At 34.9% G+C, this 63,319-nt stretch overlaps 7 protein-coding genes and 1 non-coding gene across 13 annotated transcripts; 5 read left to right on the top strand and 3 right to left on the bottom strand.

Moving 5' to 3' along the window:
• Positions 1–11,243: 11,243 nt before the first annotated feature.
• Positions 11,244–13,640, bottom strand: LOC135147907 (uncharacterized). The gene is made up of 2 exons (XM_064081952.1): positions 12,966–13,640; positions 11,244–12,635 (listed from the first exon to the last, which is right to left on the bottom strand). The coding sequence occupies exons 1-2, from the start codon at positions 13,638–13,640 to the stop codon at positions 11,244–11,246; spliced, it is 2,067 nt and encodes a 688-aa protein (XP_063938022.1).
• On the top strand, positions 13,327–13,433 carry LOC135148097 (small nucleolar RNA R71). The gene has a single exon (XR_010285992.1). It is a non-coding gene; the product is annotated as a small nucleolar RNA R71 (small nucleolar RNA).
• Positions 13,641–16,660: 3,020 nt separating the features above from the next.
• LOC108193905 (uncharacterized) lies at positions 16,661–19,923 on the top strand. The gene is made up of 5 exons (XM_017360754.2): positions 16,661–16,841; positions 18,114–18,225; positions 18,337–18,426; positions 19,380–19,484; positions 19,566–19,923. The coding sequence occupies exons 1-5, from the start codon at positions 16,774–16,776 to the stop codon at positions 19,665–19,667; spliced, it is 477 nt and encodes a 158-aa protein (XP_017216243.1). The 5' UTR covers positions 16,661–16,773; the 3' UTR covers positions 19,668–19,923.
• Positions 19,924–25,717: 5,794 nt separating this feature from the next.
• On the top strand, positions 25,718–27,454 carry LOC108194210 (AT-hook motif nuclear-localized protein 19). Of its 6 annotated transcripts, none has more exons than XM_017361137.2 (2): positions 25,718–25,848; positions 26,284–27,454. In XM_017361137.2, exon 2 carries the CDS (start codon positions 26,316–26,318, stop codon positions 27,168–27,170), a length of 855 nt encoding a protein of 284 aa, XP_017216626.1. In that variant the 5' UTR covers positions 25,718–25,848; positions 26,284–26,315; the 3' UTR covers positions 27,171–27,454. The 6 variants fall into 6 exon arrangements, with proteins under 6 accessions (XP_017216626.1, XP_017216628.1, XP_017216623.1 ...); XM_017361139.2 differs by having other exon boundaries at positions 25,826–25,848; positions 26,289–27,454; XM_017361134.2 differs by having other exon boundaries at positions 25,846–25,984.
• A 10,087-nt stretch (positions 27,455–37,541) lies between these two features.
• On the bottom strand, positions 37,542–41,667 carry LOC108195360 (cellulose synthase-like protein G2). The gene is made up of 8 exons (XM_017362321.2): positions 40,671–41,667; positions 40,085–40,189; positions 39,813–39,941; positions 39,523–39,735; positions 39,202–39,304; positions 38,907–39,088; positions 38,304–38,651; positions 37,542–38,220 (listed from the first exon to the last, which is right to left on the bottom strand). The coding sequence occupies exons 1-8, from the start codon at positions 41,277–41,279 to the stop codon at positions 37,663–37,665; spliced, it is 2,247 nt and encodes a 748-aa protein (XP_017217810.1). The 5' UTR covers positions 41,280–41,667; the 3' UTR covers positions 37,542–37,662.
• A 5,875-nt stretch (positions 41,668–47,542) lies between these two features.
• LOC108194319 (FHA domain-containing protein At4g14490) lies at positions 47,543–49,166 on the bottom strand. Its single transcript, XM_017361269.2, has one exon. The coding sequence runs from the start codon at positions 49,023–49,025 to the stop codon at positions 47,781–47,783; it is 1,245 nt and encodes a 414-aa protein (XP_017216758.1). The 5' UTR covers positions 49,026–49,166; the 3' UTR covers positions 47,543–47,780.
• A 1,721-nt stretch (positions 49,167–50,887) lies between these two features.
• Positions 50,888–54,126, top strand: LOC108194625 (putative calcium-transporting ATPase 13, plasma membrane-type). Its single transcript, XM_017361580.2, has one exon. The coding sequence runs from the start codon at positions 51,038–51,040 to the stop codon at positions 54,020–54,022; it is 2,985 nt and encodes a 994-aa protein (XP_017217069.1). The 5' UTR covers positions 50,888–51,037; the 3' UTR covers positions 54,023–54,126.
• Positions 54,127–57,672: 3,546 nt separating this feature from the next.
• Positions 57,673–61,031, top strand: LOC135147707 (uncharacterized). Its single transcript, XM_064080957.1, has 3 exons — positions 57,673–59,605; positions 59,679–59,778; positions 59,849–61,031. Exons 1-3 carry the CDS (start codon positions 57,675–57,677, stop codon positions 60,581–60,583), a joined length of 2,766 nt encoding a protein of 921 aa, XP_063937027.1. The 5' UTR covers positions 57,673–57,674; the 3' UTR covers positions 60,584–61,031.
• Positions 61,032–63,319: the final 2,288 nt, after the last annotated feature.

Here is a 63,319-nt window from a genome sequence, read left to right as displayed (position 1 = left end):
TTTATATTTAAAATTTGGAAAATGCTAGGGACCCCAAAAAATTGTCCCAAATTTTTTTCCCAAATGAGGTGTCTAATCCTGATTGGTTGCATTTACTCCCAAAATAATGAGGCCCCCTTGTAGATTCATCCATCACCCAATCATAACTCTCCACTTGTTTGCCACATCATTTGGTAACAATTTTTGGGAAAATCTTTTGGGGTACCTAGCATTGCTCTTAAAATTTATTCCCGACGCATTTTTATCTTTTGAAAACGATATATTACATCATCATTTTGTAACTTTTGCAAGCGCTTCTTTTTCTATAACCGAAATTCGATTAATTTTTAACGTGCTAATCTACTTGGGCTGTTTCACTTGCTTTTGGGCTTTCTATAAACCGAAAACAAATCATTTACTTGTATTAAGTAGGTAAGTCAGTAAGTGGGGTGGGTTCCTAGTTAAAATATTAGTAGGTTCCAAAATCAGTTTATTATAATTTAGTCTTTCAGCCCAGGCCCAAGTGGGTTCCTGGGCACCCCCTTATTTACCTCCTCTATGTGAGCATATATAATATCTATATGTATAGATATTTGTTCAATTATAAGTCATTTTTAAATTACAAACCTACAAATCAATCTCAACCAGTAAAGTAATAACTAAATTATTTTGATTAATCACTAAATAAACATGACCAATCACAAATTACTAAATGCAACTATTAAATTACTCGATTAATCACTAAATAAAACAAGCCATTCCTACATAACCACCCACCATCTTTATCTCAACCGCCTTCGCCTGATCCAGACCACCACCTCTGTCCCCTGTCCCGGCTTTATGCCCACCTATCACCTCTTCGAACATTATGCTGCCACTCTATCCCTGTTATCATGACGCTATACCGAACTTAATTGTCATCCCTAATTATAAATTAAAATCAAGGCATGTAGTGTGTCATATTCTTAATAATTCAATCTTTATTTACTTGGTGAATGACTATATTATTTGATTAAATCAATATTTCAGCACGATCATGTAATTTATAATCTTGGACCAATAATATTATCCCTAAGATATGAGGGTTAAATTTTATCCATCATCAATATTTCTCACACGATTCATAAAAATGACTCATATCCACATTTATCATCATCTGATTAAAGACAATTTATGACAAAAATCAAGATATATAAATTTTCATGTAGAAATATAATGAATTCAAGTCATAGGATCATTGCTATGAGAATATTCATGACACGATCAATGATTTACTATACGGATTTTTCATAGTAGGTTAGTCCAACAAACCGTACTCTTACACGTACCTATGTATTAATTTTAGTATCATTTTATACTTATGATTAGTTAGACGTGATCATTAGTTAGTCAAACAACATACTAGTTTTAATATATTATTATCGTCTCAATTGATACATTCGGATCAGGCATATTTAATGATAACAATCCTATTAATTTATATATGGGTCTTTTGGGTGTGTGCTCATGCGGCGCACTAACAACTACATTTTATTTGTGTGAAAATTTTTGATTAGGAGAGATATTCGTGCATCATGATGAAATTAGAGCGAATAGAAACTTATCATCTAACCAAAAAGTGGTTGTTAGCATGAGCCTATAAACACACATTAGAAAATACGTTTATATATTATCATCGTATTTAAGTTACTTGAACTATAAAATGTGTAATATAATTCTAAGGATATTTATAATGTTAACATTTATTCCCAATAAACAAAATATTATAGACATATTTATTAAAATTAAGTTTTGGCGTCCAAATATTTATTTAAGTCTTGAAGTCCTTACCCCCACAATCCGTTTAATTTTGATTTTAGGGATCTTTCATCTGTCTTAATTTATAAACTCGTTTTGGCGTCCAAATATTTATTTAAGTCTTGAAGTCCTTACCCCCACAATCCGTTTAATTTTGATTTTAGGGCTCATCTTTCATCTGTCTTAATTTATAAACTCATGTACATATATATGTATATTATTTATAATATACTCACTCCGTCTCAATTTTATAAACACATTTATACATCCAGGAAGTATAATCACAAATTCTCCTACTTTCCGGGCTGCGTGTGGCTTTTAAGCCCCACTTCTGGAGTTTTAAGTTAGAAGTACTTTTTTGTGACAAAAACAAGAAGTTAAAAGCACTTTTTCGTACCGTTTGTGTAAAAAGTCGAGAAGCACTTATAAAAATCTAGAATTCCTAGTTTTTGTTTTATGACTTTTTACTTTTTTCCTAAATACTTTAATCACTTATAAGTCTTAACTAACTTCACTTTTTTTTTTACTTTAAACAAGAAGCATTTTTTTTAAGCTCATACAAACAGCCCCTAAGTAACTGAATGACAGTTACAAATTAAGCAAAATTTCTGGACTTCTATTTCACGAATTATGTTCATGTGTTCACCTTGTCCTGCATATTTTTATGGTCTTTTCTCTTTACAAAATCTGCGTTCAACACGATCTTGAAGTACTCCCTCCGTCCCTCTGGGATATATACGTTTGGAATGGACACGGAGACTAAGAAAAGTGTATAAAGTAGTGTAAAGTAATGAGAAAAAGAATGAAAAGTAGGTAAAGTGGTGGGACCCATGAATATTTAAGTGATAGATTTGAAAAAGTAGATGGAAGTAGTGGGTGGGTGGGATTTTTATATTATAAAAATTTACTATTTTGGGAAAGTTTTGAAATGTATAGAATTAAATGGGACATCCGAAAAGGAAACTATATAGAAATCAGAAGGACATAGGGAGTAATTATGTGATTTTGTCGTATTCCATTGTACAATTCTTGAGTCAGGCTCTCTCAAATTGTTATCAGACTAGTTGTAAGAACATCACCAATGCACAAGCCCAAATCCACTTATACGTGGGTCTTTTTTAACGCCACAAAGGCATCAAGTGGACTCTAGAAAAATGTGGTCACACCACTTCCTTTTACAAATGGGTCCCTTCAAATCTTATCTTTCTTTATATAATACTTATTTCAATTTATAATATAAGAGAATATAATTATATTTAATTTAAATAAATAAAAATATCAACATATAAAAAATATATTTTTCAATAAAAATATTATATTTGATTTATAATTAAAATATATTACATAATTAGGAAAAAGAACATAACAAGAACAACAAATAAAAAACAACACAAACAATACAATTAAACAAGTTAAAATTAAACAAAACAATCAACCAATTCAATGAATAAAGCAAGTAAAAAAGTAAAAGCAGGAAACATAAAGTGCGGCAACTTTATTATTTTATTCAGTTGGGCTGAGCCCACTGCGCTGGTCATACCACCTTTTTTCGTTCGCTGCAGCGTTTCTCTCACGGACAGTTCCCATTTCACACGTCCCCAGGCAGCAACTGGGCTCACGTTGGGATGCTCTAAGTGCAATAATAACGCGGGGTTATTTAGGATTTTGAGATGCGGAAAGTGATTGTCAACATAAAAGTGACGACACTGGACAGTGTCGTATTATTAGGATGGAACCGGTCAAGTGCCGCTGCGCCGCGGGCTTGGCCAATTTATCTTCTTTTTTTTTTTTTGAAGAACTTAAATCTCGTAAAAAATTGTTATGAACTTGAATACTGTAGTCCAAAAATAAATATAAACATTATATTACCGTTAGTAAGTATTAACGCTACAATTATAACATAGTTTCACAACTGATATTTTCTCTCCAGATGTGAGAGTTTGTTTCGTCTCTTCATATTCAATTTTCTTCTTTAGAAAATAGGATCTGTGAGAGTGTTTTCTTTCTTTTCCCATGGCAAGATACCATGATATCGAGTCACAAATGGCTAACATGGATATAGAAGATGAGGAAAATGAAAGCTTTGTGTTTGGCGAAGAGGTTGAAGAAGATGTCAACAGGTATGAATTGTGCCTTGTTGGACGTTTTCTTACTGAAAAGACGATCAATTTGAGAGCAATGAAGTCAAGAATGGCGGACGTACGGAAGCCTACGATGGGAATCAGCATTAAAGAGCTGGAACAAGGTATATACCTTTTTCAGTTCTTTCACAAGGAGGATATGCAATGGGTAGTTAAAGGAGGACCTTGGAGTTTCGACAATGCAATGATGGTTCTGGAAACAGTACCGGCTACTAAGGATCCTGTCAAAGTTCCACTGTGGTACGTAAACATTTGGATTCAATTATATGACTTGTTAATGAATTTCATGACGGAGGCTGTGGGCAAGCAATTGGGTAACTTCTTTGGCGAATTTTTTGAGTATGATGTTAAGAACAATACGTCAATTTGGCGTGAATACATGAGACTGAGAATCCGATTAGATGTCAGGAAGCCCCTTAAAAGGAAGAAGAAGATCGTAAAAAAGGATGGGAGTGAAATTACAGTATCTTGCAAATAAGAAAGGCTAGGAGAGTTTTGCTTTTTATGTGGCTTAGTTTCACATACAGATCGATTTTGCAGAAGGTTTTTCGATAAGAGAGGGTTTGATGGTGAAAAAGAGTGGGGACTGTGGTTGAAGGCGCCTCCACGGAGGGCGGCGGGTCAAAACCAGAGTCGATGGCTCAGGAAAGAGGGTGATGCCACGTGGGCAGCTAAATTTGCAGGAAAAACTGATTACCACAATTCTAGGGGAGATAATAACTCAAGTGCAACAAATCAGATAATCAAAGAGAGTAATTCTAGGCGTTTGTTTTATCCAGAATCTAGTGCGTTCAATGCAGACAGACAATTGGCGGGCTTCAAAACAAATTCAAATCTTTTGTACGAGCTGCATGAAGAGGAGAATATTGGGATAAAATTTGATGAACGTAAAAGAAGGAGAGAGGACCCAGTTTCAAACAGCATTATGGATGTCGATATGGGCCTACCCTCTACTGGACTTCAGGTAACAAAACACACAGAAGCTGATGTTTCTTAAAATGATTCAACAACATCTATTTCTATTGTTTCGGCTGAGCCTGCGGTGCAGGCCAGCCGGCTCCAATGATTCTGTTAAGCTGGAACTGCCGTGGCTTAGGCAACCACGAGGCAGTTCGAGTTTTAGGTGAGATGTTAAAAACTCACAGGCCTGACTTTTTGTATTTATCTGAAACTCTTTCAGTAAGAAATAAAATTGAAGAACTTTCTTCAAAGTTTGGTTTTAGTAATTATTTTGCAGTTGACAGATGTGGTAGAGCAGGTGGTCTCGCTATAATGTGGAGACACTCGATGGATTGTGAGGTGGCTGAGTCATCTCAAAACCATATTGATGTAATTGTCTCGAAAAATGGCAATGCTTCTTGGAGACTCTCTTGTTATTATGGTTTTCCTGAAAGAGAAAGACGCAGCCAAGCATGGGATTTTCTTCGTTCTCTAGCTTCGAAATCTCAGCTTCCATGGTGTATCTTGGGAGACTTCAATGATTTGTTATGTAGGCAGGAAAAAAAAGGCAGACATCCTCATCCAGAATATCTTTTTAATGGGTTTAAAAAAGCAATTGAAGACTGTGGTTGGTATGAAGTTGATCTTACAGGTGGTCGTTTTACCTGGGAAAAGAGTAAGGGCATGGATAACTGGGTTCGAGAGTGTCTTGACAGAGCGTTTGAAACTGACACTTGGTGGAGAAAATTTCTTTTGTGCACTCTCTCAGTTTTTCATGCAACAGTCTCAGATCATGAGCCCATCAAGTTGAATCTGTTTAATACGTCAGTTACTAAAAAGCAGTTCAGATTCAAGTTCGAAAACACTTGGCTGAAAGAAAGTAATTTCACCTCAGAAGTTACATCTTATTGGCAGAATCTCCCATCGTCGCACTTACTCCCTAAGTTGATCTCGGTATCTGCTTTCATGGCTAAGTGGGAAAGGACCTTTTTCCATAAATTTAGAGAGAGAGTTATATAACAGAAAGAGGCTCTGGATGCTCTAAAATATAGAGAAGATACCATGGGAATTCAAGAATATTTCAATGAAAAGGCGAAACTTGAGGATTTGATGATTCAAGAGGAAGCGTATTGGAAGCAGCGAGCTAAATTGTTCTGGTTGGAAGAGGGCGATACAAACTCAAAATTTTTTCATGCAGCAGTCTCTAATCGAAAGAGGGTGAACCATATTTCACATTTGAAAAATGAAGCTGGCCAACTTCTGACGGATCATAAGGAGTTGTGCTCCCTTCTTAAGGAGTATTATGAAAATTTGTTCGCAGGCCCTGATCAGGGATCTCAGTACCCAGTGAATGAAGCATAGGTACGTGTTTCGCAAGAGCCAGATGCAAAGCTTACTGATGATCTCTCTTTTGATGAGTTTACAGATGCAGTAAAGAGTATGCACCCGGACAAGGCAAGTGGCCCTGATGGCCTAAATCTGGGATTCTTTCAACACTTCTGGAGGATCATGGGAAAAGAGGTTTTCAAATGCTGTAAAGACTGGCTCGCAGAAGGTAAATTCTCAGCTAATGTCAATGACACGAGTTTAGTTTTGATTCCCAAGAAAGATAAAGTCGAAGAAGTTAAAGATTTAAGGCCCATAGCTCTCTGCAATGTCTTGTATAAGGTTTTAGCTAAAGTTTTAGCTAACAGACTCCAAAAAATTCTCCCTGGCTTAATCTCTGAGGAACAAAGCGCTTTTGTGCCTGGTAGAAATATAACTGATAACGTCCTAGTGGCTTTCGAGCTTATCCATTATATGAAGAGGAAACAGAGTGAGGCAATGGGAGGGTAGCGCTCAAATTAGATATTAGCAAGGCTTATGATCGAGTGAGCTGGGGTTACTTAAAATATCGTATGCAATCTATGGGCTTCTCTGATAGATGGATCCAATGGATGATGATGTGTGTGATCTCAGTTTCTTACTCAATATCCTTCCAAGGCTCAAGTATTGGCCCAATCTTCCCGAAATGTGGACTCAGACAAGGAGATCCTTTGTCTCCTTATCTGTTTCTATTATGTGTCGAAGGCCTCTCCTTATCTCTCAAGGCAGCAGCTAATAATGGTAGTATAAGTGGTTGTCGTATTTGTCTGCAAGCCCCAGCTATCACTCACCTCCTGTTTGCGGATGATAGTTTTCTGTTCTTCAAAGCGTAGTCTAGTGAGGCCAGTGCTGTCAAAAAAGTCCTAAATCGATATGAGTTGTTATCTGGCCAAGCAGTGAACTATCAGAAATCAGCTGTGTTTTTTAGTTCGAACGTGCGAAGAGACAAACAATTCGAGATAAAAAACATACTTCAGGTTCATAATGAGATTGGTAATAGCACTTATCTTGGCCTACCTTCTCTCATTGGTAGGTCGAAAAAAACAGTTTTTAATTATCTGAAGGACAAGATTTGGACAAAGATCTCAGGTTGGAGTACAAAGCTGCTATCACGAGCTGGAAAAGCTGTACTCTTACGTAATGTTGCTCAAACAATACCTGCTTACACGATGTCGTGCTTTTTACTTCCGAATTCTCTTTGCCAGGAACTGGAAAGGAATATGAATTCATTCTGGTGGAGCTCTAATTCTGCTAGTAATAAAAGTATCAAATGGCTCTCTTGGTCACGTATAAGCATGTCAAAGAAGAAAGGAGGCCTAGGATTTAGAGATCTTCACGGTTTCAATCTAGCTTTATTGGGAAAACAATGCTGACATCTTTTACAAAATCCAGATTCGTTGGTTTCGAGATTATTGAAAGCACGTTATTATCCAAACTGTAGTTTTGTCCAAGCTACAAGAACGGGAGGAGCAAGGTTCACGTGGTCTGGGATCTGGGAACGAAGGAGTTTGTAAAAAATGATCTGCGGTGGGTGCTTGGTGATGGAAGATCAATCAAAATTTATCAGGATAGGTGGTTACGAGGAAAAAATAATTTACGTGTGGATGACTATTCACACAATGTCGCTGTTATGGAATCCAAGGTCTATGATTTATTTCTAGATGGTCGCAAAGCTTGGGATGAGAGTAAAGTCAGAAGCATGTTTAATAGTGTGGATGCTGAGACCATTTTAAAAGTCAGGATTTCGCAAAGTAATATAAGTGACAGGGTAGCCTGGTCCCATTCAAACAATGGGCAATACTCTGTGAAATCTGGCTATCATTACTGGCAAGCAACCATGTCAAACAATGTAGAAGTTCAGCAAACAGCGGGATGGGGCATATTATGGAACCTTGATATTCCTCACAAAATCAGAGTCTTGCTCTGGAGACTATGTCGCAATAACGTACCAGTTAGATGGAGGCTGCGAGACAAATAAGTTGTTGTTCCGATAGAATGTGTGATGTGTACCGGAGACGTTGAGCACTTGCTGCATTTATTTTTTGATTGCCCTTTTGCAAAGTCTTGTTGGCAGCAGGCAGGGTTGTCTTACGATATGAGAGAGGTTGAGGATGCCCCTGAATGGCTTCTCAATAGACTTTGTTCGGAAACAAGTGATAACCTAATCAAAGTAGCATCAGTGATTTAGGGAGTGTGGTGGGCGAGAAACAAATGCGTATGGGAGGGTCAAAAGATGTCCCCTACTATAGCAATGCATTGGAGCTCGAAACAAATCACTGACTGGAGACAAGCTCAAGGTAAAAAGAAGGCAGCTCGTAACCAGCTAGAGAGGGACAGAAATGCTTACACTACCAGGTGGTCAGCGCCAAATCGTGGAGAACTAAAACTCAATGTTGACGCCTCTGTTTTAGACGAAGCTGATTTCTTCTCGGTGGGAATGGTAATTAGAGATCATCATGGCACTTTTGTGAAAGGAAGAGTTCTGAAGATAGCTGGCAAAGTTGAAGTTATAGAAGTGTTCGCACAAAATCACGCAAGTGTACGTGGTCACAAGTAATATAGAATATAATTCAAGTTCGTTCCCACAGAGACTGGTGTATTCAGAAATATGCTCTTATGCACCAATGTATGATTATTATTCAATGCTTAGACAAGTATCAAATTGGGTTTTGGTTTTCTACTAAACTAATTCGATTCGAATTATGAAACTAAGAATTATCAACTAAGAGAATAACGATTTACTAATGAGAAATAAACATGGGATTCTAGCTTCATTAACAAATTCATTCAGAGCTCTACCTTTATTCGATTGTAATGGTTGATAACTAATCAGATAACACGAGACTGATACACGCTAACTGTCGTTATACGTGCACCATACTGCTACACATCCACAATTAAGATAGAAGGTAAACAGACACCAATTATGCTTAGATCCTATATGTCTATAGAATTTGAAAACATAACGGTTGAGGAACAAGTTATCTATCAAGATTACATAGGGCGATGCAAGATGGGTAAAATCACATCACAAGTCATGTTATCGAACACGAAACCTATGCTTGCATGGCAAGTTCTAAATCAATATATTCACTGTCGCTTCAATAAAGATTAACAAGCAATCTTAGATGTTAGCTACGCATCCAAGACGAATAAGCACAACCAATACGAGGAAATCAAACCATCACATATGAACAAGACAAATTAACTACTGAAATTCATCGATAAATCCGCTAAAATCCCATGACAATGATTAGTTCATAATCGAACTTCTCATCATCATGGGTTCGAATGTAAACATGGTACTGAATAGGAAAAACAAAGTCAAAAGAGTAAAACAAGAGTTTCGAAACAAATCCGAATGAGCATCCAAAAGTATCGCCTAATTGGAAGAAGACAAAAGAAAACTATGAATCTAGATCTTCTCCGTAGCCGTCACGTGCTCCTTAGAATGTTTCTAGGTTATTGCTTAGGGCTTTTTCTTCCTTGTATATTTTGTATTTAAGGGCCTAAGTTGACCGGGTCAGCAGCTAATCCAAATGGGCTTCAAAAACTGAATTTTCCACCTTCGGGAGAGCTCAGGCGCGCGCCAAGGCTGCCCCCAGGGCGCAGGCGCTGGTGATTTTCTTTCTTTTCGCTTCATTTCTCGACTTCCAATTCACCGTATAAGCCTAGAAAAGTCCATCCCCCCTCCATCTAGGTTCTGTACACACATCAACACAAAAACACATCAAAAATACCACATACTTGAGAACGATCCATCAATTTAAGCATAAATGAAGGCTTCCAAGTGGATGTAAAATCCACTTATCACACCCCCAAACTTAAATCGATGCTTGTCCTCAAGCATAGACATATAACACTACTAATGCAATGCATGAATGCAACTAGATGCCTACACTACAAAAATCATGAATGGTCAACCTTGTTAACATGTAATCCTCAGAATATGCAACATCCTCGACATTCGCCTATCTCACATACTAGCCAAGTTCTCTTCCACCACAAGTGTGAAGTGCATCGTGTGTGTAACATGCTCTCTCACGAGACAAAAATAAGACTATCAAACTTCAACAGAGTCCTCACTACGAGCCGTTAATAAGAATAAGGTTTAAACACTTCATCACATAAAGAGCCAACTACAATTTAGGGTCACTAAAGAATTCTTATGCCCCTCCTATTTTTTTTTTTACTATTTTTTTTCTTGCTAAGTCTAAGGTTGGGACGCTTCTCAGTGTAAGTGAGTCACGATCGCCATTCGACTTTGCTTCTTTTTTTTCTCTCTCTCTCTTTTTCTAATCAAGTAATTCTCCAGTAATCAAGGGTTGTGAAAAGTCACCAAGAAATTGCTTATTCTAATACAATTGCACTTAATACCAGCACAAGTACATGGATCGTCCCTTTCACATGACATTGCATTTTACCCATTGATCTCAAAGGAGTGCCTGATAATTTTTATTCTTTTTTTTCTTTTTTTTTTTTAGAAAGGCATATTCATCCCTTAACTCCCCCAAACTTAAGATTTACAAACTCTAAGTTCAAAAAGAGAATAACCCTAACTCTACGCCCGACTCAACGCGAGTACTCAAGAAATAAGTTAGTCTAAGTCTTATCTCTAGAGCATAAGTGTAATTACAATTTCCACGCAAGCAGTTTCCAAATAACACGGCATCAGATATGATAAAGACTACTAGCCAAGAAATTATGCACATAAACTCATCATAGGAAATCAACTTGGAACACCAGTTCAAGATTCATGCAAATGAAACTATATGACACTACTAATACAAGCATATATATATATATATATATATATATATATATATATATATAAAACCCGTACTAATATATGCAAACTAAAAAAACCGTACAAATATATGCAAACTATATGAGACTATACCAAACTATATGCATCATGCAACCTATATGACACACACACTACTACTAATCCGTAGATTACCACCCCCAAACTTAAAATATTCAATGTCCTCATTGAAGGTGATAATAAGGATAGACACATACCTAGATGTCCGGAGGAACACCCTCCTCGGGTGGAGGATCAGGTGGTGAATATACCATGCCATCTCCAAACACTGGCCAATCAACCTCAACACCAATAGCTCGAAAAGCACTCCCAAGAGCCTTAGTAAAATCCTTTGCAAAATAGTGGTGAATGTCATGCATGTCATCTATGCGCCGTGACAACCTTCTAAACTGCACATCACTTAAGAGATCTGGAGGTAGTTTGAGTTCGAGTTCGGGAGCTTCTTCAATAAATGGATTACGATGCTCTTGAGAATTTTCAAGCTCTGCTACTCCTTCATCTTCGAAATCAGAATCCCCTGTTAAGACTCTCTCAAAGGTACTTGGCCTTAGCTTTTGCCCCGTCTCAGAATTTTCAACAGCTTCTAGTGGCTCCACCTTAAAGCATTCTTCTTCGTCGGTTGGAAATTTCATTGCGTTGAACACCTTAAAAGTGACACTCTGATCTTGAACTCTCATTGTAAGCTCTCCTTTTTGCACATCGATCAAAGTTTGGCCTGTAGCTAAGAACAGCCTCCCCAAGATAATGGGAATCTGCTTATCCTCCTCGAAGTCTAGAATGACAAAATCAGCAGGAAATATGAGCTTATCCACCTTAACCAAGACATCCTCCACTATACCTCGTGGGTAAGTGATGGACCGATCAGCTAGTTGTAATGACATGTTCGTAGGTTTCGGCTCCGGCAGCCCAAGTTTCTTGAAGACAGACAACGGCATCAGATTGATACTAGCTCCCAGATCACACAAACACTTGTCGAAAGATAACTTGCCAATAGTACATGGTATTGTGAAACTTCCGGGATCTTTAAGTTTTGGAGGCAATTTCTGTTGCAGCACCGCACTGCACTCTTCCGTTAGAGCAACGGTATCCAAGTCCTCAAGCTTCAGCTTCCGAGATAGAATACCTTTCATGAACTTAGCATAGCTCGGCATCTGTTTTAGAGCTTCCGCAAAAGGTATATTGATTTGCAATTTCTTGAAAACCTCTAGAAATTTAGCGAATTGTTTGTCAAGCTTATGCTTCTGAAGTCTCTTCGGAAAAGGGGGAGGTGGATACACTTGCTTGACCCCAATATCAGCTTTTGGACTAGACTTTTCGGTTGGTTCCTTGCTTGCTTCCTCGTTGATTTCATCCTTGTCAGCTTCAACAACAGTTTTTCCACTATTAGACTCAGATGAGGGCATGGGTGTTTCAACATGTTGATCACTCTCTTCCTTGTTTCGCTCTGTTGCTGAATCTTTTTCCTTGGTTACCTTTCCAGACCTCAAGGTGATAGCCTGTACCTGTTCCTTCACCTCTTTCCTACCCGGATTGGCCTCGGTATCACTAGGAAGAGTTCCTTGTGGTCTGTTTATCAACGCGTTAGCAATCTGCCCAATCTGGTTCTCCAAAGTCTTGATTGACACCGATTGGCTTTTAACCATTAGTCTTAATTCTTCCAATTCTGATCTTTCATTGGAAGACTGTCCAGCCTCCCCATGATTTTGTTGCTGGAACCCAGGTGGATGGAATTGCTGCTTCGGTGTAAACTGTTGTTGAAAACCAGAGGGGTTGAAAGGTCTAGCTCCCTGCTGCTGAAACTGTTGCTGCTGTTGTGGCATGTAGTTCTGATTATTGCTCCAGCTGAAATTCGGATGATTCCGATTATTGGGATGATAAGTGGCCGGAACTGGCTGTTGAGGCCTCTGGAAGTTGCTCACAAACTGCGCGGATTCACTAGATATAGCACACTGATCAGAAGAATGTGCACTAGCACAAAGCTCGCAAACTGAAGGTGGCTGCTGATTTCCCAAATTTGCCAAAGAATCCACCTTCATAGTAAGAGCCTTAAGCTGAGCAGTCAAAGCGGTAGTAGCATCAACATCTAGAATTCCTGCTGCTTTGCCCTGATGAAGACGCTGACTAGGATTCTGATATTCATTCGCAGCCATCATCTCGATCAACTCATAAGCCTCATCATAGTTCTTAGCCCACAAAGCTCCACCTGATGCTGCATCTAACATTGGTCTCGTTTGAGGACCCAAGCCATTATAGAAGCAATTGATAACCATCCAGTCAGGCATCCCATGATGTGGGCACTTTCGAAGCATCTCCTTGTAGCGTTCCCATGCTTCACAAAGAGTTTCACCAGATAACTGAGAGAATTGAGTGATAGCATTCCTCATTGCAGCTGTTTTGGCCATAGGGAAAAACTTAGTAAGAAACTTCTGAGCCAGATCCTCCCATGTCGTAATAGATCCTGCAGGAAGAGAATGCAACCATCCCTTAGCTTTATCCCTCAGAGAAAACGGGAACAGCCTCAATTTAATGGCATCTTCCGTAACACCATTAAACTTGAAAGTGTCACAGATCTCAATGAAGTCTCGAATATGCATATTAGGATCCTCTGTCGGAGAACCCCCAAACTGCACTGAGTTCTGTACCATCTGAATAGTGCTAGGTTTGATTTCGAAAGTGTTGGCCTGAATCGCTGGCCTGACAATGCTCGACTGAATGTCATTGATTTTCGGCTCAGAGAAAGCCTTAAGAGCCTTAGTATCGTTAACTGCTGGTGGTTGATCATCCATTGTAATACTCACTGCTGTTTCTTCCTTAACCAATGCTTCTTTACGAGCCTGAGAACGTGTTCGCATACACGTCACTCAAGTACCTGAAACACACACAAACGAACTAAAGTGAGAAAAGAATCCAAGTCAGTTAACTTTAACGACCACTGATGACAAGCACATAAACTAAAATATAACACCGAGTCCCCGGCAGCGGCGCCAAAAACTTGTTCGCACAAAATCACGCAAGTGTACGTGGTCACAAGTAATATAGAATATAATTCAAGTTCGTTCCCACAGAGACTGGTGTATTCAGAAATATGCACTTATGCACCAATGTATGATTATTATTCAATGCTTAGACAAGTATCAAATTGGGTTTTGGTTTTCTACTTAACTAATTCGATTCGAATTATGAAACTAAGAATTATCAACTAAGAGAATAACGATTTACTAATGAGAAATAAACATGGGATTCTAGATTCATTAACAACTTCATTCAGAGCTCTACCTTTATTCGATTGTAATGGTTGATAACTAATCAGATAACACGAGACTGATACACGCTAACTGTCGTTATACGTGCACCATACTGCTACACATCCACAATTAAGATAGAAGGTAAACAGACACCAATTATGCTTAGATCCTATATGTCTATAGAATTTGAAAACATAACGGTTGAGGAACAAGTTATCTATCAAGATTACATAGGGCGATGCAAGATGGGTAAAATCACATCACAAGTCATGTTATCGAACACGAAACCTATGCTTGCATGGCAAGTTCTAAATCAATATATTCACTGTCGCTTCAATAAAGATTAACAAGCAATCTTAGATGTTAGCTACGCATCCAAGACGAATAAGCACAACCAATACGAGGAAATCAAACCATCACATATGAACAAGACAAATTAACTACTGAAATTCATCGATAAATCCGCTAAAATCCCATGACAATGATTAGTTCATAATCGAACTTCTCATCATCATGGGTTCGAATGTAAACATGGTACTGAATAGGAAAAACAAAGTCAAAAGAGTAAAACAAGAGTTTCGAAACAAATCCGAATGAGCATCCAAAAGTATCGCCTAATTGGAAGAAGACAAAAGAAAACTATGAATCTAGATCTTCTCCGTAGCCGTCACGTGCTCCTTAGAATGTTTCTAGGTTATTGCTTAGGGCTTTTTCTTCCTTGTATATTTTGTATTTAAGGGCCTAAGTTGACCGGGTCAGCAGCTAATCCAAATGGGCTTCAAAAACTGAATTTTCCACCTTCGGGAGAGCTCAGGCGCGCTCCAAGGCTGCCCCCAGGGCGCAGGCGCTGGTGATTTTCTTTCTTTTCGCTTCATTTCTCGACTTCCAATTCACCGTATAAGCCTGGAAAAGTCCATCCCCCCTCCATCTTGGTTCTGTACACACATCAACACAAAAACACATCAAAAATACCACATACTTGAGAACGATCCATCAATTTAAGCATAAATGAAGGCTTCCAAGTGGATGTAAAATCCACTTATCAAGAAGCTGAATTAATTGGTATTCTGGAAGCTCTCCAGTGGATAAAAGACATCCAAGGCTACTCTGTTGTTATCGAAAATGACTTGCTGCTAAGTGTCCAGGCAATTAATGGAAAATCCATAAATCTGTTGGAAGCTGGGATCCTCATTGAGTAAGCTCGAGAGTTCATTTGCAGTAGGAATTGGATTAAGTTGGGTTTTGTAAAGAAGCAAGCTAACAAGGTAGCTCAGTTGATGGCTAGACTACCTTGTATGCTCAATGGCTTCATTGATTTATTGTCTCCTCCATCATGTATGTTGGAGACACTTGTGTCGGATATTTGATCTTAATAAAATCTCCTTTATTCAAAAAAAAAAAACGCTGCAATTATAACATATGTATAATTGGTAACATTTTTCTCTCGTATAAATACCGATCTCAAACCCCTATTATTTACACTCTCTAATTCTAATAAAATTTATTAAGATGAATCCAAATAATCCATATTATTAATGTTGTAATAATAACATATATATGAATGGTAACATTTAATATTTTTTAGTGTGCTGTTTTTATTTCATGTTTTTTTATAATATGATGCATTTTAAAATTAAATCATTTAATTATATGTGTGTCTATATATATATATATATATATATATATATATATATATATATATAACAATTTAAAGAGACCTTGCTGTTTATTAAATATCAAATACGAGATATTATGATTGACTATTGTATAGCTCTCCATATACATGTATTTTGCAGTTTATTATTAATTGATCGGTACAAATTTTTGTTTTTAAAAAAATGTCAGTCATAAGATTGATTTTAAATTGAACGTTATAGATGTGATCTCTTCGAACTCTAATAAATTAGTATTTCATAAAATATTAATTCATTTATATTATATTATATCGCTTTCAACCGTCCACACTAACACGTTATATGTTTGCATATATTTTAATTACTTATTTAAGAACATATATAAATATAATAAGATATATTCTATTATAATCTATATAAGATTAAATGAAAATTAACATTTCAAAAGAAAAATCACAAGAAAAGTATTGAACATTAGACAGAATAGTTTGTAAAACCATTTCTAATCATGAGAAAGTCTAGAGTAGAAATAGATAAAAATAATATGAATGAAAAAAATCTTATTCGCTGAAAATTTATCTTATGAAACATTTTTAACCAAAAATTTAAATACTCGCCTAGTTAATTTTATTTGTCGAAAATATCAAATATCATCCGATAATATATTAAGATAATATATTCAATTCATAATATTTTAAATAATAATATATTAATTGTGAAATATGAAATCAATAAACCTGACGGAAATGCTCTGCGTCTTATAAATCTTGCAAAGTGACGATCAGAAAATATATCAAACGAAAGCAAATCGGAAACTGCTGGAGCTCGCTGGAACAAGTCTCGGCGAGATGGGTTTCTTATCTTTCTTCGGAAGGCTTCTCTACGCCTCTTTTTTCATCCTTTCTGCTTGGCAAATGTATGTTTATGTATATATTCATATCGCTTGCTGTTAGATCTACTTTCTTTTTTAGCTTCTTAATTAACACTTCTAGTAATAATGACAGTATTATATTTAAGTGTCACTATTTGTTCTCATTTATTATATGGATTTTTAGTTAATTTGTATTTATCTTTGTCTAATTGTTGATTTCGACCTCACTGGTTGATTCATAATTGAATTGGGGTTTAGGGTTTGTATGTATTTTTCTTGGACTATTCACATTTCTTTAGAACTTGGTGTGTATAGTTGTTTTGGTAGGGATTGAAAGTGTATCAACTAGAGACTTTCAGAGATTTAATGTGGGCTTTATAGTTGGTGTAGATCATTTTTACGGCTGCTTTGGTCTGCTCAACTACAATGATGGCTATTATCTGGGAGTTTTTGTTTTTTGTTCGGGTTCAAATAAGATTTTGCGTCCTGGTTATATAACCGGGACGTCTTGTACTTGCACTTTCAAGAGTTTTGAGATGGTTCTGTGTAGAATGTGCTCTTAAACATCTTGGGAGTAGTATCAGCTTCGGATGATTATTGGTTGATTCGCATTAGTGACCCCAACAAAGATGATAAGCATTGAACTTAATTTTTAGTATATACTTAACTAGGATTCTAGGAAGCAAGTATACTGGATTTGACTAATACAAGATTATGGGATTCGGGTGCAATTATGTCATGGTTTAAATTAATATAATTATTGGCTTGATGTTATGTATAATAAGTCTCATCAACAAAGTAAAATGCTTGTGTGTGTATGTCTGTGTGAGTATTGTTTAAAACTTGAAACGAATCTTCTTGGCAGGGCTTATAATTTAGGGTGCTTTGATGTTGTGTAGTCATATTATGGAATAAGATGAAGAAGGTTTAAGCTCAAGTTTGATTTGGTTACCCCTGGTTCAGATGGCCAAAATTAAGTTTATACAACAAGAGTCTAATCAACTTAGGCACTTATTGGCATATTAATTGTTTCCCAGTTCCCACTCTAATGCATTGTTTGAAGGATGGTTTCATTGAGCACCAATTTTCTAATGACCCAATCACCTATTCAATTTGCCACACATCGACAATGGTGAAGACCATTTCACTGGTGATGCCAGTGTAATTATGAAATTATTATTTCTAAGTTCTTAATTCCACAATCAAAATATGTCTTCAAAGTATGAATTTCTGGTTTCTTGTTGGGGCATATTGTCCAGGGCCAAAATTTTATATATTTTCTTATTTATTTTGTTAATTTGGCATACATCAATGCAGGTATAATGAATTTGGTGATAATGGTGGTCCAGCGGCGAAAGTATTTGCTCCCATGGTATCTGATTTTCAGAGACTTGTAAAGTCTAAGTTAGATATTTCTCCTACTATCAGTGTAAGATCCAAAACATATATTTTTTAGTTATGTTTGTTTTAGTAAAGTGTTTCAGTTTCATTTTTCTTTGAGTTGCTTCCCTGATTCGATGATAACTTTAATTATATCCAGGACAAAGATATTGTCCTATTCTCTCTATTATCAAATGGAATTGGAGGTTTACTATTTATATTTGGCAGTCGAATCGGTGCTTATCTCTTGGTAATGTTTGTTTACCTATCTATCTCTATTTTCTGTTCTCTGCTTATTATAAAATTTTCAAGTACGCTCTCTGTTCCTTGTATACTGAGCTTTTGTGCTATGCACCCCTTTGGCTAGAATTTGATTAATTCAGTATGACACATCGATTAAGTGAATACCTAAAATTGTGGTCATTTTATTTCTATTTTTCCATACATAACCGAAGAATGGAAAAGATTTAGTATTGGGTTTGTATAATGTTGTAAAAATATGAGAAAGAAACAAATTTGTACTCTGGTAGTTGGGGATGTTGTTTAGTAATTTTGTTTGCGTTGCAAGCTAGTAGCAATCAGAGACAAAATGGTTCCAGATAGGACTTAATTGATTTGATGAAAGGAAGTGGTTTTTTAGTTCTATCTACTCATTTTCATTTCGGGCTGTCAAAAAATTTCGAAAAATCTGATATCCGTCCGAAAAATTCGCATTCGAGAAAATGCAGATATAATCCGTATCTGAATTAAAGCGGATATTATCCGTATCCGAATCCGAAATTAAATACATATATGATATTTAAATTATATAATATATAATTATATATAATTAAAATTTTATTCTGTTCGCTTGTAATGTGTGTATATGCATTAAACAATACATTTATATAAATTTTATATAATTGTACAAATAGTCTTTACATATATAAAAATATCATTTGAGCTTAATCGGAAAAAAATGTTCTAAAATCATTGATAATACGGTAGGGCCATCAAAAAATTCGGCATCCGTCCAAAATATCCGCGTTCGTATCCGAGAAAAAACAGATACTATCCGTATCCGAAATAAAGCGGATATTATCCGTATCTGAATTCGACAATTGCAGATACAGATACGGATATAGGCGTATCCGTATCCGAATTATATGTTTGACAGCCCTATTTTCATTGATACATCTTTTACTATATCCAATCAATATGTAGATGTATAACCGGGTGCTTGCCATTGCTTCCATATGGCACGGGTACTACTTCAACAAGGGCATTACCAAGTCAGATTTGGAGGCAATACAGGCAGACTTTTTGCTGGTTTGTCCAAATCTACTGAATGTCATATATTGCTCAAGGTTGATATATAGCATTTGCAATAATTCTCTGTATTTTATGCAGAATTTTGCACTTTTTGGCGCTTTGATGTATTTCATAGGCATGAAGAACTTAATTCTAAGCAAGCAAACTAGAAGGAAGCTCGTGAGACCAAAGACAGCTTAATGAAATTTGCACTTGCGTGAATATGTGCAAGCTTCTGGATGTTATGTAGATTGATTTGTGAATCTTGTGTACACCCAATATAGTTGTCAATCTTTGGTGATGTGATTTACCATTTTCTAGAGTAATTTCATTCAAAATTAAATAGATATGTATGTTTTTGCCTTTTCTAGATACAGAGACTCTAGTGAATACATGTATAAGATACAGTGCTATAATATTAAGCTGCCTCAATATTGAAAGGTACATTGTTGCATCACAGACTCTCTCTTTTTGTTAATTGCATTTGCATTACATTTGTTTTAGGTCGTAGTTTTCCGGGAGAAGCTACTTAAGTATCCGCATCTGATTGCCGAGTAAGCCAGGGAAGGAATGATCTTTATTCTATGTTACCAGCAAGTCTAAGATTGTCAATGAAATACAGTCTTGGGCTGTAAATAATAGGCTCCGCAAGGACTGATGCTTCTCTTTCGAATATTTTTTGATTTAGACTTTGCAATTTGCTGGTGGGGCGAAACAGAGGAGGTTTTGAGTGAGGTTTGCTGGTGGGGCGAAACAGAAGAGGTTTTAAGTGAGCTGGGCAACAGAAAATTGTCCAAGTGGTTGATGATTTTCTGATCCAGCATTGCAATTTGCTGATAGGGGTGAAAATAGGATGTTTTAGATCAGCATTTCAATTTACTGATGGGATGGTCTATGTGAACTTTTGGTTGGCTTTTATTATGTTTGTCGCTGGGCATCACCTTGCTATATTAATCAAGGGCAGCGGTCCACAGCAACCGGTTGCTGTGGACCGCTTAACCAACAGCCTATTTCCTGGCCGTTGGATGCATATCCAGCGGCCAGGATCTTATTAAAAGTTTAATGTGTCCAGCGCTTTTTTAGCGCTGGACAGGGATTCCCATGTCCAGCGCTTTTTTAGCGCTGGACGTGGGAATCCCTGTCCAGCGCTAAAAAAGCGCTGGACACATTAAAGTTTTAATATGATCCTGGCCGCTGGATATGCATCCAACGGCCAGGAAACAGTGGGTTATATAACCGGTCCCTGGCATACGGCTGCCAGGGACCTGGACCCAATAATCAATAGGGTCGTGAATTATTAACATTTTCAAGATTAGGTGTTCTTGACTCATCTTTCTTTATATCTTTCACTCTTTCTTGTTTGAAGTATTGAGAAGATTACTTCTTCATGAACTCTGTCAACTAAAATCCTTAAGTGTAGGATATAGAATTTCTAATTTGAAATCTATATATCGAGTTTATTTTTTGGATCTTATTATTCAAATTTTTGATTTAATGAATGACCCTTCAGTTCTCATAAAATTAGATTACAAATGTTAATTAAATTAATATGCTAGAAATAGTGGCATAGTTGATTTGCAATGTTTTATATCTTTATCTCTAAATTTATTTGTCTTTTTTAATATTTCTTATTAAATTACTCATTGTTATAATCTAAATTTAATATTAGGTTTTAAGTAAAATATTATAAAGAACAGTAAAATTCCCACATTCAATCCATTACATAATATAAATTTATTCATGGAGATATATAGGAATTAGTTTTTTAACAAATGTAATTCCTTTGCATCTCCTACACAAGCAATACATTTCAATATATTGGAGGGAAAATACAAACTTAGAAATGCCTCCATACATTATTCAGTGCCGCCACGACATCTTTGTGACGCCTGACAGCCTCTATTATAAGGATTTGCTGGTGTATCTCGTACAATACAACCTGAACGATTCCTGCATTTCCGCCCATTTGCATACATTGCACCATATGATATGAACTTGTCCGCCTCTGCAACTTCTGACACTAGAACGATAAAAAGAATGATGCTTGCACAAAATATAACGCTTTTTTTCGACAATGCCATTGCTTGGAGTCTAACACCAGGAGTCGTAGCAATGATGTTGTTGAATGCATTTGAGCTTTTGTCATTTTAAGGTATTTATATAGTGAAGATGCTATGATTGGAAATAGATTTCAGGTAGATTTATTCCTTGCCTTTGGCGAAATTTTTTTCCCCCTCCTATGTTCATACAATAATATATCGGCTATCTATTAATTTTTGGGTGTACTATTTCATCTTAACAATTGCAAGAGACCAATCAATAATGAAATTTCTATTTTTGTATTCATCTGTTATTGATTTAAATAATGTAATCATCAATATGTATAGAAATCCCAAATTCACAATTTAGTAAAAAATTTAACTTAGTATGGAAAAACATTAAAACAATAAGTAAATTGTATTATCAAATCATTTAAAATGTGAAATTGTGTGAAATGTGGATTGATTTTTCAATATTTATTTCTTAGTTTGATTAATTTCGAGTAATGAAAAACGGTGTTTTGCAAAGGAAACAAAATGACGATATAAGGAGCAATTTGAACCCCACCAATCATATATGAATGGGTCTCGAACAAAGTTTTATAAAATACAAACTTGTAATATTTTTAAAATATGATTCAGAACTCAGTTTATATTTTTGCAATTGTTATTTATTTGTTTAATTTGAATTCAATATAATTATTACTACTTTTAACAAATTATGATGTTAAAATGAATTGTATATTATACACCAAAATATTATTATTATTTAAATCTATTATATTTAAATAGTATTATAATAGAAGAATATAATTAATATAAAATAATTTTAATTTATTTTTTATATATTTGAAACAATTAGATGATATATTAAATATTTAGCAAATTATAAAATTCACATATTAAAATATTTAATCGAGGCCTCACCTGTATGTAATAACAATAAAAACAACCCTGAATACAATTTTATTAAATTTATAATACAAATTTTAAATAATGGTTTATACCTATGAAATAAAATAACACTTTATTAGATTATATATTGTTATCTATCAAAAATGAGGAGTGAGTTTTGTACATTCTGATTACTCTCACGTATTTGTCATTACGAGATGTCAACGTACTTTTTGGTAAATGATCAAGTCCAAAACCGTAGTTGTAGTTGACGATCATGATCATGATTATGGTGGTGATGATAATAATGACGAATGATGACGGTGACGATGGCAAAACTGGTGGTTCTTATAAGAAATCTGATGGTGCCACTAGAATCACAAGGTAATTTACTTAATTTTCATGTTAAGTTAGGAATATTTTGATATTGTCAATTATGACGATGTCGGCAGCAAACATTTTTATTCTTTATATGAAGTCGACGACACTCTTTGTATGTTGTATATTGATGTTGGTTTTGATCTGTGTATATTTTTATTTTATTATACATAGGCTACGTTTTGTTGTTTTGAAGCCTATTTGACATTATTGTTGATTGGAAGCCAATTTGACTCGAAAATGAAAAGATAGGTGAAGTATGTCTATGGTGAGAAAATTTCCAACATCACACCTATCAAATATTCATACAAAAACAAGTTCCAACACGACAATACAAAATCTGTCAAAAAATCATACATGTGACAATCAAAATATATAATTAGAATAGCATACCTTTGACAGCATGGAAGTTACACAATATTTTTTGAAAATTAATTTTTCTTACAAACCAATTTTGTAAGAAGATAAATTTCTGATAGAAGACCACTGTAGAAAATTAAGAACTTGTGACAAGTTTGTCAAAAAATTTGCGTTATTGTTTTAATATAAAAGTTAGTAATTTATTTATTTTCTTCTTATTTAGTTGTAAACTTCTGATAGATAGTTTCTCAAAATTTGTTTTTTGTTTTTAATTATTATTTCGTAGAAATTCATTTAATAATAAATAAATTATAATTCTGACAAAAAGTCCGTCAGATGTTAAGTTTAATACTATAATAACCAATAAGTAGATCTCGCGTTTATCTTCCAATAAAATGAAACTTCCAACGCAGTTCTAAACATTTGATTACAAATTTTCTGACAAAGATATTCTATCGAAAGAAGGTATTATTCTAACATAAAATAGGCTAGAATGGCCGTTATCAATACTTGTATTTGGTGTAGTGTATAATTAAGAGGAGACATGAGTTGGAGTTGCTCTTATGAGGGCTGCAGTGATCGTTGTATGAATTATAAATATTCCAAGTACTTGAAATCTCTCAAACGCGACATGGAGCATGAGGAGGAGATGATTTTTAATATTTCAACTTCACTCATGATATTAAAATATCAGTATAATTAGTTTATATATGTATTATTAAATTTTAATAATCGACCCAATAAATAATATTTATCATTTGAAAATGTTTTATTCACCAGATTACCCTATAGAATTATGTTATAATTTAATTTTATTGGATTTAATTATTATTCAATTGTTAGGTTAAAGGTAAATATATGTTCTAAAAATTATACAATAATATATATATATATATAGTATTATATATTCGGGGTTTTTTCCGGGTTTCAGGTTTAGATCGGGTTTCTGATCGGTATACCTAATATCCAAATCCAAAATTTTTCGGCTTTGAAAATTAAATCCATATCCAAATCCAAAAAAAAAAAAAAATCAGGTTCGGTAAATCCAAAATTTTGGATTTCGAATCGGGTATCCGTCGGATCGGATTATTTTGTCATCCGTAACATCTGTTGCTTCCTCTTTTCGTCCCGCCGAACAAACGGAGGTCCGGTGGCACTGCGCGGTCGCATCGCTGGTTTCTCCCCCCTCTTATAAAAAATAGTTTCATATTTCAAATAAGTATTCCATTAAAAACTAAGTAATTTGACCACATTTAACTACAAAATTCACACACCAGACATATTTTTTAAAATTCATTTTAATCAATATTAACAAGTTACAACATATGATTGGATTTTTTCGATTATTTTTTTAATTGAGGAAAAATATTTTAATAAGTAAATTTACGACGGAATATAATAGTCGTCGTAAGTTCCAACACAAAAACGTCATCATTTTTTGGAACTTTTTGATTATTTTTTAATTAAGATTTTTTTAATAAGTGAATTTACGATGGAATATTATAGCCGTCGTAAGTTCTAACACAAAAATGTCGTCACTTTTAGGACTAAAATTTTTCAATTATTTTTTAGTGAAGGAAAAATATTTTATAAGTGAGTTTACGACGTATTCGTTCTTCGTTGTAAGTTATCCGACGAAGTAATGACGAATTCTAATATCCCGTCATAAATTCTATTGTTAAAACGAAATCATTCTGAGATCGTCAATTTTTGATTATTCTTAACTGAGGAAAAATATTTAAATCAGTAACTTATGACGCGCAAGTTCACGACGAAGTTACGACAGATTTCAATATTTCATCGTAAGTTCTATTGCTAAAACATCATCATTCTCAAATCGTCCAATCTTTTTGATTATTTTTAATTAAGGAAAAATATTTGAACAAGTAACATATATATGACAGACGGGACAAATCGTCGCAAGTTCACGACGAAGTTATGACGGATTCCATTATTCTGTCGTTTGAGACACAGAATTATCCACGGTAAATACCCCTATTTGTTGTAATGCACTATGCTATCATTTAGAATATCTGGAACTTCCCCGCCTCAGTTCCGGTCGACAGTAGTACCAATACATGATCTACCTCCAGCTTGTAAAAATCAAAAATTTTAAAAGAAAACAAGTATTTTTTAGGGTTCTTTATTAGGTTTGGGACATAATATAAATTTCTTATGTACTACAAAATAAATTAGAAAATTTAGTTTAAACAACCAAGCTATATATTTAAATTAGTTAGCCTTTTCTTATATATTATCACTCAACAATCTTGTTTGCTTTTAAATTCTCTCTATGTAGTACTCCCTCTGTCCCATTTAATTGTATACGTTTGTTTTTCACTGCTCGACACACACTTCAATGCTCTTATAAAATATAGTTCTATAACTTATTTTTAAAATTTTCTTTTTCTGTATAAAAATATAACATTCAAACTTTTATTCAGAAAAGAAAAATCTTAAAAATAAGTTATAGAACTATGCTTTACGGGAGCATTAAAGTCCGTGCCGCGTCCCCGTCCCCCAATGTATATAACTCAGGGGGACGGAGGGAGTAATGTTTATTGGAAATTTGTGTTTCCGACCTGATCACGCGCAATGGACCCCACAGGAACCCTAAAATTTCCCTCAACGAATCTAAAGAAAAAGAGAAACTATGGAAAAGAAAGAGAGAGTAAAACAACTACAAAAGACCAAAGCTCCCCAGCCACAAGGTAAACACATGAAATAAAAGAAAGTAGACTATCAACTATAAATATGTGATGTTTTGGTGCATTATAATATATATAGTCTTCTGTGTTCTACATTATTTTTGTCTTGGCTTTAGCTCTGTATGTTTGCTTTACAATTGTAAGTGATTCTATCCATTAATTCCAGGGTTTTTGCATCTGTTCTTTCTTCTCTGTATATCACTTAATTAATTCTTTACTTTTTCTTAACTTTCGCTTTGTCTGTATTATTTTAATCTTTTTCTTAATACTGTATTATCCTTCATGCTTATCTTCATCATACCTATTGCATCTAATTCTATGCTTTAATTCTTTCAATTTTGTATTCAATTGATAATTCATATGCCCTAGTAACTCTATTGTTTCGAATTCATGTGTTTCCAAGTTAAACACTTAAATCCTTTCTGGTTTGTCTGCTAGGTCAGGAAATTAAGCGATCTTATTAGGCAAATATGGCTAATCCGTGGTGGACTGGACAGGTAGGGTTGCTACCAGGAATCGATCCGAGGGCTTCTCCTCTGATGCTGAACAACAAAACGCAACACGATCTAGAAATGAATAACAATAACAGCGGTGGTGATGATGAGGATGAGAGAGATAATTGCGATGAGCCTACGGAAGGAGCTGTTGTTGTGGGGTCTCGAAGACCAAGAGGCAGGCCTCCGGGTTCCAAGAATAGGCCAAAACCACCTATAATTGTGACACGTGACAGCCCTAATTCGCTTCGTAGCCATGTCATGGAGATCGCCAGTGGAACAGACGTGGCAGAGAGTATAGCTCAATTTGCACGGAGGCGACAGCGCGGCGTTTGTGTCCTGAGTGGCAGTGGATCCGTGGCTAACGTCACCCTACGGCAGCCAGCTGCCCCGGGGGCTGTAGTAGCCCTTCACGGAAGGTTCGAGATTCTGTCCCTGACCGGGGCCTTTCTGCCTGGACCCGCGCCTCCCGGGTCAACAGGCCTTACCGTGTACTTGGCTGGAGGACAAGGACAAGTCGTCGGAGGAAGTGTGGTGGGGCCACTTGTTGCAGCAGGACCTGTCATGGTAGTTGCTGCTACTTTTGCTAATGCAACTTACGAAAGATTACCACTAGAAGATGATGAAGAAGAGGGAATCGTAGCTGGAAATAGCGGTGGCTCACCGCCTGATATTGGAAATAGCGGTGGTGGAGGACCCCATTCAGGCGGCTATCCGGATCCTTCAGCTCTTCCAATTTATAATTTGCCACCTAATTTGGTACCTAATGGTGGCCAAATGAGCACTCATGATGCATATGCTTGGGCTCAAGCTTCTCGGCCGCCTTATTGAGATGAAAAAAAATAATTTCGAAAAATTTGCTGCTTCTTGTCATTGAAGGTTAGAAAGTAAGTTGAAACCTGTGTGCATTTGCAATGTAGTATATATAGAATTTCTGAGTGATGTGAAGAGAGCAAACACATGCTGTTCTCTACATAATTTGTATATAGTGAACTTTTTTATATTTCGATTGGCTCTGTGTTTGCAATAAAATGTTGCTTTGCTGTGTAATCGCTTTGTAGTTTATGATTAATGTATGTACTTTCATCATGAATGAATACATTTTCTTTACCCAAGTTCTTATTTTATTAATCTAATGGGAGTTTAATGGGGTTAGGCATTATATATATACACCTATCTCCATAGATGAGTGATGAATAAACAATGTCCAGCTGTTTAGATCGAATGTTACCACCTCGGATTTCATTAAAAAATTGCAGGGAGCTGAATGAAACAACCGATGATCCCCAGCTGTTTGGAGCTGTTAATTCACATGAAATGAATATTGAATGTTATTGTATTAATTCCACCATTATTTTGTTTTAGTTTAAAGAAAGGGTTAGCTCTTGTTGGATGGTGATTAAATACGTACATTACTTGATGTGAGTATGCTACTCCCCGTGTTGTTAATATTCCAGACTAATACTTAATTAACTATAGTAGCTAAATTAAAGAAAACACAGTACTAAATAAATTAACACTGCAATCCAGATAGGGTTGATGAGATAGAGATATCACTTCCCTCGGGAGATATATAATATTGTCTCTCTAAATACGTGCTCCTAAACTAAAAATATTAGAAAATGAGTTGTACATATTAATGTTTTGGATGATACTAAGTGAGTAATAAGTTAATACCTGTGAATTTAAATAATTCATATAACACATATATCTTAGAAAATCTTTATTGTAATTTCATTTTTATATTTATTTTAATTAGAAAAATAATAAGTAAATTCTTAACATGAAAATATACATTATTACTCGATAGGAAAATTTACAACTTTTCATTTAGCTAGTAACATTTCAAAATTATTATTTACCTCTCTCCATTGTATATTTATAAGAATAAGATTCTATAGAGATCATATATTTTTGGAGTATTGGAGTCCAAGTTCTGCGTCATCCATTTGATTGTCATCCAACAGTCCATATGTTTAGACAGAAAGAAAAACTAATACACTGTAACGTGGAGTAAATGAAACGAGTTAGTATCCCGCTAGCGCTAACAGTACACATGAGTATTACTCATCACATCATGGTTCTCAATTGTGGTTGCAAATTAGGTTTTTATTGTTCTCATTCTTCTCCTATTCTCCATTTTCTTTTTGAATGTTCTGCAATCTCTTTATTTAATGTTCTGCAGTTTCTCTCTCTCCCCTCTCTCTTTTTAAATTTTTTGTCTCTCTCTTCCTTCTGAATAAATGTTCTCTGTTGGATTTAGACTTTAGAAGTATTCCCAAAAACATCTATACAAGTTAAATACATGCATGACATTCAGAATGTTAATTCTTTAAAATAAAAAAAATAATCAGGGAGCATGTCTAAACTCATATTCTGCATCTTGCAAACAAGTATACTCAACTAGTTAAAAATTCGATCATCTTTGATTTTTGGGGAACAATGTTCTTCGTTTGCTAAGAAAATATGTGTGGTTTTTGTTTGTCTAATTGAGTCAAGTTAATTTGCAATATGTGGTGGGTATACGTATTTTGGCATATTGGTTAGCTTATCGATTTGGAAAAAAAACTGTTTCAATCTACTTTGAATCATGACCCTTAATTGATATATTTTTTTAATGATTGATTTTATGGTCTGCAAGGACTTCAAATTTTAGGGTCTCCATGGAAACCAACTCTATTTATAAAACATATGTTTATTACTATTATTATAATCTAGTGATTTAAGTTATATAACTATTTTGATATTTAACTTTTCTGACCAAAATATATTTCATAATTAACTGTTACATATAAAGTACATATTAGTACTAGTACTGCTACGTAGCACTTCACAAAATATGTTCTCAAATAATTATAGTGTTCACAAAATATGTTATCAAATACTAGTACTGTTATGTAGAATAATAACATATATAATTAAACACTCAGTTACAGGTATTGATAGTGTTGTTAATTCATGTGACATGATATGGTTGTAGATGTGATTCGGTGAGAAATCTTCTGCACCTTCATTATATTGTAAAAGCTCAAATCACATTGATGCAAATCCAACCATACGTGACCAGTTTTCGTAATTCTTTAACGCAGGTTACCGGTATTGTGTTCATCCATGCGACATGACATGGTTGTGGATGTAACTTGTTAGGAAGCTTCTACATCTTTGTAACGGTTGGAACTACATTCATACAACTCCCACCATCCATGACCAGCTTAAGTAATTCTTCATCTCGGGTGACAAGTGTTTGAAAGATAGTTATTCTCTTCTAATCTTACTTCTCAATTTGGAACAATAATAAAATAATAAAACAGATAAAGATTATCACACACACATATATATAATTAATATGATCTAAGTGGGAAATGGGACCGATCGAATTCACAATGAGATCAAAGGTGAGACGATAATTTTGAATTTTTTATTATTTGATTCTAGTAAAATAGAAACAAAATTTGTATGATTATGTTAATATACTATTATAACATTATATAATTTCAACACATCCAAATATATTTATATATATAATAACAAAGTTTATTTAATTTATAATCATTAAAAATTTACATGTTAATTTATTTTTTCACAACTTTTTAAAATTAAAGTTGAGGACGATAAGGAACTAGGTAAAGAAGGAAAATGTGGGGTGAGATGGATTAAAAGAAATTCAGATGAATCTAATATTGAAAAAGTCGAAACGAATCATAATATTATAATTTTCATATAGTTAGATTTCACATCTACTTATATGATAAAAATATATGATATAATTAAGGGAATTTATCAAGTATACTGATTTTTGAATGTTGCTTACAAATATATGACCCTCTATAAAATCTTTCAAATATATTATTTTTTGAAGCTTATTTTCAAATATACCATTTTCGTAATTCATCTTTTAATTTTTTTTATTACTTATCCCTCCTCCCTTCTCACCTCACCCCATTCCCTCTCTGCTAAAATAAATTTCAATGTCGGAGCAGTATTCAAAACTAATCTCTCTCTCGCCGTTCTTCCTCGCCGCCTCCTCTCTCCTTTCCCTGCTCCCCGCAGCCTGTACATCATCACTGACATATTTCGCCGGCGACATCCACTGCCTCTCCTGTCAGTGCTCAAACTCCATTCTTCCAACCCAACCAACAAACCAATTATCGATTACAATTTCCGTTTATATTAGTTAAAACCCCAAATCTTTGGGTTCATACACACTATAATACTAATTTAATTGATTTTGAATTTTGAATTGCTTTCGAGTTGATTTCTAGTTTATTGTTTTAGTTGTTTTTTAGGTAATAATGTTTGGCTCTGTAGGGTTATATTACTGTCTTGCAACCGGTTGCAAGTTATTATGCATAAACAAATGTAAGTTTCAATTTTTTTCATAGTTGCATTTCTGGTCGCATATAGTTGCTAGCAGTTGCTTATGCAAACACCGTATTTTTAAAAATATTTTCAAGAAAATAATATTTTAGAAATTTGTTTTAAAAAATAATAGTATTTTCGAAAAGCTCTTTTAAACGTGATAATGTATAAAAAAAGCCAATTAATTAAATATGTTATAATTTAGATTGGAAAGGCTAAAATTTATCGTTGTAAATGAACAAGATTTTTATTGCTATTTTATGACTTTCTATATTTCTTATTTGTTTCTCCAATCTAGACTAATATGAACTGCTCCCTCAGGTCCCCTTGTATTCCACTTGCTAATTCAATAAAAGTTAAATTTTCATTTATAATATTTATTAAATCCATATTCATATATTATTACTCCCTCTGTCTCTACCCCTCTCATTTGTTATCGTTTTTTATCATCATTTTTTATATTGTTTAACACGCATGTTAAGATTCATAATAATTTTGTATGAATATTTAAATAATTATGCATAAAAAAGTCTATATAATTTGTGAAATTATATAAAACTTTAAAATACATGATCAGTCCCAAAAAAACCACTGGACAGAGAGTATATTTTCCTAACATGAATTGTTTCATTTTTTCAAATTAAACCGGCCGGAAAGTGTGAGAGACTAGCACAAAACGAATTCTTAATTAGTAGCGAGACCGATCGAGTACTCCATAGAAGAGGGTAAACCATAAATTAACCAACTTTGGGAAATATGATTACGTAGAATTTTCTTGCTGATTATTTCATATATAGATATACGAATATACGATCGAGTTCATTTGTTGTACAAATATTTATACATATTAAATTACCGCACACGAGGGATTTTCCTTTGCCAGAGCCAGGTCTACCGAACATGAAGGACCTACTTCACATAAATTCACGTGTCACGGTTAGTGAAATAATCATTTATTCCCTCTGTCCCATTTAATTGTATACGTTTCTTTTTAACTGCTCGACACGCATTTCAATGGTCTTATAAAATATAGTTCCGTAACTTATTTTTGAGATTTTTTTTTCTGAATAAAAATATAACATCCAAATTTTAATTCAGAAAAAAAAAATTTAAAAAATAAATTACACAACTACACTTTACAGGAGCATTAAAGTCCGTGCCGCGTCCCCGTCCCCCAATGTATACAACTCAGGGGGACGTAGGGAGTACTAATTACGATTCTTACTTTAATACAACATCCTAACGCTAAAGTCTCCCTGTGATGGACCCTTCATGTGTTCAATTATTACTCAACGTTCCCCATATATAAACCAATCACTAACCAGTATTGTTATGGTACCGATAATAATTTTTTTTTAAAAAGACCTTAAAAACAGGTTAAAGTTACAATTTTATATTTGCTTTCTAGCTACTCGGAAGATTATCATTATCTTTATATTTATTAAATATGGGAATGTCTAACCTGTGCATTTAGGACATAGGATAAGGCATAATTAATACTGCTCAACATGGTTATCCGTGTTTTTTATAGAACCATTCAAACTAGTATTACCTTTACATCTACTTTTATTTATCTTCTAAATTTTATATTTATAATAATATATTATTATTTTTGCAAAATTGTGAGAACATAAAATAATTTGTTATCATATTTATATGACAAATTTTAATTAATTTCATCCCATGAATAATACTGAGCCCCTCTGTATATACAATAATTTTCAAATTTAAATAAGGCTTCTAACTAAAATCACTCAATTTGACATTAATACAGAATAAATTTATGATTTTTTATTATCTTAACATTATTAAAAAATATAAATAATTAGTATTATAATATAATATATAAATAAGCAAAATATCAAATTTACTTCATAAATATGAACATTTGAATTTTCTGCTTAGGAATTAATGCATTGTCTTGCTGTAATGCATGATGAACGGAAAAAAATACCTAATTAATACTCTAAACATGTGCCCTGTTAGACAAGCCATTAAATATTATCAAAAATATCAAACTGCATAGTAGGATATAAGTCTTAAAATTAGAAGAACTTTAAATAAAATATTTTAAGGAAATATTGATATCTTTAATCAAATAATTGATTCATAGAATATATTTTAATACCTCATCTATATAATATGAAATTCGCTAAACAGACATCAACCAAAACCAATTTTAAGCTGCAAACAAGTTTCGCAGTCGAACGTCGCTCATTCTAAAACCTAAGACTCAACTTTAAGACTAAATGCATTCAAATAATTCTTCAACAGTCCACACAAGACCAACAAAATTGACAAATTGATCTCCTCTGTTCACATGGCCTCACTAATTATATATTGTAAGACAATTTAGCGATCTAAGTAATGGGGTCAGATTAAGTTAATATATAAGCGATGCATCACCATGAAAGCGAATCCACTAAAATTTACTAATGAAATGCAGACCGCCCGTTAGTATGGACTAATGTTAAATTAGCGTGTATTTAATTCATTGGTGGGGGATGCTTTATTATTTCATTTCCTAAGTGTAAGAACTAACAACTATTTGTCGCTTTTGTAAATTTCAACCCTGTGCTGATGGCGAGGTCCAATTCAAATTGCTCGATGCACTTTGTACGTTGTGGAGTACACATCACATTCGTCATCATCGTTGATCGAACCACCATATAGAGTCGTCGTGTAACCTAATTTTGAAGAGGCAAGCATGTAAATCGATGGGTGTGCGTGCATAAGCAACTTGTCGTGGAGTTAAATGCCGTTTTGGTCACTTTGCAATTGGGTCATTCAATTCAAAAGACTTTCAGTCAGATCATTATACTCTTAAAAAGTTTCGTTTAGGTCACTGGCCGTTACACTCCGTTAAAAATTTGACGGAAAGCTGACTAAGCGTCTTGACTTGACTTAAATAAATCCACTGTGGCATGCACAGTTAGCTGAAGCGGAATTTTGGTCACACAACTGACTACAAACTTGCAATCAGGTCATCAAACTCAAAAAACTTTCATTTAGGTCACTTATCATAATATTCGTTTTTAAAAAAAGAAAGAATTAAAGCTATCATGCAGCACCTTTTTTTCTCTCTTAAAAATTTTAAAACTTATTAACAAATGAAACAAATACACACATAAAATCAATAGTTCCACCCACAAAAACTTAATCTTTGTTTATCTCTTATCGTTTTATATATCTAAATGCCATTTTGGAAAAACTCATTACATTTTTGATGAACTTTTCTGCGATGACCAAAGGATATATAAAATGGCAATAGGGTTAATTAAGTATGAAGTTTTTGTGGGTGAAATTATTGATTTTATGTGTGTGTATTTGTTTCATTTGTTAATAAGTTTTGAAATTTTCAAGGGAGAAAAAAAGGTGCTGAATGATAGTTTTTAATTCTTTTTTTTTTCAATTTTTAACGTATATTATGATGAGTGACCTAAATGGAAGTTTTTTGAGTTTGATGACCCGATTGCAAGTTTGTAGTCGGTTGAGTGACCAAAATGCTGCTTCAGCTGACTATACATGTCACAGTGAATTTATTTAAGCCATGTCACAACGTTTAGTCACCTTTCCGTCAAATTTTTAACGGAATGTAACTGACACGAATGAAACTTTTTAATAGTATAATGATGTGACTGAAAGTTTTTTGAGTTGGATGATCCAATTGCAAGTTTCCGCTCAGTTGAGTGACCAAAATGCCATTTAACCCCTTGTACGTGTTGCCATTTAGACGGATCGTTTTAGAAATTCCCACTTATTTTGTTCATTAGTAAAAATATATATTTTATTTAATCGTCTTAAACATTATAATATTCAAAAAATTATATTATTTTCTTAATAATTTAAAACTAAAAACACTTAACTTTCGATATAAATTTAATCTGATCAATAATTTGACACAATTAAAATTAGAATTGTTATATTAGTTTTACACACTTGTTTTTTTTTTTGAGTAAAAGTTTTACACACTTGTTAAAGCCTTCTTGTGGTTATTAAATGTAACCAATATCTCCAATAAAATTGATAATTTTTACATATTCTTTATCATTCTTATTTATAAGAATGAATTGCTTATCAATTTTCATTGAAGTTTTATCCACTAATTTTATACGGTCTAATGTGAATCGTCTCCGTGAATTTCTTTTACCATTTTTTAAAACTTTTGCAAGAACAGCCCGTATGTCAGGGAGGGCTTATCTAACACACTGTATGAGAGCCGTTGGATCTATATTTTAATGGCTGATCAGAATCAATCTTATTTTTTAATGGATCCGCTATAAATATCAGCGGAACGGGAGTTCGCCTTTCCGCGGATAATATTCGCGGTATGAAACTTTTCCGGTCCGCGGATATTAATAGCGGATCCATTAAAAAATAAGATTGAATCTGAACTCTTAAAATATAGATCCAACAGCCCCCCGTACAGTGTTAGATAAGCCCTCTCTCACACACACGGTTGTTAGGGAACATGACCCATATATGTTAATTAGAAAAAACCTATAACTTTTGTATATTTAGAAAATTATCAACAATAACTTCCAATTCCATATCACTGAAGATATAAGATAAGAACAAATAATGGGTCCGCTTGGGTGAGTTGAAAATAAGTACTTCTTGCTTAAAATAAAAAAGTGGAGTAAAAATTAAAATCCAAATTAGGACTTTTAAGTGATTAAAGTGTTTATGAAAGAATTAGAAGTCCTGAAACAAAAGCTGACATTACTAACTTTTTATAAGTGCTTCTTGACTTTTTAAGTTCTAATTTATAAATCCAGAAGTCGGGTTTTTTAAGTTGCAAACAAACACTCTCAATATACAATAATATGTTGTATGTTTGCATCAAGAGAATAAAAGTTGAGATCCTATTTTCGTGCATAAAACCCTCCGACGAATTCTAAATCAAAGAAATTTGATTGTATATATAAATTATGGGTCTAGGGTAAAGAATAGCTTAAAGAAAAGTCCTGAAGCATGTATACGTATATGTATATATGTACATGCTATGTATGTAGGTAGATTTTAAACTAATATCATGTGATAAGATTTTATGACACTAGCTACAAGAAAACAGGTCAAAACCGACCACCCAAAACCAAGCGTCAGGGATAAAACCGACTGACGGTCGCGTGGTTGGTTATATCTCGTCAAAACCACAAAACGACGACGGTCTGTGTGACGTTGCAACACATAAAACCGACCGTTCGGAACGGTCGGTTATGTGTATGACATGACACAAGCATAACCGACCGTTTCTTGTGGTCGGTTTTGTTTTTTGCGAAAAAATAATAAAAAATTAATTTAAATAAAAATATCTGTGCGTCAGTCCCTTAAAATGACGTCGTTTTTTTTTCTTTTGGTACCAAAACCGACCGTCCCGACGATCGGTTTTAACCTGCAGCTTTTAAATCACTTTTAGCTAGTAGTGAGCTTCCATTCACTTCAAATAAAAATCTAATAAGGAGACCAAAGAAACTAAAGTGGGGAAAAAATATTGCTTGCAAACATTTGATTTGATGTAAGTGATTTTCATTTCTTTGCATTAAATGTGTGTGGTGGGTGTGTTAAATGTGTATGTTATATTAAATGTGTGTGTATGTATTTGCATTGAATGCATTTCTTTACATTGAATGCATTAGTATAGTTTGTGAGAGTACTGTGTTTAAAAGAAATATTTATAATTTATAAAGATAAGAATTTAAGTGAAAAGTAATTTTAAATTTATATTTTTGGATAATTTATTTATAATTTACGGTTTATTATTATTAAAATTAATAATATAATAATTAATATTATAACTATTTTAAATATTATAATACAGAAATTTGGGTTCGATAAAATCCAATACATCGAATTAGTAAAAATTATCATCACTGCGTATGAAAGTGACTAAATGTTACAGATTATTAACAAGATAATATCAACTTTACCGTTTATTGGGTTCAAATATATCTAATTAGATACATATTTTCAAAACTGACACTCATTGCGTTCAAATATATCTAATTAGACACGCATTTAACTCAATTTAGTGTATGCTGGTGACTAAATTAATATAAAATTTTAATTTTTTGATAACTAGGTTGATAAAAAAATTTCAAATTGATAATCAAATTGAATCAATTTTAAAATGAATTACTAATTTAAAATATTTGAACCAAATTTTTAAACATTTTTTATATAACTTAACCAAATAATGGCGTTGATATATATGCCAGATTATCAACACAATTCCTGTTATAAATACTAATTACTTTTCACATGTCCTAACATTTGTTCACTCTTTAACAGATTATTATTATTATTATACATGTTAATTACTTTAGCAACACTACAGCTGGAAAAATAGAAATGCCTCTTTTTGCCTCTACGTGTTTGTAGTGCTCGACTCTGAGATTCTTTAAAGTAATGCAAGTGTAGAGATTTAAATGATGGGGATCAGCTTACTTCAAGATTACAGCTACAAGCAATAAACATGAGCCTAATTGATGATTTGAGTTGTTTTAAATGAATTTTTGTATTCCGTATTGATGAGAGAAGATGTCTATAATCTTCATTCATTCGTTCATTTCATTCCTATTAGAGTATTAGTTAGAATTCTAACCCACATATTTTAGAAGAATACTTTTTCCATTTGTACATTATGTTTCCTTAAAATTTTTACCACAAGAAATTTGAATCTATTGATATTTTGTCACTATTGTTCCAAATTTTCTTCTTTCTTCGTAAAACTTCTATATAATTTTTCATTCAATTCTCCTCTCATTCCATTCCATCAAATGAACTCAGGCTTTTTTCTACAACAGAAAATCATTAGTCAAGTATGTGAGTATCAAAGCAGAATACGAACATAAAATAGTGACCCAAAGATAGTAACAAACTAACAAAAAATTTCTGTGTTAAGAGTAAACATTGTCCTTCCTCAATCTTAGATATTTTTCTGCACCATGTAGTATACAGTAAATTATGATTTGACATACATGAGTATAAAGGTACCTAGAGACAAGTAGATCATGACCACAACAATGCATAGTATTGTGACAGAAGGTTGGATTCTGCCATTGTCACTGCGTAATATCATCCCTTCTATGATCGGATAACTCATGATTAAGATGTAGAATGAGAGAATAATTTGTCCAAACATTTGGCGCCATCCTCCTGAAACAATCACACTAGCAAATCCCCAAGTGAAGGACACCAAATTCAGTATAACTATGCTCACCATTGGGCAAAGTATCGTACTTGATGCTTGAAAATCAAATATTCCCTTTAAGTATCTTTCAAATTGTTCTTCATTAGCAACTTTTGTAGTTAGCGTGAAATTGGCTTTTTTCATACCAAGCCAATTCCAAATTCCATTCAGAGTTCCATAAAAGTAAGATGTAACTGATTTAATCATCCACATACGCCACTCATTATGCCACATCTTCAGTGTCCCTCCAGCAAAGACGATGTCCATGTAGTATTTCAATAACGAAGATAGGAAAATAAATGAAAATAAAAGAAACCATGGACTTGGGACCTGTAAAAATGTGATCACGTCAGAAGGTTAATTTCTGATATTTGAACTACTTAAGTATATTCTTTGGATAAAGCATAGATTACCTCGGGGTACAATTGGATATGGTTTAAGAGGCAGAGCTGAGGAATGGTAGCTAAAATAAAGACAGGCAGACAATAGAAGGGCTGAAATGCCAAGTGTTGATAACACATTGTTTGAAGCAGGGACATTCTAGATGGTCCATAAATCAAAGGGCAGAACCTTGAAAGAACTACCTCAAGCAGGCCTGAATTCCATCGAGTCCCTTGAACTAATGTGTCACTTAAATTTGTCGTAGCAGTGCCCAAGAATGCAGGCTTTGTAGGATTACAGAAAGCAGACCTCCATCCTTTGCAGTGCAAGGTAAATCCTGTTAAGTAATCTTCTATGACAGAGAGGTACAAGAATCCCTCCTGCAATAATTTAAGAATACATGTAGATAAATATGTCTAGTCTTAATTACATTACTCATATTAATAAATTTTAATGAGTTGCATTTGGTCAGACAAATCATGCAAGGGCTTTATGTAGTTGCTATTAGATTACGACTAGTATACCTTTTCAGATCATTAAGGCACTACTATATTTGATCTTCAATGCGTGCTAAAAAGAGATTATGTAGAAAGAAGCTAAATACTATCTGACTTGATGAAATGGAAATCTCTTGCCTGTTGACCCCATTGTGTGTTCTCTTCAAATAGACAAGAGGCGAGTAACTTGGTTTCCTGTATCACTGTGTCCAATGACTTTTCATTGTACAGGTCCTTGCGCTGGTAGATATGCTTTCCAAGTGATTTGAGGAACTCGTTAGACGTACCAAAGGTGAGCTTGAGCTCATGAATATCGGTGCCTGAATACATAATCAAGGTAACACTAAATTTACAGATTACGGCTTCTTTTACTTGGTATCAGGAACAAAGTATATGTACTAAAAATGTGTAGAATATTAAGTGCAGAGCTTACCCTTTACTTCCAGACCATTTCCATAGAGTGCCTTTCTTTTCATGTAATAGCATGTACCAGACAGCATTGGTCCTCTAAGTCCGTCAATTCCAGGCCATTTTAACTGCAAATAAATCAAATATAATAGTAGTCATAATAATGTACCACACACTGTGTAATCTCTTCATCCATCAAAGTCATAGATCCTTTTTTTCATTCATATGTTCATTCAGTGGTTATATTTTCACCCTAAGGTTTAGGGGGAGGTGAACATCCAGCAATATTTTATGTTGGAAAAAAAGAGTACAAAGTTCTGTAAATTTGAGAGGCATTATTCTGTACCGCAAATACAGGTTTCAAAGCAGCACCATATATGTCGTCGTTGCTAATATTGTGGAATCTCTGCGGGAATTGAACAAAAGCTAGGGATGGAGAGATATTCTGATCAAGGTGAAAGCACATTGCTTCTCGTGCAGAGGTTGAATCATTCAAGTACATGTCGCAGTCCAGTCCTAATATGTATGGTGAATTGCTTATAATGCCTGATACTCTAAGCTGCATAATGAAACACCATGACCAGATTACGCTATATACAAACAGACGCAAACGGATAGTTATACATTTACACAAACCAGAATGTTTAATGCTCCTGCTTTGAAATGATGCGGATATCCAATCCTTTTCTCCCTAGAGACATATACAAGAAGAGGCATCTCTACATCTCCATCTGCAGTGCTATTAACATCATATTCATGTATTATCTGTTAAAAGGAATAAAAAGAATTATTTCAACTATTAATTTGCTAAGAATCCAAATTAAATTACAATTAAGTGGAAATAAATTCCTGAAACTAGTTTTGCTAATGCTGTTTATTGGTACATAGTACAGTATAAATACATGTACCTCGACAAAAGGAGGATGAGCCTGGCCAAGTCTGGCATGATTGTCTTTCTCTACACCAGCTGATCTAGCTTTCTCCAAACCTTCGGCAAATTGATCATATTTTCTCTGCGAATTTCATATTAAATGCTAGTACCTTCTTTCACAAAGAAATGCTAGTACCACTTGAGTTAAATAAAAAATACTGAGTTGTACATTAAAAAGAGAAACAATTTGATGACAGTTTTTATACTGAAGAACTTAACACTAAAGATTCCAAATGACTATGTGATTTTTTTTTATTATTCTTAGCTCTAATAAATGTAGACGACCCCTCTGCATTCACAATAACACAAAAACATTAGATTCGTCATCCGCCATTTTAGAATTAGTTTAGGATCTTTCGGGGTCCCTAAAATTTTCTTACAACAACTCCAAAATTCCAGAAATCAAATACATACGCAAGTCCTTTTTTCAAAATTTTCAATAAGATTTCAAGTTAAGGAAAGAACATCACATTAGTGCCTTGCTACCTTAGTTCAAACAATGTCTAGCCCTGGACCTTTAACAAAAAATTTATCAATTAAATTTGTTATGAGCATATGTATACCTTTATGCTTTCTCTATCTTTCGCGAAATCATCATAGCCATCCTTATCACCATCATCCTCAGCCGCAAAATAAAGCTCCGGGCACCTAGTCTTAATCCCATACCTCCTGCAAAAACCAATCCAGGGTTTAGCAAACCCCCAAGCCTCCCTAATCGCATGCAACGTGACTGAAGATCCCGCGTCATCAGACAGATACACCGACAGCTTCTGTGGCGGATAGTCCAGAGCCATAGCTGATATAACAGTGTTCATAACCTTCAAGGGTGGCTCCTTGACAGGATCAGCGGTGCACACAAGTACATCAATTCCCGGAAGCTCATCGTCTTCTGGAAGGTTCTCGGGAAAGGGAGTACGCGAAATTGGACGCCATCCGTAAGGTTGATAGAGGATCCACAAACAAGAAAGAATGAGCTCAGACAGAAATGTCAGAAGCCACGGTAAAAAAGGAGGTTTCGGTGCTGTTTTACTGTTGCCAGGGTAAAAAAATGAGGAGAGTCTGTAAAAAATTATAAAGATCAATGCAATGGAGTGAATGAAGGTATGTGATATGTTGATCAGGGCTGCGAGCTTGTGGACTCTGGTCTGATGCAGAGGAGGAAGGGAGCTCATTTTTCTCTGTTTTGCTTAGAGTTGGTGACAAAGTTTAATGTTAATCGATGAGAAAGGGGCGGATATAGGATTTAAAGTGTAGGGGCACGTAAAATTCAGAACGACGAAAAAATATAAAAAAGTAAATTAGAAGGGACACATGTCTTGTGTCTGTTTCAAAGTAAATTAGAAGGGACACATGTCTTGTGTCTGTTTCTAGATCCGCCGCTGGATGAGAATGTGACAATTTAGACTTGCCTAGGTAGTTTCAATGCCTACCACTATTGATGTCATGCATTATGCAAAGAGTGCCAGATTTGTTCTCTGCCACAAATCAAGTGCTCACATGTAATTGTGTAAGCAGGCTGTTGTTTATCAGAATATTGGTTTGTCTTGTTATCAAAGTGGCTGCTGAGAAGTATAAGATGAGGTTTAAGGATAACAGGCACGATTAACTCTAAAGCCTCTCACCGTCTCTATAATTCATAAAGTTGTGAAGAAAATTGTTTTATGTTATAATTTACAGTAAACCATCTAGTACACGTGTTTTCAGTGGATTGTATTCTTTTAATGTTTAGTATTTTATGTAAAATAAACGAGATTTCAGATCTGACGTATTTAATTGAGATCTTAATATATAATAATTGATTTTTTGGAGACACACTAACAACCACTTTTAATTGTTACTCCATCCGTCTTAATTTATAGGTCCATTTGAGAATAAAGACGCATATTAAGAAAAAAGTTGGTTAGATATAATTTTATCTCATGTATCATTAATTAGTGCATTGATAAGTGAGAATATAGTTGAGTTTCAAAAAAATCACAATAAATATAAGAATTTAGTGCATTAAGAAGTGAGAATAATGTTGAGTTTCAAAAAAATCACAATTAATATGTAGAAAAATTTGTATTGAATAAAGAGAGTGACAAGTATTTTGAGACAATTTTTTTTTTCCAAAAGGAACCTATAAATTGAGACAGAGGGAGTATATTTTGATTGACACACATTCAGTTAACAATGATGGCCCGCACAAAAAATTTTTGTTAGTGTGTGCCCCGAGAAAGATCCTTTCAATAATAATTTATTATTTATAGGTTCATATTTTAGTAATGAACCAGAGTCTGATAGATTATAATTAATTCTGTATTTGGATAGTGTCATCTTATAAATTATAATAAAATCTTGTAAAAGTGATCTAGATTTTTTAGCATATTTTTTGAAATCTCATCAATTTAGGAAAAATTTTGTAATAAAATCTGTCATTTAATACGTCAAATTCGATCTCGCCCAGCTCGAACTCGTTTAACTGGGCTCGACTCGTTTAACTAGGCTCGAATTCGTTTAACTGGGCTCGAATCGTTCAACGAGCCGAATTTGGGTAAAGGTTTCGGCTCGTTTAATTAAGCGAAACGGCTCGACTCGACTTGTGAAAATAAGCGAGCCGGGTTCGGGTAGAGGTTTAAGCTCGATTAAGTGTAAGATTATACGAGTTGGCTCGCTCGACTCGTTAAAATCGGCTCGTTCAGCTAAACGAGTCGACTCGACTCGTGAAATTAAACGAGTCGAGTTCAGACAGTGATTTAGGCTCGATTAATTAAACGAGCCCACTCAACTCAACTCAACTCGGCCGGCTCAGCTCGAATTCCAGCCTTAATGACCGCAGCTGCACAAATTTAGAGAGCAGGGGATCATCTAGGCATCGAGAACTTATCTTCCCTCCTTAACCACATTTTGAACTCCCTCACGTTAAATCACGAGTCCTAATTTAGCCTCCAAGCCTGAAAATATGCAACAAAGTTTTGATGATTCCCAACTCTCCGCACAAACATTTCAAGACCACGATTCTCTCTGATTAGAACTAAGATGTGACAAGTGGTCACATTATATACATGTCCTGAAAATCGGTTAACTCGGCCGAGTACTCATCCAAGTACTTCTTTTTTAACCCTTTGTCCGATGTGAATTGTGAGTCCTCGCATTCAAAAATAATTTTGTAAGAAATCAGTCGAAATTCGGTCTAATTCCGAATACTCTGAGTCAAACTCGGGTTTGACTTTTTCCATAAAGTATGGACATTAACCAGAAACATAGATGTAGTAATTATTAAAACTTGTTTTTAATATATTGTGAGATAGTATTAAGATGATAATATATTTGAACTGTGAACTCAATTATTGTTAATGTGTTGTCAATAATATTATTTATTTATCAATAATTATTGATAATATTAGATAATTATTATTAATATATAACATATTCTTATATATTAATGACAAAAAATTGTTATACTTAAGTTTCAAGTTTAAACACTTACGGAGATGTGTTCGATTGGAATTTTAATAGATTGTTTTTAATCTATGGATTTTTAAGGATTATGTAACTTGTAATTGTTATTCTTGATTTTAATGGTCTCAGAGTTTCTATTTCTTTTCCAAACACTTTATTAACTTATTTACTTCTCACTTTTAATCCACTTATTTACTTTACGCAAGAAGTCAATTTTTTTATATTTGACCAAACGGCCCCATAGCTTAGACCTGCTCCTCTTGTGTCCGTGTAGTTGTGATATTTTAGGTTTTCGAAGAATCTATCACTTAACAAAGTCAAACTTAATTATATAAGAGCATCTCCAACCATGAAGACCCCTTGGCTAAAATCCTAGTTGTCATACCAAAAATAAAAATTATAGCCAATGGTTTCAAAAATTTACGCTCCAACCATCCCCACCTGTTATCTATAATTATAGCCAACCTCCTATGGATGGTTATATTTGTCGATCCGCTACAGGTCTGTAAGAAAATCAGTAAGAGGATTACACATCACTTATTACTATATTAATTACTATATTAAAGTGATTAAAGTGATATATTCTGTTTATAACAATTCAAAATATTAATAACATACTATTTTTAAATTATAGCCGACCAATATAGCCAATACCATCGAAGCAAAATGTCTTACTGGTTCAGCGAATTTTACATAATGTCTTACATGTCCAATTTAGCCAACCATTATAGCCAACGCCGTTGGAGATGCTCTAACAAAGTCAAATTTAATTATATCATCTTCTTGTCTATAACTAGTGTTCACAATATTAGAGAAATGTATTGGATTGAGATTTTAAAACATTTTTTTTGCATTTATAAAATTCAAGGGTATTCGATTAAAATTGTTTAAAATCCATTAAAATCTTGAGTTATTCAATTGGATTTTAAATTATGCTACAAAACCTGGTGGTATTTTTATAGATTAAAATCAAGAATAACAATTACAAGTTACTCTGTGCGGATTTTAATGGGTCATGACTCATACTGTCAAAATTGATCGAAACCATAAAGAACACTGGATAATTTACAGATTCTAATAAGAAAAGCTACACATAGGGGGTGTTTGGGGAGGGCTTAAAAGCCTAGCTTCTGGATTATAAGTTATAAGCACTTATTCGTACCGTTTGTGCAAGAAGTCAAGAAGCACTTATAAAAAACTAGGAATGCTAGCTTTTGTTTCAGGACTTCTGCTTATTTGTCAAACACTTTAACCACTTATAAGTCTTAATTTACTTCTAACTTCTGCTCCACTTATTTATTTTAAGCAAAAAGCACTTATTTTAAGTTTACCCAAACGCCCACATATACTACTCAGGTATAAATGCATATCAGACCTCGTCTTCATACCTGATTGCTAACGACATTAATCTCTCTAGTGTAGGTCTAACCTTATCGCACTCTGGGTAAATCGTTCTACATTTATGTAATCGGTGATTTGCTCATCCCGTTTGCATTTTGTTGCACACTATACTCGTGAAACTGCTTAACCTCTTCTTCATATTGGAAATTAACTCTTCTGCCATGTCGTGCATCTATATCGGCACATGCACCTCCCGAAAATGAGACCACTATCCTACTGTCATTTTCTCTACCTTTCTAGAAAACTCAATATTCTGATCAAGAACCAGTTCAGGAAAATCATTTACCAAATTCTCGTCAACCTCTATTCTCTCTTGAAAAACCTTTTTGTCATCCTCGTCTTAAACAACCTTCTTCTTTCCCTCTACCCTTCCACTGTCAAGGGCTTCGAGTAAATGAAATGATTACCTTTGAATGCAGGCTATTCAAAACTAACCAGAAATAGATACACAGAACAAAAAAGTTGATTCCTGCATTAGGGAGAGAGACAATTAGAAAAGAAGTCTAAATGACCTGAAACATAACTAGTGGAAGATTACAAGTTGACATGAAGGAAGAAAAGCAGAAATCTCAGCTCCAGTTTCCTCCACTAGCAAGTAGCATCTGATCAACTGACAAGTGCTACTTCGGATGATCAAATCGAGCTTTACATTATGGTGGATGCAATTGCTTCTGCAGGCCAAAGAGAAGCAAGCTCAAGAACCTGCAGTTGCTATCTCCAAAGAAAATGTACTGATGAATATATGCAAACATGCAGTTGCTGAGAAATGAGAATATGTTTAAAGTAAATTCCCCTACTCCTGTAGAAGAAAAAACTGATAACCAGAGTCACTTAATTAGATTTGCTGAAGAAAATTTGCTTTGAAGTTTACAGGAAGTGGAGGATTTACAAGCTAGGGTTAAAAATGGGGTGGGGAAAATGGGGAACCCGCCCTAACCCGCCCCGAATGGGGCAGATCTGCCCCGCTAATATGGGGAATGGGGCAGTGACGGGGAATGTTTTTCTGCCCCGCCAAAATATGGGGCAAGTATGGTATTTGTTGAATCCCCGTGGGGATTCCCCGCCCCGTCCCGCATATATTTAATATAAATAAATAATTATATTTAATATAATATTTTTATTATATTTAATATAATATATTTATTATATTTAATATTATTATTTTTAATACACAAAACTATAATTTTACAATGTATAACATGTCTCTTTGATTTCTGTTATAATTAGTTTTTTGCTTTTAATATACATGTCTCGTATATTTTTATTAAATTCTAAAGAAAAAATTACTTAATTTTAAAGTAATTATTTAAAGTGTAATATTATAGAAGCGGGGCGGGGCGGGGCAGGGCGAAATTATATTAAGTCCCCGGTGGGGCGGGGATGGGGATTAAAAATAAATCCCCGCGGGGAATGGGGCGGGGATGGGGCAGGAAAAAATTATATGGGGCGGGGCTGGGAAATGAAGTCCCCGCCCCGAACCCGCCCCGAACCCGCCCCATTTTTAACCCTATTTACAACATCAACTTGGTGAAATGCATCAAGAGATTGAGAAGTTACTTGGTCTAATATAAAAAGGCCATGCACGAAGAGGATGAATTGAGAACAATTCTTTATTCTGCTTAACTGACCCCTCCTGTTAATCAAAGGGAAGACTTATATTTCCTTGAAAAGCTTGTAGATCAAGGGATTTCCATGAATTTTAATGAGTGTTTCAGATTTATGAAAAATGTCAAAGGTGAGGAAGCGGATCCTGTCGCATCATGTGTGCATGATGAAGTGAAAGGTATCCAGTTGGAGGATGTTCCTGCTGAAACTAAATTCTTACCAGATGAGTCTTTATTTGAAGTGAAGGCACATCATGTTTACAGCCTATATTCTGGAAAACGAGCAAACGATTATCTTGACAAAGATGAAATTCCAAATTTGGTGGCTGCAAGAGGCGCTAGAGTAAGGTTTTATGGACCACAATTTTGTTAGACCTTTATTTGGGTCATAATTAATACTCTTGATTAAGATGTGAAGTGAAGGATATGTTGCATCTGAATTTCGAGGATTTGGTGCAGACTTGGAGTTAATTGTGCATTGTGTATCAATTACAAATTTGAAACAAAGGATTTGTTAGGACAAATAATATTAGTACAACTATAAATAAAAAAAAAAAGGCTTGTAGGTTGAGGTAGGCATGAATTAGATAACAATGTGTGTGATCTCTCAAATATCACCTGGTGTGCATGTGAATCTCAATAAAAGAAGCGTTCTTGTTCATAAAATGTTGTGGCAACTTATATATATACTACAATACATATATATACATATATATCATATATATATATATATATATATATATATAGTAGGCCTGGACAGGTAATAATTTCCGAGAGTGTCACGTTTGCTGATTTAGAAGCATCACTGCATCAGCGAAGATAGAATGTTTATATGTTCCCCTCACTTCAATGAGTCATCAGAAGACAATAGAATAAAGGGTTTCAACAGTTTTAAATTCAAATGCGGACAAAGATCAAGACAGCCTTACAACTTCAACCAACACAGTTTCTGTAAAACTGCCAAAAATTATCGCAATCACAAAAAAAACTAAATCATTAATCATATATAGATTCTAATAAGATAAGCTACAGATGCAAAATTCAGGTATTAGCATATAGAACATCAACGTCATATCTGACTGCTAACAACTTTTAACTTCCTATCCAGATATATATTTTACAAGTGAGACATAAAATTCAGAGCTAGAACACACGAGTCCAAAAAAATACAATGAACCATACGTAATAGCTCTAACCTCATTGCACTCTGCTTAAATCATTCTACGTCTATGACATCGGTGATTTGCCCTTTCCCATTGCACGCTTTTGTTGCACACTATACTCGTGAAACTGCTTGGCTCTCTCTTCCATAGCAGAAATTATCTCTTCTGTCTCATCATGAATCTTTTTTGGCAAATACACCTCCAGAAAATCAAACCACTCCCCCAATGTCATTTTCTCCAAATCTGGCTCCACTTCTAAATTAACATCGCCATTTTTCACCCCAGACCCCCCCTCCTGCTCAATATCCTTCATTTCCAACACATCATCAACTCTCGACTTATCAGCAAACTCGTCTATCGTACTCTCTTTGACATCCCGATCAAGAACCACTTCAGGTAAAGCCTTCATCAAACCCTCCTCAACCTCTATTTTAACTTCAACAACCTCTTTTTCAGGCTCTGCCTCCACAACCTTCTTCTTCCCCCTACCCTTCCGCGTCTTCCTCTCAATCACAGCCAGGCTATCCAACTGCTTCCCAAAATCCTCAACAGAACCCAACTCCCCTCCTTCCTCCTTAATCGCATTCCTCGTAACCCTTGGCCTCAATTGCCTCCCTCGATTCACCTCAACAGCCACTACATTCTCATTCCCCTTCCCACCCACAATCTCCTCTACCTCATCATTCCCCTCCACCTTCTTTTTCCTCCCCCGCCCTCGTCTCGGTTTCTCCACCACATTTTCCACCTCCCCCACCTCTCCAACTTTTTTCCCCACACCACTCTCCCCAATGACCTCAACCTCATCGTTCCCCGCCTCCTTCACACCCTCATGTCCAGCCACCTTGGCTTTCCTCGTCAGCCCCCTTCTCGGTTTCTCCACCACACTTTCCACCTCACCACCCTCCCCAAACCCTCCAATCCCCTTCGCCACAGCACTCTCCACAACCCCTTTCCGCCTACTGCTCCGTAACACCGCCACCTCATCACAAATATTTACAACAATCAAAGTAACCTCACCCAATTTAACAACATCATTATTCGAAAGACAAACAGGCGTATTAGCATCAATCACACTACCATTCAAAATAGTACCATTAGAAGAACCGAGATCAGTGATGACCCACTTACCTAAATCACTTTCAAAGTGAATTTCGAGATGTTTGGTGGAGATACCAGAGTCTTTAATGGCGACTGAGTTGCCTCGGACAACTCGACCCAGTCGTATTTTGGATCCGGGTCGGAATTCTAGGGTTTCGCCTTGTCGTGGGCCTTTCTGGATTACAAGCTTCAGCATTGAAGAGTCTCCCATTGTGTGTGAGACACAGAGATACAGATACAGATATGATATATACAGAAGATAAGAAGGGGCACTTTGAGTTTAAATTTTCAATCTTTTAGTCTTCCCTCTATTTATGTTCCTGATGTTCCTGATACCTCATTTCATTTTTATTTTTTTTGAAAGATAGTCAAGCTCATGACCGTGCCTGCTGGAAGTCTCAATAAATTTAAATACTTCCTCGTTTTGTTTTTTCACATAGTAATTTGAGGACATGATCCTATATATTATTTTTTTTAAAAAGAAACTCTAAACAAATATATAAATATTAAATTTTTATTTTAACAAATTAAAAAATAATATAGAAAAATATATTTTTTTGCATCTCAAATTACGTGTAAAAAGTCGAAACGATTTTTCTTCTGGGACAGGGGAGTATTAATATATTCACTCCACCGTAAAACAATAATTGTTTTGATTTTTTACATAAATTTTGAGATGTAAAAAGATATATTTATATATATTATTTTTCAAATTGTTTTCTTCTGTCAAAATTTATCATCTATATATATTTTAATTCAAAAAATCTGAAAAATGATATACAGAAACACAAGTTTTTGCTAGCACCACTTTGGCCCATGAGTTACAAATCCTAGTTATGAATGTGGATGGTTAGAGCATCTCCAACCATACAAACTCTTTAGCTAAAAAATGGGTTGACATTCCAAATATAAAAAATTTAGTCAACTTGTTCGAAAAATCATACTCCAATCACGTGAATCTATTGTCTATAATTTTATATTTGTCGAACCTCTACAGGTCTGTAAGAAATCTGTAGGATGATTGCACATCATTTATTACCATATTAAACTGATATATTCTATTTTAACAAATTAAAATATCAATAACATTTTATTTTTAAATTATAGTCAACCAATATAACCAATACCATTGAAGTACAATGTCTTACAGGTTCGGAAATTTTTATATAGTGTCTTACAGGTTCAATTTAGCCAACGATTATGGCCAACACCGTTGGAGATGCTCTTAGGTGCTAGCAGCAACTAAAAAATAGGAGGCGTTTGGGTAAACTTAAAAAAAGTATTTTGGCTCAAGGTAAAAGAAATGGACCGTAACTGAAAGTGAGAAGTAAATTAAAAACTTATAAATAATTAAGAAACAAGTGAAACAAAACTTAGCATTCTCATTTTTGATTTTTAAAAATGTTTTTTTTTAACAAACCGGATCAACAAAAATAGAAGTCAGCTTCCAATCGAAAAAATCCAAAAATAGTCTCGCCCAAACAGGCACTATATATTATTTAGGCCATATTGCTGATGATGTGCCGAGTTAGAGTATGTTTTCTTGCTATATTCTATTCTCTCTAGACGGTCTTGTCTTCTCATCAATTCCTTGTTATACAACGAAACCTAGTCATAACGGAATAATGTGCAAGTTGAAGATTAATTTAATCTTATATTTCTCTTCGATTATAGACTAGTTTGTCTCGGCCTAGCCATCCTCACTACCAGACGCAGAGTATAATGCATTCATTTCTTCCCTTCACATCTGTGAACGGGAATAACTTTTCTTTTTTATATAAGGTCTTTCTAGTGTGTGCAACTATTTTTTGTTGAGATGGAGGGTTTTTACTGGTCATGATTTTTGTGTATATGAAGGGGGGCCATGATTATTAATGAGTTTTAGCCAATAGAAGTACTCCACCACTCAATAAGCACACACTAGAAAATCCGTTTTATATATAGTTAAGAGAATTATCACATTAACAAGCACAAAGTTATACTCTTGTCTCGAGACACGGGGTTTGGCACACATTTTAATACTCTTATGAAAAATTTAGAGCATCTCGCGGGGTTGGCTGAGACAAGCATGACCGGGGTTGATTGATTTCCAACTGCCTGACCGCAGGGAAGACAGGAAATACTAGCTCCTCATTCTATTATTCTCTGTTAGTGAAACCATTTCTTCTATACTGTTTCTATCATCATCCATACTCTCTTGAATCATTTGACTGTGATCATCACATGTCTGACATAAGTGATCTAAGTAATGCTTGCATACAGTCCTTAAGAAATGTGAACTCCAATCTCAGTAGAAGAAGATGTCGCTTGGCTTTCACAACCATCTATTCTTCAAGAGCCTTTTCACTTCTTAACAGGCCATCAAACTCCCAAGTCTACACGGAAATCAACCAGTCTAGCCTCACCAAACTCGTTAAGGACAAAGATTTAGGCTACCTAGAGAAAGTTGGTGGCGTAAACGCTGTAATTTCCCGTCTGGAGACGGATGTGGAGTACGGAATAGACGAAGACCATGCAGATGCCATTTCCCGCCGCCAGGAAACCTACGGCATGAATACTTATAATAGGTATCGGGCAAAGGGGTTTCTAAGGTTTGTACTGGAAGCCTTGGTAGATGCAATAGTGATCGTTAATATTCTTGCAGTTGCCTTGTCTTTTGTTTTTGGCATCAAGAAACATGGACCTAAAGAAGGATGGTACGAGGGTGGAAGTATAGTTGGAGCGCTTTATCTCGTGATCATTGTCTCAGCTATTTGTAACTACTGGCAAAGCAGGCAGTTGGACAAGTTGTACCAACTTCGTAACAATATTCAAGTGAAAGTCGTAAGACACAGACGGCATCAGCAGATATCAATTTTTGATGTTGTTGTTGGAGATGTTGTTTTCTTGAATATTGGTGATCAAGTGCCTGCGGATGGATTGTTTGTCGCGGGTCATTCTCTACTAATTGACGAGTCAAGCATGATTGGGGAATCTTATCGTGTGGAAATCAATCAAAAGAATCCATTTTTGCTTTCAGGTACCAAAGTAGCAGATGGATATGCGAGTTTGCTGGTCACTTCAGTTGGAATGAACACGAAATGGGGTGAGATGATGAGTTCAATCAGCCAAGAATCTGGTTGCGAAATGCGTCTTCATGCCAGGATCAACAAGCTCAACTCCTTATCAGGTATAATCAGTTTGTTTGCTTCTTTTCTAGTGAATCTAGTCTTGATGCTTAGGTTTTTTACCGGTCATACAAAAGATGAGAATGGAAAAACTGAGTTTAACGGAAGCATGACTAAGGTTGACACTGTGATCAATGGAGTAGGGGATACTATCATATCTGCAATTAGCATTCTGTTTGTTACCATTCCTGAGGGATTGCTAATGGCGGTCACCCTTGTACTTGCTTACTCAATGAAGAGAATGATGGTTGGTCAAGCTATGGTGAGAAAGCTCTCTGCTTGTGAGACTATAGGCTCTACCACAACTATTTGTACGGGTAAAACGGGTACACTCACGATGAATGAGATGAAGGTGACAAAGTTTTGTCTTGGACAAAAATTTATAGATGAAAGTCATTTGGTTTCTAATGATTCCAATAATATTCTTGAATTCCTCCACCAAGGAGCTGGTTTGAACACTACTGGTGGTGTTTACAAGCCCAATTCAAGATCCGAGTTGGAGTTCTCAGGTAGTCCTACTGAAAAGGCGATCCTTTCATGGGCTGTCTTCGAATTAAAAGTCGGTATGGAAGAACTGAAAAGAAGTTTTAATGTTATACACGTGGAAGCATTCAACACAATAAAGAAGAGAAGCGGGATTCTGTTGAAGAAAATTGTAGACAATACTTTGCATGTCCATTGGAAAGGAGCTCCAGAAAATATAATAGCAATGTGTTCTCACTATTATGATGCCTTTGGGAATGTGATTGCTTTAGATGATTCTGAAAGGGAGAAATTCGATCGACTTGTTCAAGGCATGGGTGCAAGTAACCTCCGCTGCATTGCATTTGCACATAAACAAGTTCCAGAGCATGAATATTATAATGGAGATGTGAAATTTAAAGAGGAAAACCTGATCCTATTGGGTGTAGTTGGGATGAAGAATCCGTGCCGACCTGAGGTGTGGAAAGCTGTCCAAGATTGTCAACAAGCTGGTGTGAATGTAATGATGATCACTGGAGACGATGTATCTACTGCAAAAGCAATAGCCACCGAGTGTGGGATACTTAAATTTAATCAAGACATAGATACCAAGGACATGTACAATGGACTGGTGGTTGAGGGCAGCGAATTTCGAAACTACACTCTAGAGGAGCAAATGGAAAAAGTTGAAAGAATTCGTGTGATGGCAAGATCATCTCCTGAAGACAAGCTTTTATTAGTACAGCGCCTCAAAGAGAAGGGACACATAGTTGCGGTTACCAGTCATGACACCAATGATGCACCTGCGCTATTAGTAGCTGATATTGGTCTCTCGATGGGGATTGCAGGCACTGAAGTTGCGAAGGAAAGCTCAGATATTGTTATACTAGATGATAATTTCGCAACTGTTGTCAATGTATTAAGATGGGGAAGATGTATATACAAAAACATCCAAAAAGTCATTCAGTTCCAGCTCACAGCAAATGTGACAGCTCTTGTAATTAACTTTGTGGCGGCTGTTTCAACGGGTGAAGTACCATTAACAGCAGTGAAGTTAGTATGGATAAATCTCATTATGGACAGTTTGGGCGCGCTTGCTCTTGCAACTGAAGAACCGACCGAGGCACTTATGGAAAAATGGCCTGTAGGTCATAAAGAGCCGCTGATATCAAATATTATGTGGAGAAACTTGATAGCTCAAGCCGTGTATCAGATAATAGTCCTGTTGACATTGCAATTTGGAGGCAAAACAATTTTTAATGCTAGCAAGAAGGTAAAAGATACATTGATATTTCATACATTTGTTCTTTGTCAGGTTTGTAATAAGTTCAACTGTAGGAAGCTAGAAAAAAAGAATGTTTTTGTGGGAATGCACAAAAACAAACTATTTCTCGAAATTATTGGAGTTACAATCATTCTTCAAGCTTTGATGATAGAGTTCTTAGTGAAATTTGCTGATACAGAGAGGCTGAGTTGTGGACAGTGGGGAGCATGTACAGGTATTGCTGTTTTGTCATGGCCTATTGGTTTCCTGGTGAAGTTACTTCCTGTTCCAGAAAGGCCATTTTGCTGCTTTTGAATTGATTCTATATACTGGCTTGTTGATTGTGCCAAATATAGAAAGCACTCTTTTGTATAAATGAAATAAAATAATTTAGAAGGTGTTGTGGTAAGTCGAATGAAACCATAACTTAGTTGTTTGACAAGCAACTAAGGTGTAACTTATTCTGTTGGTCTGTAAATTATAAAATGAATGAGTTTGTAAATAAAAAAAATATTTTGTTAGATTGCTATCACTACAAAAAAACAGGACAAAACCGACCGGATAAAACCGACCGCCAAAAAAAAGTGTCGACTTAAAACCGACCGGACTAAATCGGTCGGTTACGTCGCAGAGCGACGTCGTTTTGCCTTGCTGGCAAGGCCAGGCATTTTATAACCGACCGGAGCAACAGTGGTCGGTTTTACGGCTGACGTGTACAATGCTTAACCGACCACAGCATCGGTCGGTTATGTGTTTTTAAAGAATTTAATTGATTTTTAAATAAACTATGAGTTTAAACGACGACGTGTGATCGCGAAAACGAAAACCGACCGCCAGCGGTCGGTTTTATCCTAATATATTCATATAATTTTTTTTATTTATGTGGAAAATGGATAACATAAACTCGTCAGGGAAGGGGTTACGACGCCGTTTTTGTATAAATATCATAACCGACCGGCACCGGTCGGTTTTAACTCGTAATTTTGATTAATATGATTCTCCCCCACCAGTCTATCTTTCTTTTTCCCCAACTTATTTTCTTCCTCTTCTCTTCCCAAAAATCTCTCTCTACTCCCCTCTCTCTGTGTCTCTGCCAACTAATCTCTCCCTCTCCGCCAATAAAATGCACATGAAGAATATGGATTTTAAACTCCGTTCGGTCTCGATTGGATTTTGGATATCAATCTCAATTAGGGTTCAATCTCAATTTAAAGGTATATCGATCTCTCCCTCAGTTTCTCTTTAGCATTTTGTGTATGTATATATATATGTGTTTTTGTATGTATGTATATATATGTTTCTTTATGTATATGATTTTGAATTTGAGTTTGATTTTGAATTTGAGTTTGATTTTGATTTTTAGTTTCTCTTTAATTGTGAATGTTCTTTGAATTCGATTTTTAGTCGAGTTTGTAAGCATGAATGCATGATAATGAAGAAGGAGTCCGTTTTTGAAGCAAAATATATAATCATTTCATTCATATTCATAATTTATAAGAACACCCATAAACATATATATTTATAAATACTTAAATAAAATTCATAATAAAACACTTGAAAACAACTGTAACAACTTCAAATCCCCGAAGGGCCCGCCTTGCCTTTGCCTTTGCCCGCCTTGTCCTCCTTGTCCTCGTCCTTCTTTTGTTGCTTCAACTTCGCGGTCATCATCCCCGCGAAGCGAATCAACCACTCTTGCTTGCGTAGCGCTGCCCGCCTTTCTTCCTCTAACCGCTCCTGTTCGAGATAGTGATCCATTTGCATGAACATGATTGGGATTCTATAATCCCAATCCATTTCCACCCAAATGTCATCGGGGATGTCGAGAATGCCATAGGAGACTCCATCGATTGTGACGGTGTTGTTGTTGTAGTTGATTGTGACTGCCATTGTAATTTTGATTGTGATTGTAGTAGTTGTAGTTAATTTGTGGTAGATTAGAGCCCTTTTTATAGCACAAGTGTTAAGCAACTAAAAAGTCTCTACATTGAATTGTATTAGTGTTACAATCCCAAGAGTCACCCTTCCATTACCTTGTATTGAATTCTATGAGTTACACTCCCAATATTCATACCCCTTGATTGCTTAGGAATTTGATAGGATTTTGAAATTTAAATATTATTAAGATTAATTTTATTTGATTTTGGACTTTGAATTTGATTTACTCATCTATTTTATTTGATTTTGAGTTTGATTTGATTTTGATATATTTTTTTGAGTTTGATTTTATAAAGCGTGTGAGTTTAATTTGTTGTTCGCATAAATTTTAATTTGAAATATTTTGAAGATTAAACAATTTTTTAGGGAGTTATCAATGACGGGACTGGTTTTTATCAGACGACTTGTGAATAAATGGTTGCGTTTGTTATGAGTTTTCTGATATAAAACCAGTTCCGTCAAATTATTTTTTTAAAAATTTAAGCGACAAAACCGACCGACTAAAGTCATAACCGACCGAGGTTACCATTGCCGTAACTCAGTAAACCGACCGATTGGATCATAACCGACCGTTTATAGCATAATCAAGTGCAGAAAACCGACCGATATGGTGGTCGGTTTTGTTCTTATTAGTTTTATTTATCGGTTTATTTGGCTAAGTCTTGAGAATGCTCTGCGGCACCGAAGAACGACGTCGTTTGCATACTATAAAACCGACCGATTTCGGTCGGTTTTGATTATTTTATTTTTATTTCTTGATTTATTTTGGCTAAGTGCTAAGACGACGTCGTTTGTGCAAAATAAAACCGACCGAATTGGTGGTCGCTTTTGGGCGGTCGGTTTAATATGGTCGGTTTTAAATGCTGGGAAAGTAGCGTTCTGCTCGTTAACCGACCAGAAACGGACGTTCGTTTTATTTTGCAACATAACCGACCACCCGGTGGTCGGTTTTGACCCCCATTGTATATTTTATTATTTAAAAAACGGCGGGTAGGTGCGTTTTAGCAGTGATACGACATCGTTTTGTTTAAATAGACATAACCGACCGTTTATATTTGACAGTCGGTCGGTTTTGTGTGAGCTAAAAAGTTAAAAACTACTCTCCACTTTCATTATACTACAAAGCTTGGAAATTATCAAATATCAAAAGAAGAAGAAGGAGAAGAAGAAAAAGAAGGAGAAGAAGAAAAAGAAGAACAAGAAAGGAAGGAATCAATTATCAAAAACAAAGTAAGCTACTCTTCTTAATTATGATCACATTGTGATTTTTATTTATTTTGTTGAGAATAATTTGTATGAATGTTGTTTATATAAATTTCTTGGATAATTTGTAATGTGTATATGTTTTATGTTATGTTAATACATACGTGCGTGGTGTGTATATATATTTATGTAGATGACAAATCTTGATCGAAGTTGGATTAGTAACCGGTTGCAACGAGATAAAATTACTCTTAATTTAGAATATAGGGAAGGTGTAGAGGAATTTTTGAATTTTGCAAGCTTGAAAATGGAGGGAGGTATGATGAAATGTCCTTGCAAGCTTTGTAAAAATTTGAATTGGTTAGGGGTAGATGATGTTCGGTTTCATTTGATATCCGAGGGTATGATGGAGAGTTATACGGTATGGACTTCGCACGGAGAGGTTTCGCAAAAAAATAAAAAGCGAAAATCATGTGAAACGCGAGAATGTCGTAGGGTAGTAGATGATCATGTTGATATCAACTCCATGTTACATGATTTTGCCGGTTCGAATCATGAATTTTATGATACCACGGGTACTACTAATGTTGAAGAAGCTCCTAATGATAGTGCTAAAGAATTTTATAAGGCGATTGTTGAAAATGGTGCTCCTATTTATCCCGGTTGCACAAAATTTACAAGATTAAGTTTTACCGCAAAATTGTTGGAGTTCAAAAATGCGTCTAATTGTAGTGACAAAGCCTTCAACAGTTTGATTAAGATCATTATGGACGTGTTACCAAAAAAGCACACATTACCCGAGTCTTATTATGAGATGCAAAAGGTTATGAAAAGTTTAAGGGTGGAATATGAAAAAATTGATGTGTGCGAGAATGATTGTATGCTATTTTATGGAGATGACAAAGATAAAATTGTGTGTGATATATGTAGTTGTAATCGATATTTGGATAAATCAAGGAAAAATGGTAAGAAAATTCCGAGAAAGATTTTAAGACATTTTCCTTTGATTCCCCGACTGCAACGCTTATATATGTCGGCACATACATCCAACCACATGAGGTATTACAAAAATCGAGAGGTCAATGAAAAAGAAATTTCTCACCCTGCGGATGGAGACGAATGGAAGAATTTTGACCTCCGATATCCATCATTTGCTCAAGAAATTCGTAATGTAAGACTTGGTTTTGCGACCGATGGTTTCAACCCGTTTGGGAATACGGGTAACAAAACATATAGTGTATGGCCCGTGGTAATTGTTGTGTATAATCTTCCGCCGTCCATGTGTATGAAGAGACCGTATATGTTTTTGACGGATATTATACCGGGTCCGGAGAGTATTGGGAAAAATATTAATATATATCTTAGACCTCTCATTGATGAATTGAAGACATTATGGTATACCGGAGTGCAAACATATGACCAATCTCTAAAACAAAATTTTACCATGAGAGCGGCTCTTATGTGGACAATCAGTGATTTTCCTGCCATGAGTATGGTAAGTGGTTGGTCGGGGAAAGGAAAGCTTGCATGTCCAGTGTGTTTGGGAAGTGTGCAGGGGTTTCAGTTAAAACATTCTGGGAAATGTTCTTTTCATGGCACTAACCGAATTTTTCTTGAACCTAATGATCCATTGCGTAAGAAGAGTAGCTTGTTTGACCATTCGGAAAAAAGGTTGTGGCGTGGACGCTTATCCGGGGAGGAAGTTAAAACTTGGATTGATAGCATAGACTTTCCACCACCCGGAAAGACTAACAAAAAGAAAAGAAGTGATGGATATGGGGTTGAGCATCATTGGACTCATGCCCCGATGTTCTATGATCTCCCTTATTGGTCTTCACATAGTTTGCGACATTCCATTGATATCATGCATACCGAAAAAAATGTGTTTGAGAACATATTTTTTACCATTGTTGGGGGCAAGAAGTCAAAAGATCACCACAAGGCAAGGTCGGATTGCAAACACTTCGGTGTGTTGCCTCATTTGTGGATTGATGAAAATGGCAAAAAACCAAAAGCTCCGTACTCTCTTAGTAGAAAACAACTCAAACTTCTATGTCAGTGGATTGAGTCGTTGAAACTTCCAGACGGTTATGTCTCAAATATATCTCGTTGTTGCAATGCTAAGGAGTGTAAGTTTTTTGGATTTAAATCGCATGATTGTCATATTTTCCTTCAAAAATTGTTGCCTCTATCAATTCGCGAGCTTCTACCGGGACCAATTGTGGATGCCTTGACAATGATTTCCAATTTTTTTCAAGAATTATGTTCATCTGTGATTACGAGATCCGACTTGGATCTAATGACGAAATCGGTTATTAGAGCTTTGTGTTTATTGGAAACAATTTTTCCTCAGACTTGGTTTGATTCGATGGAGCATTTGGTAATACATTTAGCAGAAGAAATTAGACTAGCAGGACCCGCTTATTGGCATTGGATGTATCCAATTGAACGGTTATTAGGGAAATTTAAACAAAAGGTTGGTAATAAAGCGCGAGTCGAGGGTTCAATTGCCGAACGTTATATGGAAGAGGAGATTCTTAATTTTTGTTCCTTCTACTTTGCCACGGACTCAATTCATAATAAAATACGTCGCAATGAAGCTCGTTTTGATGGTGATGGCTCCGAAAAATTAGAAGTTTTTGAATATCCAATTGAATGTCTTGGTAAAGAGGGAAGTCGTTATTTGACCGATAAAGAGCGAAAGTTAGCAGAAGAATATGTACTTCTAAACTCTCCAGAAATTCAACCTTATCTAAGGTATCATTTATAATTTAAATAAATTTATTTAAATTTATTTAAATTCATTTTAATTTATTATAATTTATTTCAGGCGGTTTACAGATCGTGTTATGAGTCAACGTCCGGAGACAACACCTCAACAATTAGATTGTTACATAAAGACCCGATTTAAAGATTGGTTATTGAAAAAGGTATATATTGTTTTTTCAATTTCTTTTGAAATTTGAATATATTTCATCAATATAATTTTAATATTTTTAGGTTGGACGAAATGATGTAAACCGACCTCTTCTTCAATATTTGTTTGAGGGACCGGCTATGCGGGTAATGACATTTGAGACTTGTAAAGTCAATGGATACAAATTTTGTACGAGAACATCTTCCGGTTCCGGTGTCATTGTTAAGGGCACTTCACATGATAACAATAGTGATTATTATGGACAATTGGAGGAAATTGTCAAGCTTATTTATCGAGGAGGAAATTATGTATATTTATTCAAATGTATATGGTTTGATAGTGTCGGAAATGGTGTTGTGATTGATAAAAATAGGGTCGTGACCGTGGATATTACTTCAAGATTGAAGTCGGATGAGATTTTTATTTTGGCTAGTCAAGCTTCCCAGGTTTACTATGCTCCCAGTGTATTGAATCCACATGGCAAATATTTTACGGTCGTCAAGTCTAAAAGTCGTCCGATAAGCGAATCTATCAAAATATCAAATGATATTGAAGAAGCTTATCAAGAAGATAGATCAAATGCTACTAGTGCATTCTCTATATTTGTTGATTTTGCACAATATGGTTCCTTACCGTTCGTTCGACATGAAGAAGATGAACAAGAAGAAGAAGACAAAGATGAAGAAGAGGATGATGATGAAGAAGAAGAAGAAGAAGAAGAAGAAGAAGAAGAAGAAGAAGAAGAAGAAGAAGAAGAAGAAGAAGACAAAGATGAAGAAGAGGATGATTATGATGATGGATTTGATGAAATTGATTAATATAATTGAATATTTTATGATGTTGTTGAATTATTGATTATTAATTTGTTAGTTTCATGAAATTATTGATTATTGATTTGTTAGTTTGTTGGATGGTTGTTGGTTTGGTCGCAGGTAAAGGCAGAGAAAGGAAACAACAAAACCTTGTTTTTTTTGTTAAAATACGCAGAAAACCGACCGACTAGTCACATAACCGACCGCTTTTACCATTCAATACGCAGAAAACCGACCGAACTGCTATATAACCGACCACGGTTACCATTCGGTAAAGCAGAAAACCGACCGATTGCAAATATAACCGACCACGGTTACCATTCGGTAAAGCAGAAAACCGACCGATTGCAAATATAACCGACCGACTTTCCCTATATATTTTTAAAAAATCCGGTTCGCCTAATTTTCACGTTACGAAGTCACACATGTTAATTATAAACTTGACTAAGATGTTTTAAATTTTTAGACAATTCAAAAAACATTTTTATATGTACGGATCCCCTAAACAAAAGACTAATCATATACCAGAAGTCTTATTTTGAATTACCTCGTTCACTCTTAATTATTCAAAAATTAGATGTTTTATTATTTAAACGATCCAACCGTACGGATGTTAATAAAATAATCTCATCAACGTCGAGACAAAATTTCAGATGATTTCGATGAATCGAAATACACCTTTATAACCTTTTTATTGTGAAAATATACATAAATAAAATTTTAAATTAAGAAAATATTTTTAAAAAACCCGGTTCGACTAAATTTCACGTTACGAAGTCACACATGTTAATTATAAACTTGACTAAGATGTTTTAATTTTTTAGACAATTCAAAAAATATTCTTATATGTACGGATCCCCTAAACAGAAGACTAATCATATACCAGAAGTCTTATTTTGAATTATCTCGTTCACTCTTAATTATTCAAAAATTGATGTTTTATTATTTAAACGATCCAACCGTACGGATGTTAATAAAATAATCTCATCAACGTCGACACAAAAATTCAGATGATTTCGATGAATCGAAATACACTTTTATAACGTTTTTATAATAATACTTTATATAAACAAAATATTAAATTAAGAAAATATTTTCCCAAAAACACAAAACCGACCGACTATATAGTAAAACCGACCGACCTTGAAAAATTACGCGGAAAATGAATTTTTTCGTGAAAAATTAAAACACCCGCGCGACAGAAACGACGTCGTTTGATGGTTCTGCACAGATTTCCAGGTCAAAACCGACCGGGTTGCCGGTCGGTTTTGGCGCGTCAGTATATAAACAAAAAAAAGCCCCCTTTCCTCTTTTATTCTCACACGAACTCGAAGCAAACTCCAAACTCTTTCCTCTCCAAACTCTTTCAAGCTCCAAACTCGAATCAAACCCTCTCCTAACTCTTTCAAGGCAAGAATCAAGTGCAATGGCGGCAAGAATCAAGAATCGGAAACCCTCTCCAAAATCCTCTTCAATGGTAGAATCCGAAACCCTCTCCAAACTTTTAATTTGTGTTAGTATAGAGCTTAAATTTGTGTTAGTATAGAGCTCTATTGAACTTCAATTTGTTTGATTTGTTTAGTTTTCAAGCTTTTATATGTATGCATTGTATGTATATAAAATTTGTATATGTTAGTTTGGAAATATACATGCAAGTTCTTGTCGTCGGTTATGTCATGAGAATGAAAACGATAGGTTTTAGTTTGTGTATGTTAGTTTTGGTTTGTATATGTTTTAGTTTTAGTTTGTATATGTTAGTTTTGGTTTGTATATGTTAGTTTTGGTTTGTATATGTTAATTTGTATATGTTAGTTTGGAAATCTCTGTTTTTTATTTGTTTTTATATTTTTGTAGTTTTTAGTTTGTACTCACATTCATAAGGAGGGCTTGGAATTTGGTTTTGTGTTTGTATTAAGGGGTTGTGGTTTGCATTTGGCATTTTGATATAATTAAGGTGTTGTGGTTTGCATAATTGGTTGTGAATGAAATTTATGTGATATAATTAAGGGGTTGTGGTTTGTATTTTGGCATTTTGATTTATAAGGGGTTGTGGTTTCATTCATTTTGGCGTTTATATGTTCAAAAATGAGTCGATTCATAAGGTGTTGTGGCTTGCATAATTGGTTGTGAATGAAATTTATGTGATATAATTAAGGGGTTGTGGTTTGCATTTTGATTCATAAGGGGTTGTAGTTTCCATTTAAAGTCGATTATTTTTTTATTCATATTCTAACCAATGGTGTTTATGGTGTTTGATTAGGGCACCTTGTGGTGGTTTGTCATCCTTGTGGTGATGATCATTGCCTTAATGGCAAGAAAAGGCAAGGGCAAGGGGAAGGCCAAGGAGACAACCAAAGGCAAGGGAAAAGGGAAAGCCAAGGAGACAACTTCCACTCGGAAGGGTAAAGGAAAGTCTAGCACCTTGGCTATACGTGATGAGCCAACTGATTCGGATGAAGGCGGGGAGAATCCGAATGAAGAGGAAGTTCCAAGACGAAGGGTAATTAGGAGGCCACGATCCCATTCAGCCGGTTTGTTTGGAAAAGTCCCTCCGAAACCAATCCGTATCAATATTTCAGGAGGACAGTAAGTCTACTTGTAGTAACTTATATATATATATATATATATATATGTATATCTATCTATCTGTATATATATATATATATATGTATCTTGCACTTGTTTAAATTTTGTTGACATACATATATATGTACATATAATCTCTTTTCACATTTTGGTAGT

Source organism: Daucus carota, chromosome 7, assembly GCF_001625215.2.
Source record: "Daucus carota subsp. sativus chromosome 7, DH1 v3.0, whole genome shotgun sequence".
NCBI lineage: Eukaryota > Viridiplantae > Streptophyta > Magnoliopsida > Apiales > Apiaceae > Daucus > Daucus carota.
This window is presented reverse-complemented; position numbering and strand designations above follow the sequence as displayed.

What these genes read in the sequence shown, in the direction of transcription:
- LOC135147907 (XM_064081952.1), bottom strand. Translation starts at nt 13,640, where the DNA reads ATGCATATTCGAGACTTCATTGAGATCTGTGACACTTTCAAGTTTAAT. An exon ending in CTAGTGAATCCGCGCAGTTT is followed by an intron (nt 12,636 to 12,965) that starts GTGAGCAACTTC and finishes CAGATTGGGCAG; the next exon opens with ATTGCTAACGCGTTGATAAA.
- LOC108193905 (XM_017360754.2), top strand. Translation starts at nt 16,774, where the DNA reads ATGGGTTTCTTATCTTTCTTCGGAAGGCTTCTCTACGCCTCTTTTTTC. An exon ending in ATCCTTTCTGCTTGGCAAAT is followed by an intron (nt 16,842 to 18,113) that starts GTATGTTTATGT and finishes ACATCAATGCAG; the next exon opens with GTATAATGAATTTGGTGATA. An exon ending in ATATTTCTCCTACTATCAGT is followed by an intron (nt 18,226 to 18,336) that starts GTAAGATCCAAA and finishes AATTATATCCAG; the next exon opens with GACAAAGATATTGTCCTATT.
- LOC108194210 (XM_017361137.2), top strand. Translation starts at nt 26,316, where the DNA reads ATGGCTAATCCGTGGTGGACTGGACAGGTAGGGTTGCTACCAGGAATC.
- LOC108195360 (XM_017362321.2), bottom strand. Translation starts at nt 41,279, where the DNA reads ATGAGCTCCCTTCCTCCTCTGCATCAGACCAGAGTCCACAAGCTCGCA. An exon ending in CTTTGAAACCTGTATTTGCG is followed by an intron (nt 39,305 to 39,522) that starts GTACAGAATAAT and finishes ATTTATTTGCAG; the next exon opens with TTAAAATGGCCTGGAATTGA. An exon ending in ATATCCAATTGTACCCCGAG is followed by an intron (nt 38,221 to 38,303) that starts GTAATCTATGCT and finishes ACATTTTTACAG; the next exon opens with GTCCCAAGTCCATGGTTTCT.
- LOC108194319 (XM_017361269.2), bottom strand. Translation starts at nt 49,025, where the DNA reads ATGGGAGACTCTTCAATGCTGAAGCTTGTAATCCAGAAAGGCCCACGA.
- LOC108194625 (XM_017361580.2), top strand. Translation starts at nt 51,038, where the DNA reads ATGTCTGACATAAGTGATCTAAGTAATGCTTGCATACAGTCCTTAAGA.
- LOC135147707 (XM_064080957.1), top strand. Translation starts at nt 57,675, where the DNA reads ATGAAAAGTTTAAGGGTGGAATATGAAAAAATTGATGTGTGCGAGAAT. An exon ending in GAAATTCAACCTTATCTAAG is followed by an intron (nt 59,606 to 59,678) that starts GTATCATTTATA and finishes AATTTATTTCAG; the next exon opens with GCGGTTTACAGATCGTGTTA. An exon ending in AAGATTGGTTATTGAAAAAG is followed by an intron (nt 59,779 to 59,848) that starts GTATATATTGTT and finishes TAATATTTTTAG; the next exon opens with GTTGGACGAAATGATGTAAA.